Below are 61,654 nucleotides of genomic sequence, written 5' to 3'. Positions count from 1 at the left end.
GGGGGGGGGGGCTTGGGACATTTTAGTTGACGTGTTGTTTGAACCATGGTGAACACAGAAATATTTTTTGCTGTTCACTTCGGGGATAAGCTGGATTGCTAGCCAGCTCAAGAAGAAATTAGCACATTGAAACTTGAAAGGACATTTTAACACATCATTTTTGCTGTGTTTTTTGAATTTTACAAAATGATAGATCAATTGGTTACCACCGATGACAGTGCTCCGCATTAAAACTCAAGTTTTCTATGTCTGTGGCCAAATTTTGTATCTTCAAAATTTTAAGTTGGATAGTGTGTCTTATGTGCTTGTGCACATGCAGTCCGCTTGAATTAAGTTGGGTAGAATAGGTTACACATAGGAAGCTCTGTTGTTCTGTTATGACCTTTATGAACTAGATGATTCCCCGCGCGTTGCTGCGGGATATTAGTATGCAATGCTCATAATTCACGCGGTGCATTCTTAGAGGACACATAGAAAATGTGGAAATTCCATTCTACTTTAGACATACATATTAAAATAACCAATGTAAGTAAACTTGGTATATTGTAGAAAGAAGATATATATAGTTGCAATCCAAAAGGAATATAGTTTACTTCTCTTGCAATTATCCAGAGTTGATTGTACTACCAACAAATGTACAACAAAACATGATGGCGAGAATTTAATAAACTAAATAGGATAACCAAATTCCATATTACCATATATACAAATCAATTTACAACAAACGACCGAAACAATAAAAATACTTTTACTGGCCTGAAAGACAACCTGCACATACCCAAAAATACACCATGTGTTGGCAAGTCTGTAAGCACGATCTTTGTTTACCAGTTTTAGCATCACATGTATATGTTATATGTTACTCTCAAGGAGAAATAGGGTAGCTTAAAACAAAGAAAGATGAACTTAGTACACAAATGTAAGAATAACATAACCATAAATTGGAAGAATAAGAATGTGGTCATAGTACAGTTGGTAGTGTGTGTATTAGCGCTGTGAAAAAACTTTTGCAATTGCAAGCTTCTTGAATATATGCATCAGACTAAAAAATCCTAGATGACAATAGTACATACTAAGCAAGATGGCTAACCTGCTTTGATTTTAATCAGACAACTCGTTGATGGACATCAGAAAAGAATACACACCGAGAACAGAATCTGCACAGAGGACAGGAAAAGCAATAGTAGAAGTATAGATCAGAGCTTCTCTTCTCAAAAAAATTAGTAACTGTATGGTCATGAACCGTGGCAGTACTGATCACTTAAAACCAAATCTCCAATTGGCAATGGTTTAAGATCAAGCACAAATTACATAAATAAACAAAATGACTTTGAGACTCAATAAAGTTACAGTGATCAAGGATTAAGGAACTGAAATGAATGATGAATTTGGTTCGATGCATATATTATTGCAAATGATAGAGGACTATAGTGCTGATAACCTGCTGATATATTGAGTTTGGGAAATACTTATATGATAACACACGCGTGTGACTCATAATTCCAACTTCGATTCGTCTCTGAAAAAACTCAAGGAAGGCGCAAGAAAACTAATTTACAGTCAAGTGCAGGATACAATAAAGAAGCATCAGAGTAGAGGAAGTCGGGTAGGAGGGATCTGGAAGAAACTGGTATGGAAAGGGGATTGGAACAGGTCGCAACCAACGACAATGACTGCAGATGTGGCTACGACGTGCGGCACCAACAGGCTATGCGTTTCAACAACAGAGACTTCAGATTCATCCCATCAATCTCACTGGCTTTCCTGGTATATGGCCAATTGGTGCCTCACTATTGACCCTCTTTGGATTGTTGTCCTCGTCTCCCTTATGTTCCCCAAGGAAGATCTGCATCCAAGTTGCGCATAAACAAAATCCACCTGTTAATCTCCCTCCTCGATCTGCGGAGAGCTCGGGTGACCGATAGTGGAATCCTCACGACCTACTCCTCCTAGCCTCTTTCTTGAACTCCTGAGACGAGACCACGGGGTCCTTGCCATAACGGCGTGGAGGTGGCTGGGCGTCAAGGTTTTCCCGCCTGGGCCTGTCCCGACCTCTAGGGGGTCGGTCAGGCTCATCGACGACTAACTCCTCATCAAACTGCGGCAGCAGACGCCTGCGTGGGTATGATTTCGGCGTGCTACAGCGCCGGTCTTCCATGACAGAGAGCACTTTGACCCACTTTTCATTTAGTGCGTCAGTGTTGGCTTGCAGCTGCTGCTGCTTGCGCTTCATGCTCCGAGCCGTGGCAATGAGGCGCCACCGGAAGCGCTCTTGTTCGGAAGGGTCCTCGGGGACTATGTAGTCCTCGGTGTCGAGGCTCTCGTCTTCCTCGGATTTCGGCATATAGTTGTCATCGGCCCCTTCAAAGAGGTCGCTGGGATCTAAGTCCTTGAGATGTCCTTCGGGTGTGCCGTTCCGCGCAGGGGAAGCTTGAGGGTCCTCCTTAGGGTTGTCGGCATTGTCGGCTGCCGTGCCGCCGTTATCGGCGGTTGCGTTATTGCCGCTAGGTTCCCCATTGTTGCCTCTTCTGCGTCTACACCGATGTCTTGGAGGGGAATTGGGGGTGTCCGCCATGTAGACATCGTAACTAGATGTAGTAGTCCACCTGCCGGTGTTTACCAGAGGCGAGGTGTCTTTGGTGGGGCCATTGGCATCTCCATCCATGTCCGTGGCCTCGCCGTAGTCTAGCACGTCGGTTAAATCATTGACCGTGGCCACTAGGTGGGTGGTGGGTGGGATGTAAATTTCCGGATTGTCGACTTTAAGTTCGACCTGATCATAAACCGAAGTCTTGCTGTCCGAGACGGACATGCTCTGGACACGGTCAAGCATCTCATTGAGGTGAGACTGCTCTTCGGGATTTATCGCTGGGTTGTAAGCGGGGCTGACACGAAGTATGCCCAGTGTATAACTTGACGCGCCGAAGGATCTAGGAGTGATTCCGGATTCTGCGCCGAGGTCAGTTCTAACTCTAACGTAATTTCAGAGGTGGGAGCTGGATCTATGTCCGAACTGGAGATCTGAAGAGGACAGGCCGAAGTAGTTACGTCAGGGGTTTCTAGTGATGCCGCGACGGAGATCGGTTCCGAAGTCGAGCCTTCGGAGCCGGGCGAGTTCTCAATTCGGCCGGGGCCCATCCTGACAGGACAAGTTCGTTGCGGGAATCCGTGGTGTACTCGAGGCCTTCGAAAGTCATGATTCGACCTGGGGCGTAGTTTTTGACAGAGGCGAGATGACCCGTCGAGTCGGCGCAAAAGATCATGCCGCCGAACACAAAAAGCTGGCCGGGGGCGTAAACGCTCCCATGGCCGTTGGCGCAGTTGATCTGCAGATGAGCCATTGATCCTTCTGGTGATCACACAGCGGAACTCCCAATGAAAGCACTAGTGTTGGTGTCAAAACCGGCAGACCTCGGGGTAGGGGGTCCCGAGTTGTGGATCTCGGACAGATGGTAACAAGAACAGAGAGACGATGTTTTATCCAAGTTCGGGTCCTCTTGATGGAGGTAAAACTTTACGTCCTGCTCTGCTCTTGTTTATATTAGTGGAGAGGTATCAAGTTGGTAGGATCAAGTACTCTACCAGGTCTAGGGCGTAGGTGGTAAGGGAAGGATGGAGGGAGACGTGGCGAGGATCGGGCGCGCCGGCGGCAGGGCGCCGTCGCGGCTAGGAGAAGGGCGGTGGCTAGGGCTGTTGGCGGCTAGGGTTCCGGCTCCTCAGGGAGCCGGGCAATAGGAGATAATATTCTTCTTATTGCTTGCCTTCAAAAAGAGTCTTACAACCTATATTTATATCCTAGATAACTTGTAGAAGAATCACCTAAGATAACTTGCCTAAGATAACTTGCCTAATCTGAAAATAAAAACTAAGATAACTTGCGGGCCTAAGCCGGCCGGCCATAACACTTCTCCCCGCCTGCACAAACAGCTCGTCCTCGAGCTGCAAGGTGGGGAAGCGCTTGCTTGAACTCTTCGAGGTAATCAACCAGCGTCAAACACCTTCTCGACATCTGGGGCGGCAAGGTCAGCGGCGACGACGTCCTCCGGAATGTAGTCTGCCACCTCCAGGTAGAAGAGTCGCGGGCAGGCGTGGCCGGGCTTGTAGGGTTCATCGCAGTTGAAGCACAACCCTTGGCGGCGACGCTCGAGTATCTCAGCTGGGGTGAGCCGGCGGAACGGGCGCCCCGCGGTCGCGGCGAGGGGTGCCGCAGAAGCCTGCACAGGCCGACCCTGCGCGGAATCCGGTCCGGGTAGCGACCCAGTAGTCTGGGACGGTGATTCCTGCTGGATGGCCACCGCGCGGCACTCGAACGCGCGGGCGTAATACATGGCCGACTGGAGATCCTGGGGTCCCCGAAGCTCCACGTCCATGCGGATATGGTCCAGTAGACCGCCCACAAATAACTTGGCGCGCTGAGTGGCGGAGATGCCCGGCGCGTGGCACGCCAGGGCCTGGAAGCGGTCGGCGTAGTCCTGCACCGTGGATGTGAAAGGTAAGCGGCCGAGGGCCGCCAGTCGGCTCCCGCGGATAGGAGGCCCAAACCGGAGGAGACAGAGCTCCCGGAAGCGCTCCCATGGTGGCATGCCGCCCTCGTCCTGCTCGAGGGCGTAGTACCAGGTCTGCGCTGCGCCTCGAAGATGATAGGACGCGAGCCAGGTGCGATCCGAAGCGAGCGTCCGCTGCCCTCGAAAGAACTGCTCGCACTGGTTGAGCCAGTTGAGGGGGTCCTCCGTGCCCTCGTAGGTGGCAAAGTCTAGTTTGGCGAAGCGAGGGGGTGTCGGCCCGCCGTGCCCGGGGGCGGCCGTAGTTGCCGCCGGCGCGTATGTTGGGTCGGGAAGCGCCGGGGCGTAGTTCGCCGAGCTGGAGGGGTGATCAAACCGCAGGGAGGGCGTCGGGTGTTCCGGCGCTGTGGAGTAGACCGGCCCCGAAGACGAGCCGGTCGCCCAAGCGGGGATCGGCGATGGTGACGGTGGAAACTGCACCTGGTGCAGGGGCCGACCCGTAGCCCTAGGCGCGGGTGGTGGTACTGTCGATGGCGGCGGCGCCTGGTGGAGCTGCACCGGCGCCTGCGGCGTGGGGGCCGGCGGTGACGCCGGAAGAAGCTGCTGGGTCTGGCCCTGCTCCGAGGCGCCGGTGCCCAGGTTAGGGCTGGGCGGGGCCGGTGGAGGACCCTGCTCCGAGGCCGCTGGAAGGTAGGGCGCGACGGAGGCCGGCGCGGCCGGCGCGGTCCAGGTGGGCCACTGCGGCCCCGTGGTGGCGAGAAGTGGCGGGGCTGCCGGTGCGATCTGCGGCGGCCACTGCGCCCAAGGCGGCGGTGCGGCCGCTGCGGCGGGGAGCGCCGGGTAGCCTCCGGTGACGGCCCCCGGTGCCGAGTACCACGGAAGCGCCTGCTGACCCGCGGCCATGGCTGGATGGAGTCCGGTGATGGCCCCCGGTGCCGAGTACCACGGAAGCGCCTGCTGACCCGCGGCCATGGAGTGGTGGGGGCGGCCCGTACGGACCTGCCAGGTAGAGGCGGATCCCTTGAACCGCGGTGACGAGGTCGTTGGGACGCCCGCCATGGCCTCCGGCGTGAACTGTTGCGGCTGCGGGGGAGGTGATGGCGGCGGCGAGTGTTGGACGGGGGCCTGTGGCTGCCCTTGGCCTGGCGTGGTGCCGGGTGCCGTTAGGACCGGCGCTGAGAGCGACGCAGTGGTGCCCGCCGAGAACGAGGCCGTGACGCCCGGCGCAGAGGCGGCGGTGGTGGAGGAGTTGGCGGGCAGCGGTGGTGGTGGCGGTGGAATTGGCGGAGACATGGTCGAAACCCGGTTACCTGATACCAAATTGGTAGGATCAAGTACTCTACCAGGTCTAGGGCGTAGGTGGTAAGGGAAGGATGGAGGGAGACGTGGCGGCAGGGCGCCGTCGCGGCTAGGAGAAGGGCGGTGGCTAGGGCTGTTGGCGGCTAGGGTTCCGGCTCCTCAGGGAGCCGGGCAATAGGAGATAATATTCTTCTTATTGCTTGCCTTCAAAAAGAGTCTTACAACCTATATTTATATCCTAGATAACTTGTAGAAGAATCAACCTAAGATAACTTGCCTAATCTGAAAATAAAAACTAAGATAACTTGCGGGCCTAAGCCGGCCGGCCATAACACAAGTACAGAGTTGATCTACCTCGAGATGGTAATATGTGGTCTAACTCTAGAGCTAGGTGAATGATATTGCGTTGATGTCCCCTCTACAGGCTAAACCCTATGGCTTATATACACGTCAGAGAGGGTATTTAGGGTTACAAGGTTGGTATCTAGGAGCAAGGCGGCAAGAGAAATCTTGGAGTATACGTCAAGTCTTCGGTGGAGGTAGTCTTGATCACGCCTCCTGCGTACGGCCTCCGAAGTCCGTCTTGACCACGAATGAGGGCCCATCGGCCCAACCCAAGGATCATGGGCCGGCTAGGTTAGCACCCCCAATCCAGGACACCGTCACTATTGTCAAGGATAAATACCAGATTCCGATTGTCGACGAGCTCGTGGATGAGCTCAACGGTGCTTTTTTGTTCACCAAGCCTGGTCTTCGTAGCAAGTATCATGTAACGCCCACGATGCGGCTATATCTCCCACGTGTCGAAGCACGACTTAGAGGCGTAACCGCATTGTAAGCAGTGTCGCAAGTGGGGTAATCTTCACATAACCCACGTAATGAATAAGGGAAAAAGATACATAGTTGGCTTACACTCGCCACGTCACACAATAGCACAAATATCATTACATTCATCCAGATACAATCAAGGTCCAACTACGGAACCAAAATAAAGATAAACCCCAAATGCAACAAAGTCCTCGATCGCCCCAACTGGGCACCACTACTGATCGTCTGGAAAGGAAATGTAGTATCGTCCTGAGTTCTCATCGAACTCCCACTTGAGCTCAGTCGAATCTCCTGGAGCGGTATCATCGGTCCCTGCATCTAGTTTTGGAAGTAATCTGTGAGTCACGGGGACTCAACAATCTCACATCCTAGCGATCAAGACTATTTAAGCTTATAGGAAGGGTAAAAGGTATGATGTGGAGCTGCAGCAAGCACTAGCATGTATGGTGGCTAACATACGCAAATGAGAGCGAGAAGAGAAGGCAAAGGCACGATCGAGCAACTGTGATCAAGAAGTGATCCTAGAACAACCAAGACTATGAGTGTTACATATCATCAAGTGCATGCACGAGCCAAGCCAAGATGTCCACCTTTCGCTCGCATCACAGCCATTACAAGTTCTTGGTGATGCCTTTTGGCCTCTCACCAACACACAAGTCACGCTCCAAGCTTTGATGAATGTTTTTCTTTGTCCTTTTCTTCAGAAATTTGTACTCGTTTCCTTTGATGATATTTTGATCTGCAGCAAGTCTTGGACAGAATACCTTCGTCATTTGTGTGTTGTCTTGCTTTTCCTCTAGCAATGTCAGTTATTCTTGAAGCATTCCAAGTGCTTCTTTGATGAGCGCAAGGTGGCCTATTTGGACCATATCATCTCAGCAAACGGCGTCGCTATGGACCTTACTGAGGTGGAAGCGGTGGAGGCATGGTCAAAATCACGAAGTGTCCGTGCCCTTCGCGGGTTCCTTGGGCTTAATGGGTATTATCACAAGTTCATCTAGGAGCACGGTGTGCTCTCAGCTCCATCGACCAAGCTCGTCAAGAAAGAAGGTTTTATGTGGTCCTCAGTGGCCAATGCGGCCTTTTGCACGCTCAAGCAGGGCCTCGCAGCAGCACCTGTGTTGCAGCTACCACACTTTGACTCTCCGTTCTTGGTGGATTGTGATGCATCTGGCACGGACTTTGAAGCCCTGGTACACCAAGGGGCATACCTCTTGCTTTCTTCAGCAGGGCGGTGGCACATGCCATGCCAAGCTAGTAGCTTGTGAGAGTAAGCTGATTGGATTGGTGAAAGTTTAGTGACGTTGGAGTCTGTACTTGTGGGGACGGAGCATCAAAATAAGAACGAACCACTGTAACCCGAAGTACTTGATTGACCAACACCTTCCCACCATTTCGCGACATTAATGGGTAAGCAAGCTGCTGGGATATGACTTCACTATGGAGTATCTACCAAGCCGTCAAAATACAGTGGCTGATGCTCTCTCCAGGCGTGAGCTAGGGCTGTCTTTGCTCTCATGTCCTCAGTTTCAATTTTTTGATGATCCGCACCAGGAAATTGACACTACTGCAGACCTTACAACACGAAGTGACTCCATTGAAGCAGGGATGGCTGCAGGGCTCGGAGCGTCACCGATGACCTCATTCTCCATAAAGGACGAGTCTACGTCACACTGACCTCACTTTGCCTTCTTGCATTCTTGGCAGATGCCCATGACTTAGGTCATGAGGGTGTTCGAAAGACACTTCCCGGTTGAGTGACAATTTTTACATCCCTCCCATGCAAGCGGTGGTGGAGGAGATTGTGCGGTGTTTTGTCGTGTGCCAACGCAACAAGACTGGGCATTTGCATCTCCATGGCCTTCTCCAACCCCTTCTGGCCCCTCAGCATGTTTGGATAGACATTTCCATGGACTTTGTGGAGGGCCCTCGGAAGGTTGGTGGTAAGTCGGTCATCTTGATTGTTGTCGACGGTTTCTCGAAATATAGCCACTTCATTGCTTTGGGACATTCATACTTTGCTAGCTCTGTTGCCAAGGCCTTCTTTGCTAACATAGTCCGTCTTCATGGATTTCTGTCGTCCATTGTCAGTGATCGCGACCCAGTATTTACCAGCGATTTTTGGACCAAGATTGTACGTCTTGCTGGCGTCAAACTACAACTCAGTTATGCATTTCACCCCCAAACTGATGGACAAACAGAAGTATGTCTGTAACCACAATACTAACAGTTGGGCCTTAGGTAGGCACATGGCTAGCTGACGGGTGCACACGGGCGTCTTCACCTCAGGATCCGTAGATGGAGGTGGGGAGGAGGGGATGGTGTCGGAGAGTTGGCCGCTTGATGGTGATATAGGCGGCAGGCCATGTAGGACCCACAGGCAGACATGGGAGGGAGTGAGGGGAAAGAGGAGAGGGGCAGTGGGGGCCGGAACGGATGAAGAAACAGCTCCTAAGAGCCCGTGAGATCAGGTGGTTTGCAAGAGGAGAGGGGAGATCGTGGGTGGGCGTCACCGCGAGGAGGGTATCAGTGGTGATGGCGGAGATGGAGGCATGGGATGTGTGTGCGTGGCTCACTCTATTTTTTCTCTTCGCCATGCGAAGGAAGCATAGGCGTGAGAGGGAAGCATAGTAGGGAGATATATTTCTGCCAATGGCACATAAACTCATATGTTTGCAACTTGCCCTGGGGACCCACCGGGAGGCCCACTGCTTCCACGAGGAACAGTGACGGACGGGTCCCAGGGGTCTTGGTGCTCAGGGCTTGTCCATCCACCAAGGCCCCGAGCCGTGCCAACCGGTGCCTGTCTTCGGTACGTGATCGTGACCCGCCTTATCCATCTTGAGAGAGGTGCCTGCCCCTGTACTGCTGACATATATATAACAATACTTTAGGACAAATTAGGACATATTGGGGATGTGACGTATTTGGACAAATATTTCCTACCACCCGGTGGTAGTTACCCTCACATGAGTTTTGTTATCCCTCCGTTCCTAAATATAAGTCTTTTTAGACATTTCAAATAGACTACAACATGAGGATGTATGTAGACATATTTTAGAGTATAGATTCATTTATTTTGCTCCGTATGTAGTCACTTGTTGAAATCTCTAGAAAGACTTATATTTGGAAACGGAGGGAGTATGTTGTATGTAGTATATGTTAAAACCGAGAGTATGTACGTGTAGTATGTAGTATGTATAACAATATTTTGGTCGTATGTACAATTTATTAGTATTATCTTTTTATACTTACAAATATGAAAGTATTTTCAAAATAAACTAAAAAGTATGGACTGACATGCAAGTTTTTCATAGATCTCGCTTTGAAAAATCTTAGATATACTAGTATATAAACATACTGAGAATGATAAAGTACTCCCTCCGTTCACTTTTATAAGTCATTTCAGACAACTGAAAATAGGCTGTTTTACATGTTGTCTCAAATGTCTTCAAGGACTTATAAAAGTGAACAGAGGGAGTAGTATATATACTATCACACGCTAGTATTTAAGACGTGAGGGTAACTACCACCGGGTGGTAGGATGTATACTTTTGACATTCTATTTTTTGAGTCTTAGAAATGTTGCACAGAAGGTAAAAAACAGGGACAGTGAACCGTTACTTTTTGCACCTATCCAGATGTGTAATGATATGAGAATATGGATGCTTTGATGTCCATTTTATTTCTGAATGTATGTCTTGCTGTATTGACCTCACTTTTCCATGCTCCATAATATCACTATCTCATTGTGATCCGGCATTACCTTGATATTTTGATGATGACCTTTTCAAAATGAACCAATTAAGACTAATCTGGCTTTTGTCTGATTTTCCCACGTGTTTCTTCCAGCTGGGGACTGTGTGCTAATGAGATCAGCTGATACATCAAAGCCACCATATGTGGCAAAAGTTGAGTCCATTGAGGCAGCAGGGTCTCGAGGCACAAATGTGAGAGTACGGGTTCGATGGTACTATCGTCCAGAAGAATCCATTGGTGGGAGGCGACCATTTCATGGTTCCAAAGAGGTATTCCTCTCTGACCACTATGATGTACAGAGTGCTGACACAATAGAGGGAAAATGCAATGTCCACAGCTTCCGTAGCTACACAAAGCTTGATTCTGTGAATGCCGAGGACTTCTTCTGTCGCTTTGACTACAAATCAGCATCTGGCAGTTTCGTGCCCGACCGTATAGCTGTGTAAGAATCCAATGCAACCTCTAATGTTTTATTGTTGGTAGATGGATACTCAATGCACTGTGTAATTTAGTTTTTTGGCATGACAGTTCATTATATAAGTGATGCATTCCTAACTTTACGATGATATTGACTATAAATAGTTTTCCTAGTTTTGTTCATGAATGATGTCTATATTTATCCCAAAGGTTATCAAGTTTGTACCCTTGATGATATGATGATAATTTTTTGCATATTCACAACCCATCTATTGGCCTGTTTTAGTTATTTTCCTAAAGAGGCAACACAACTATTTTCTTGCATGTAAGGCAATAGGAAGGGACATAAAAAAAATGCAAGGTTTATGTCAACAGTTGTTGGCATTTCATGTGTTGGGCTCGTGGTACACAATGCATGCTTTAGCATGTGTATCAGGCTTATATTGTCCACAATCGAAGAGTAATCCCTTGTTTGCTATAGCAGCTATATTTGGGAAAAAGTTGTTGCTGTTTGTTGTCCCATTAAATCGTGCTTCTTGTTTTATAATATTTGATCAAAGTCTACTTTCTTCCACTCTTGTATGTAATCTCAATCAAATCCCTCTTTCTTGCTAGGCTTTGCGTGCCTCCCTTATTTGCATGTTCGATTTCTGTACAGTTTTTGAATCAGAATCTCTTGTTTACTGTTATTATCGTGTCTTTCTCTACAATGTGACAGGTTTTGCAAGTGTGAGATGCCGTACAATCCTGATGACCTTATGATCCAATGTGAGGAATGCTCTGACTGGTGAGTAAATCGTATATTTGAAAAATACTCCCTCTGTAAAGAAATACTCCATCCGTTCCGAATTACTCGTCGCAGAAATGGATGTATCTAGATGTATTTTAGTTCTAGATACATTCATTTCTGCGACGAGTAATTTGGAACGGTGGGAGTATAAGAGTGTTTGGATCACTACTTTAGTGATCTAAACGCTCTTATATTTCTTTACGGAGGTAGTACAAATTAACTTTTCAAAGTCACGGGTGTCGGTTCCTCTGGTTCATTTTGTATCATTCTGTTGTGGTTCATTTTGAAAAGGTCATCATCACCTTGATACTTTGATGATGACCTCCATTCCATGTGTATTTTGTATAATTGGTTCATGATGACATAGTTATACCTTTTCCGCTCTGGTGCATTTTATATCATTCTGTTTTGTGTACAAATGGAGGTGTGTGTCTTGTCTTTTTGATATTAGACATGAGGTATAAAAGGTAGGCGATAAATCATTGTTTCAAGTAGAGCTGAACTGCAGCTAATTGTACAAAAAGAACTTAGTATTTTGGTACCTATTTTCGGCTTTGATTTGGTTTAACTAGGGGTGGGTGTTCGGTTCCCCCGAACAGAACGGTTCGGTGCTTTGTAATTTTTGGTTCTCAGAAAATATGGACCGATTGGTCTCTACTATTTAACGTAACCGAGAGTTTGGTCCCTGGATCGTTCGGTTAGGTCGTCGGTTCTGGACCGAACAGATCGTCGTGCATGGGGTTGGCTGACTGGCATAGCTGGCCTGCTAGCAAGATGGGGCGCTGGGCTGGTCTGGTCGGCTAGAATAGCAGCTAAATACTAGCTAGGCTGGTAGCTATCTATTGTCTGGCATAGACGCACAATTTCCTCTCACCAAAAATGAACTTAAGACAGTCGCAAGCTGCACCAACAGACAACATGTAGGCTTACAGGTGATCAGGTTGGGTTGGTACAGGTGATCAACTGCAAATTATGTATAGAAAAATGGCTGGGTTGGTACAGGCGATTAGCTGCAAATTATGTACAGAAATTTTTGCCAGCATATACCCTGTACCACACAGTTCCTTGACAAATAAGAATGACAGTAAACAAGTGACAGAGACTAACTTTGAGATAATTAACATAAACTGGGCATAAACATAGCAAATTCGACTCAACAGACAGCACCAGCAAACCAGCTGTAGTTTAGCACACACGACAGCATTGACAAGTCTGACTTAACACTTCAGTTTGATAAAACGAAATAGAAGAAGACAAGCAGCAGGAAGCGCACTGGATCAGTAGTGTTGCGCCGCTGCCATCTGCCAATCTCCCATCTTCTAAACTTCAAGCTTTATTGCTTATTCTTCAACCTTCATGGATGATTTACTTGCAGCACAGCTTGCTTATCTCACCTATATTCTTATGAGGATTACACCTGCAAACATGAAAGTGCTTGTGCAAAGCAGATGTACCATTGATGATCGGATGAGTGGCGATGTCGGTCTCGCAGTAGTTGCATTTTGCCTTCTGCAAACACCATCAACCTTGATCTTCTCGAAATGGTTACACATCTCTGATCTTGCAGCCATATGCTTTCAAGCCTCCTTATTTCACCCTCCTTGTCCATGGGAACAATAGCATGAGACTCCTATCTCGGAAGACATCTACAACACAAAGCAAACCTTGATTCAGACAAGGACGGTACACATCACAACTAGGATCAAATCATGAACTTGGATCTGGATGGAATCAAGAATATGACCGAATATAATTCAACTACTTATGTTGCAGGCAAGCAGCAGCGTTCGATACAGAATCCGTCCAGCCACTTGCCATGGCTTGCAGCAGCCAACTTTCTTCTTCCTGTGCGGAAATGGACCTGATGTTGTCGCGGCCCGGGGCCAGGGATTTGGGCGGGCAGGCGGCGCAGTGATGCATCGGGCTGCAGTGATTCACAACTCATATACAGTGCTTGGGAAACAAGAAATCAAGCGGCCATGGAAGGTACAGATCACGCACGCGAGACTTGCGGTCTTGGGGAGGGCAAGGATTGATCTGTGCTGTGATTTTGGGAGGAGGCGATTTGGGACGAGCAGCGTTTTGGAAGGAGGCGGCGCCAGTTCTGTGGGGTGCGGCAGCTGGGAAGAGAGGAATTAGGGGTAGGGCGTCGGTGCTTCGGTCAGTTTGGTGGACCGAGGGTACATACCGAAATCACCGAACTTAATTTGGTTTTTAAAAATTGCTAACCAAGCTCAGTACCAAAGGTTTCGGTTTCGGTCACTTCGGCTTTGGTCCAGGTTAAATTGGTTTTGGGTTATATGCCCACCCCTAGGTGCAACTCTATTTTTGCCACACTTTCTCTCCCCTTGATGGTCAATAGCCCCAAATACCAAAAACGACATTCTGATTTTTCTTTATATTAGGACCCTGAACTGTGCTTCGGCTCAAATTCTGGAGCTGCATGTGATTTAATGATTTTATAGTTTCTGGCTCACATATAGGGAATTTTGGAGAGTGATTACAAACTATTAGCTGAAATATCTGACCCCATTGCGCCTAACTGAATTATTAAACGAGCTTATGTGATTCTATTTTCCATGTCCATGTTTCCATAACTCAGGGTATGTTTCCATAACAAGCATGAGTCAGCAGCATGTGCATTCATTTTCCTGTGAGGTACTATTGTTTTTGTATTTAGATCCAGAATTTAATTTATTTAATTGGTGACATTGCATAAATTAATGCCTTGACTCTATAACCTTCTGTCAACAAGTCCTTACACTGCTTGCGAGTGCATGTTAAGCTAATTGTTAGTGTTTGTCTATTCTAAATGGTGGCAAAAAGCAAGTAGTCAATCGGGACATATAGAATGATATTTTTTTTGTAGTTTTAATGTGCAGAGTATGCCTGGTTAGTTCTTGAATAGTGTGTGTACATAAATAGGGTGCACCATAATTTTTTGTTTGTTCAAACAAATATGTTTTCTTTTCCATCTATTCCGGTCTCTGTTGGTGCATCTGTGCGTGCTAAGTAATCATCTGCCTCCAGGAATTCGAGTCCCTTTGAACTTGAGGTTATAACTGCTGCTTTTGTTTTTCAGGTTTCACCCTTCTTGTATTGGAATGACCATTAAAGAAGCAAAGAAACGAGAACACTTTTTCTGCCAGAGCTGTACTGCTGAAAATGGGAAGACAACTGAGAATTTTCATGAAGCCACGGCAGAGTCAGAAGAAAAGGTAACTATGACACGATTGCTTTATTATCGCTGGTGTGTTGTCTGGTTTGTTATCTGAAATGATGATAAACAAATATGAATTATGCAAATTTAGTTCGTATTAGTGAAAAACTGAGAATGCACAATCTGTGATAATGTTAAAGCATGGTTAGCTTAATTATGAAAGGAGAGGTCTGTTCTGCAGTCAAACTGGTTGTCACGGGCTGGGGTTGGATTGGACCGGAGGTTGTAGTCGTGGGAGGTCGGAGGACGAGGGCGAAACTCTCGTCGGCCTATGGTTGGAGAAAGAGGTGAGGAGGGGGTGCCGCGGCGCAGGTGCACGAGGTGAGAAGATAGATTATTTTCTGGTTGTTTTTCTCGATCCCATAGGGGTGGCTATAAGTAGCCTATTACAATGACGTGACAGACTCCTGGCTGTAAGTGGCCTATTACAATGACGTGACAGACTCCAACTCTAATTGGGTGTTGGCAGGGTAACCTTCTTTGGGACTAAACCTTTCCAACTAAGACCCAGACTCTTTAACCTAAATCTAGGACTCTATAATTAAACTGGAACAGAACTAGGGTGGTGCAGGGCCCTTGCGCCTATAAGTCTGGCCCCACATGACATCTCCCCCTCCATTCTGAAACAGCTTGTCCTCGAGCTGGAAACTTGGATAACGGTCGCGGAAGGCTGGGACATCCTCCCAAGAAGCAGCAGACGCAGGCTGTCCCTCCCATTGAATCAGCACCTGCTGTATACCGCGAGCAATACGAGCACGCAATGCCTGGACGGGAGTTGGATGTACTCGACCCTGAAACAGCGGAGGGAGCATGGGCGGACCTTCAGGAGGCGGACCATGGTATTTCTTCAGTACCCCGACATGGAAGACATTATGAATGCGGGTGCGAGGGGGTAACTCCAGATGGTAAGCAACTGTATCAATTTTAGCGAGGACCTTGAAAGGCCCATAGTATTTGGGTGCCAATTTGCCTTTTGCGCCTGTTCCGAGGAATGCCGCTGGGCGGTGCTGCAGACGGAGCCAAGCCCACTCCCCAACATCAAAGGAAAGGGCCCGATGCTTGTCATCATAGTGATGCTTGTACTGGTGTGCTGCTTGAAGGAGACGCTTGCGGACATCTATTAAGAACTGGTCGCGGTCGATGATCTGCCGTTCTACCGCCTGATTGCGAATTTCGCCCAGAGTATAGTCCCGGAGAGACGGGGGGTCCTGTCCATAAACCACCCTGAAAGGTTTGTCCTTCAACGCTGAATGATATGAAGTGTTGTAGCAGAACTCGGCCCACGGCAACCATTGGAGCCACTGGCGTGGGCGATCCCCAGTGATGCAACGAAGGTACATAGTGATGACGTGATTCACTGCCTCCGATTGTCCATCTGACTGCGGGTGGAAGGCAGAACTCATGTGAGCCACAGCCAGGACCTCCGCTACCAACTGTGACGAGGGCGGCACATAAGCCTGCTGCTGAAAGGTAACAATGCCATCGACTAGAGCCCAAGGCAGCCCCAACTCGCCAGACTCCAGTTGTTCCCTCAATGTAACAAGCGCCGGGTCTGTGTGTGCAGCCTGCCGGAGGGCTTCAAATAGATCAAAAGAAGTCCCCTGGATGGCACAGGCGTGGCTTGTAGGAACATCATGGCGAGAGAGCGCGTCGGCGACGATGTTGTGGCGGCCTGGTTTGTATTCCACGGTGAAGTCAAAGCCCAAGAGCTTGCCCACCCAATGATGTTGTGGTATTGTGCAAGGCGTTGGTCCAGCAGAAACTTGAGACTGTAGTGGTCAGTTTTGACGACGAAGGCGCGGCCCCAGAGGTATGGCCGCCAATGGCGCACGGCTTGAACTAGACCAATGAGCTCCCGCTCGTAAGCGGCTAGAGAGGCATGTCGAGGAGCTATGGTTTTGCTAAAATAGGCAATTGGCCCGCCATCTTGATGCAGTACCGCACCGAAGCCAGACCCAGATGCATCACACTCCACAATAAACGGAACTGCAAAGTCAGGTAGCTGGAGCACCGGTGCGGTGGTGAGTGCAGTCTTGAGAGTGTCGAACGCGGTGACTGCCTCAGATGTGCAGGGAAACCCATCTTTCTTGAGTAGCACCGTGAGGGGTGCTGCAATGGTGCCAAAACCCCGGATGAATTTGCGGTAGTAGCCCGCAAGACCCAAGAAACCACGCACAACACGAACAGTGCGCGGAACTGGCCAGTCAACCACGGCGAGGACCTTATTGCTGTCCATGGCAACTCCTGCTGCAGAGATGACGTGCCCAAGGTAAGCCATGGATTCCTCCCCAAATGAGCACTTGGAACGCTTGAGGAAAAGCTGATGTGTGCGCATAGCCTCCAAGACGAGCTTGACATGACGAAGGTGATCCGACCAGGAGGAGCTGTATATCAAAATATCGTCAAAGAAAACAAGCACAAAGCGACGAAGGAAGGGACGGAGTACTTCGTTCATTAGTGCCTGGAATGTCGCTGGAGCATTTGTCAGACCAAATGCCATCACCACAAACTCGAAGAGACCCTCATGGGTGCGGAACGCCGTCTTGTGGATATCTTCAGGGGCCATCCGAACTTGGTGGTAGCCGGATCGGAGGTCCAGTTTTGTGAAAAAGCGGGCGCCTTTCAGCTCATCTAGTAGCTCATCGATGACTGGAATAGGAAACTTGTCCTTGATGGTGACAAGGTTGAGTCCACGGTAGTCGATACAGAAATGCCAAGTACCATCATGCTTTCTGACGAGTAGGACGGGTGACGAAAACGCCGATGAACTACGGCGAATAAGGCCACGAGCCAGCATCTCAGCACATTGTCTCTCCAGTTCATCCTTCTGAATAGTCGGGTAGCGGTAAGGCCGTACGGCAACAGGCTGTGTCCCTGGAATAAGGTGAATATGATGGTCATGGGCGTGCGGCGGCGGCAATCCCTGGGGCTCGGCGAAGACGTCTGTGAATGCGGCCAGGAGGCTGTCGAGCAGGTCCTTGCTGTCGCACACATGTAAGTGGGCAAGCCGTCCTGGTGAGCCTAGTCCTGACCACTCCACGTGGTGATCCCTGTGCCAAAACGATATCCACTGGGTATTGGAATCCCACAGAATTGGCCCCAAGGTTTTGAGGAAGCGCGTGCCGAGGACGACGTCAAATCCGCCCAATGGTATGGCGTGCAGGTCGACAATGAAGCGTTCCTTGTCAATCGTGATAGCAGCATGCTTGAGGAGGGCCGGTAACCTTATCACCATTAGCGACCGTGACGACGAGGCGGCGGTCGGAGGAGAAGGGCAGCCCCACGACAGTGGCCATCTCCTCGTGGATGAAGTTACGAGTGCTACCGGAATCAAGCTAGGCGACGAGGTCACGATCCCCGACACAAAGAGCGACCTGCATGGTGTCGCTGGTGGGAATCCCTGTGACAGCAAGAAGCGAGATTGTGGCCTCCTGGAAATCCGCTAGTGGCTCTTCTTCGTCGTCTGCTGACTGGATGTAGAAAAGACGTTTGCAGTGATGGCCCCGAACAAACTTATCGTCACAGTTGAAGCAAAGGCCTTTGGCGCGCCGGTCGTCCATCTTGGCCGGGGTGAGCTTTTTGAATACGAGCGGCGACGTGGAGCTGGAGGATTCAGACAATACCTCACCGGGGTTGGCCATGGGGCGAATTTGGCGGCTTGGCTGAGCGGCGGCGGCCGTGGCTCCGGTGACAGTGTTGAGGTGCTCGAACGAAATTGCCAAGTCCATAGCCGCGTCTAGAGTCGCAGGTTTAAGGATCTCAACCTGAGTTTTCATGGGCTCGCCCAAATTGTTGGTGAAGATATCACGCTCCTCGGCATCGGCAATTGGGTGCACACGAGAGATTCTCGAGGAAACGCTTGGAGTACTCCGCCACGATGCCGGAGCGGCAAGTGGAGATCAGCTCGCCAAAGGGGTTGGCGCGTGTCGGCAGTCTGAAGTGGTTAGAGATGAGTGTTTGAAACTCTCCTCAGGACGGCCGCTGGCCCAACTTTACGTCTAGATGGCTGTACCATAAGGCGGCAACGTCAGTGAGGTGGTAGGAGGCGAGCCACGTCTTATCGGAATCCTGCGTCCGCTGGCCGAGGAAGGACAGGTTGCAGCGTGTCAACCACGGACGTGGGTCGCTCGCCCTGTCAAAGAGTGGGAAGTCGATTTTGTAGAGTCGCGGAGCACAATCGGATGGATCCGACAGGGCGGCCCTGTCCCCGGCGTTAGATGTAGCCGCAGGTGGCTGCATGAGCCCGAGGCCACCAAGTTGAGGCGTGCCCTTCCCTTCAAGCCGGAGGAGGGCCAGATTCTGCGAGCGCCGTTGCTGTGACGTATCGGCGAGCTGACCCTGGAGCTTCTGGAGCATCTCGGTGATGGACTTGAGGGTGGCGCGGTCCTCGGCGCGATCAGCCCGCGCGGTGTGATTTTCATCGGAGAGGCTGGTGAGAGTTGCGACCACAGCTTCATGGTCCCCCTGTTGTTTGGCAGCGAGTTCTTCTAGGGTTTGCGGAAGGGGCGGCGGAGGGGCCATGGCAGCCGCCGGTATCGAAGGTGAAGTTGATACCAAGTTGTCACGGGCTGGGGTTGGATTGGACCGGAGGTTGTAGTCGTGGGAGGTCGGAGGACGAGGGCGAAACTCTCGTCGGCCTATGGTTGGAGAAAGAGGTGAGGAGGGGGCGCCGAGGCGCAGGTGCACAAGGTGAGAAGATAGATTATTTTCTGGTTGTTTTTCTCGATCCCATAGGGGTGGCTATAAGTAGCCTATTACAATGACGTGACAGACTCCTGGCTGTAAGTGGCCTATTACAATGACGTGACAGACTCCAACTCTAATTGGGTGTTGGCAGGGTAACCTTCTTCGGGACTAAACCTTTCCAACTAAGACCCAGACTCTTTAACCTAAATCTAGGACTCTATAATTAAACTGGAACAGAATTAGGGTGGTGCAGGGCCCTTGCGCCTATAAGTCTGGCCCCACATGACACTGGTACAATCATCGCACCAATTGGTACATAGTGAAATCCACTAGCAGTGCTTAAACTTTCGCGTTATGTTCGCACAGACACGGACATGGATTAGGAGCTCTCTGATGCCATGCACCCTGTATGAATAGTAAAATAAAAAATACTAAAAAAAATAAACAAATCCTAAAATTTGAGGATATCAAACCTGGCCGACCATTCTACTGCTGTGTGAAGTTTCATGAAGAAAAGACATCCATGGTATTCTCAGCAAAAAAGAGAGAAATTTCGATTATATGAATAAAACTGTTTGAATGAATCATAGGTCGGACTGTATTTTCTTACTAAGAATACCACGGATACCATTTCTTGACGAAACTTCGGACGTGAGTAGAATGAACGACCAGGCTTGATACCCCGAAATTTCAGTTTTATTTACTAGTATTTTTTTGATTTTACTGTTCATATAGGGTGCATGGCACCCGAGAGCTCCTATCCATTTTCGCACACAGACCCAATTACTTTAACACCGCAGTTTATTCTCCTTAAACTTTTAAAAAAAGAGGTGGGTCCTTGCCAAGAAAATAGAGGTTCACAGGGGGTCTACAAAGCATGCATTGCTGGCTCTGGCTGAATACATCATTCTTCTGATCTGATGAGCTCACACAATCAACACATTTGTTCTAATAGCCTCGTTCATCCAACTAACTGGCACGGGGTGACCCTTGCGACAATCGTTGCTACTGTTAGGAATATGCAACTTGTATTCCCATGAGGCCATAGGCCGATATATATATACATGTACAGGTGTGGAACATATGCAGGAAACCCCTCATATAACGGGATAAATACAGAGGGGTACATGACTTATATTATAACTCTAACACCCCCCCTCAAACTCATGGTGGATGAACAACACTGAGTTTGGAGAGATAAAAGCCATGTTGTGCTCTAGTCTGAGCCTTCGTCAGGAAATCCGCCAACTGTAACTCGGAAGGCACATACTGAAGAGCAATAACCTGATCCTGCACAGCAGCACGCACATAGAAAGCATCAACACCAATATGCTTGGTGAGCTCATGCTTCACAGGATCGCGTGCAATGCTGATAGCACCTGTACTGTCAGATAGAAGCAGAGTCGGTGTAGTGACAGAAACACCAAAATCCTGAAGTAACCACCGTAACCAAGTCACCTCTGCCGTCAAAAGAGCCATTGCTCGCAACTCAGCCTCGGCACTCGAACGGGAAACTGCAAGCTGTTTCTTCGTCTTCCAGGCAATGAGAGAACCACCAAGAAAAACACAGTAAGCAGAAAGTGAACGGCGATCGGAAGGATCACTAGCCCACGTAGCATCCGAATAGGCCTGGAGCTGTAAAGAACTGGAGCGAGGAAAGAATAGACGGTGAGAGATAGTGCCTCGAAGATATCGAAGAACACGAAGGAGATGACTATAGTGAACCGAGGTGGGGGCAGAGACAAACTGACTCAGAATATGAACCGGATAAGATATGTCCGGACGAGTGACAGCTAGATAGACAAGACTGCCAACAAGATGACGATAACGCGTCGAATCAGGGAGAGGATCACCATCAGTAGCACAGAGGTGAACATTGAGCTCCATAGGAGTCTCAACAACGCGCTCGTCAGTAAGGGCAGCACGAGCAAGAAGATCCTGGATATACTTTTCCTGGGATATAAAAAAGCCATCAGAGGTAGAAGAGACTTCAATCCCAAGAAAGTAGCGAAGAGGTCCAAGATCAGACATAAGAAACTGCTCACTAAGACGGGCCTTTACAAAGGCAATATACTCGGGGTCATCCCCCGTGATGATCATGTCATCAACATAAAGAAGAAGAAGTGTCCGACCACGAGGAGAAAGGTGAATAAACAATGCGGGATCATGAGCACTTGCTAAAAAACCAGCAGCAGTGATCACAGAGGCAAAGCGCTCAAACCAGGCGCGGGGGGCTTGCTTAAGGCCATAGAGAGAGCGACGAAGACGACATACCATGCCATCAGGAACAGAATACCCAGGTGGTGGCTGCATGTACACCTCCTCACGCAGCTCACCATTAAGAAAGGCATTCTTAACATCAAGCTGAGATATAGACCAGTGGCGTGCAGAGGCAACAGCAAGAAGGGTACGAACAGTGGTCATATGAGCCACAGGAGCAAAAGTCTCGTCATAATCACGACCATGCTCTTGCTGAAAACCACGAGCCACAAGACGAGCTTTGTGACGCTCAAGAGAACCATCGGAGCGAGTCTTAACCTTGTAGACCCACTTACAAGTGATCGGACGGACTCCGGGAGGAAGAGAAACAAGATCCCAAGTACCAGTGCGTTCAAGAGCAGCAATCTCCTCTGCCATCGCAAACTGCCATTCAGGATGAACAACAGCCTGACGGTAAGAAGTTGGCTCAAGAACAGCAGCACCAGCAGTGGGAAAGCCAAAGCGATCAACAGGCGGACGAGGACGAGAACGCAAGCCATAAGTAGGCTGAGAGGAAGATGACGACCCATCCATAGAGGCATCAACTGGTCGTGGACGACGAGTGTAATGCTGAGGAAGAGATGGAATAATAGAAGGAGGAATCGGCAAGGTAGAATCAGGGGGTGGTGACGAAGAAGTCACCGGAGATGAAGGTGTAGAATCCGGTGACAGATTGGGAGAGGAGACCGGGGAGGAAGTCACCGGAGATGAGGGTGGAGAACCCGGTGACATGCTAGGCGAGGAGACCGGGGAGGATGGTGGCTGCAAGTCAACTAGATGTGGAGAAGGAGAGGAAGTGGAACGGAGAGGTACATTGTCGGCAGGGGTGAGAAGTGAGTCAGGAAAAGTGAGGAAAGAGATATCCTGCACTGAAAAAGTCGAGGAAGATGGGCGTGGTTAGAAGGGACGAGACTCTTCAAAAGTCACATCTCGAGAGATACGCATCCGACGACCAATAGGATACCAACAACGATACCCCTTATGCTCATCACTGTAGCCTAAGAAGACACACTCAACAGACTGAGCGGTCAGTTTGGTGCGTTCGCGAGGGGCAAGAAGAACATAGCAAACACAACCAAACGAGCGAAGCATCGAATAATCGGGAGAACGATCAAAAAGTCGCTCGAAAGGAACACCACCCTGTAGAGCAGCGGAAGGCTGTATATTGATAAGATAGGTGGATGTGGAGACGGCCTCAGCCCAAAAATGAGGCGGGAGAGAGGCAGCAATCATCAATGCACGAGCCGTCTCAAGAAGATGTCGATGCTTTCGCTCAGCCACACCATTCTGAGCATGAGCACCAGGACAAGAGAATTGAGAGAGAGTCCCGTGCTCAGCAAGAACACCACGCAACATCTTAGAGATATACTCGCCAGCAGAGTCAGCACGCAAAACACGAATGGGTGAAGAGAACTGAGTATGAACCATAGCAGCAAAACGCTTATAAATAGACAACACCTCAGAACGAGAAGTCATGAAATAAAGCCATGTGTAACGAGAGAAATCATCTATAAAAATAATATAGTATTTATGACCACCTTTCGAAGCGAAAGGGGCCGGACCCCATACATCAGAATGGACTAAATTGAAAGGACGCTTAGACACGGACTCACTATGTGAATATGGTAACTGAATCTGCTTGCCAAGACGACAACCCTGACACTCTAAAGAGACATCTCCTGAGACAGACCCCAGAAGGCCTCGACAAACTAAAGAAGACAACCGAGAACCACACAGATGACCAAGTCGATGATGCCACTGCTGGAAGGAACCAGTGACGGAGGCAACAGAAGCGGGAGAACTGGCGATGGTGGTGGCAGCAGAAGGAACATGAAGCCAGTCCAACTCCCAAAGACCCTGAGAATCACGGCGGCGGGGGCCAGCCCCAACCAGAGTGTGCGTGACGGTCCTACGGTCCTGGACAGAACAAGAGTCAACGTCAAGGATGACGCGACAACCAGAATCCGTAAGTTGTCCAGCAGAAAATAAATTCATGGTAAGGCGAGGAACATGAGCAACATCAGGAACAGAATAAGGAGTAGTAAGATTGCCTCTACTAGCAACAGAAAGGGGAGTACCATCAACAGTGAGGACATGAATAGGAGAATCGAGTGATCGAAAAGAGGACAAAGTGGAAGAATGAGAAGACATGAAAAGAAGCTCCAGAGTCCAGAACCCATGGGGATGTACCTGACTGTGTAGAGGGTGAGTGCTCAGTGCGGGAAGCATCAGTCACAGAACCGACAGCACCCGTCGAGGAAGAACCTGAAGCCGCGAGCAGACGCTTAAGTCTCAGAATATCCTGCTCAGTCAAAGCAATGGCTGAAGCTGTCGAGGTAGACGACGAAGTCCCTGAAGATGATGATCGAGCCTTGCGCAGATGTTTCTTCGTGTAGCACTGAGACTCAAGATGACCATCATTGTTGCAATAGGCGCAGTGTGGACGGGGGTGACCTGAGCCTCCAGAAGGAGTGGGCAAGAGCGGCGGAGCACTCGAGCGAGAAGTGGTCGATGGAGCAGGTGGCGTAGGAGCACGAGTAGCAAGCACAGAAGGAACCTCCAGCAAACCAGCACCACGTAAGCGAGTCTCCTCCGCACGAATCTCAGAAAGCGCCTCCATGAGAGAAATACGGCCACGAGCAAACAACTGAGCACGCCGGGGCTCAAACTCCTTACGGAGCCGAGACAAGAACTCATAGACGCGATGAAACTCCAAATTGGCCTGGACAGCCTGGCAACAGGGGCAGGTACGACACCCAGCACTACGGAGAGAATCAAGCTGACGCCAGATAGCAGAACTCTGGGCATAGAAGTCATCAACAGTAGAGTCACCCTGCTGAAGAGCATGCTCCTGACGGATCACAGAGAGGTATAAGGCATCACCAGAGGGCTGATAGCGCTCACGAAGACGGGTCCACATCTCAAAGACAGTAGAAAGACCCAGAAATTCAGAAGCAAACTGAGGCAGAACACTAGCAGTGAGAACAGCTGCAGCACGAGCATCATCATCAAGCCACTGGGTGTAAGCAGACAGAGCACCATGATACAACTGAAGAGCCTCCTCATAAGTCAAAACCCTTTCATCATAAGCATGATCAGCAGCCTCATCAGCAACCTTAGCCGCATCCTTGGCGGCCTGATTAGCATCCGTGGGAAGAACCGATGGAGTGGGCGGAGTAGGAGCCACCGGAGGAACTGGACGTGGCGGACAGCAGACCTCGCCAGAAAGAACCCCCCAAAGACGAATGCCACGCATGTGAATGCGCATGAAGCCAGTGAACTCGGTGTAGTTAGTACCATCAAAGATCACCGGACAGCGAGGGACAGCAACAAAACCCGATGCAGCAGACATTTTTTTTTTATGATCCGGCGAGAACAACCAGATCGGGATCAGGCGCGGGCTACGGGAGCTTCGAAAGCCGGCTGGGGAGGGAACCCGCGGCTGGGGCAGGGACGGGCGGCTGAGACGAGCTCCCTGGGCACCCGCGGGACGGGCGGCTGAGACGAGCGCCCGGGGCGCGTGCGGGATGGCTGGCTGGGTAACTCCCGATCTGGACGGGCCGGCAGCCGGGCTCCCTGGGCGCCGGCGGGATGGGCGGCGTGGAGGACTCCCAGCGGCTGGAGAGGAGAGCGGGGGCTCGGGCTCCCTGGGCGCCGGCGGGATGGGCGGCGTGGAGGACTCCCGGCGGCTGGAGAGGAGAGCGGACGAACCCCCTGCTTCGATCGAGAGACAGAGAGGAGATCGAGCGAACAGATCAAACGCACGAGTTGCAGTGTGCAAAAAATTGACCTAGCTCTAATACCATGTTAGGAATATGCAACTTGTATTCCCATGAGGCCATAGGCCGATATATATATACATGTACAGATGTGGAACATATGCAGAAAACCCCTCATATAACGGGATAAATACAAAGGGGTACATGACTTATATTATAAGTCTAACAGCTACCTCTTCTGCCCTAGCCACCTGCAGCTCCACTCTGCTCCTAGCAATGCTGCTGTTATCCCCCTCGATGAAATGTTGCACCAAAGCGCTGTTGGCATAGACGGCTTTGGCCACATACATCATTCCTCAAACGCCTGAGCCTGCAGGAATTTGTCGTTTTTTGACGCGTAAAGGACCAACAGGTGCTTCCTGGGATGGCCATGACCTACACCGTTGGTGGGTGTGCATGAATATGAATCTTGCTCCTTGATTGCATTTCCATTGTCATAGTTGGCCGCGGATATTTTTCTTTTTTCATGCCTAGGTACCAACTACCACCAGCACGCTTTATTGATCCCATCCCCTAGCTCCAAGATTGTGCTCCTGGCTACGAGAAGATGGGGCTGATAAGTGGGCCCATGTGACTGGGATGCCAGGCTTGCAGAGTTAATACTTAATACTCAATGTACGCTGCCAGGTACGCTGCTATGGCAGCGGTGCTTGTTTTGGACCTGTGGTGGACCCCTTCAAAAGGGAACACAGCATGCATGTCACGACCTGTATACTGAAAGCTTGGGTGATCAGTTCAAAATAAATCAGGGATTACATATTGTTTGTTCATTTCTCAGGGTAAGGTTAAATCTAGTCTACCAAAATTCTTTATATAATCCTAAACTAGAACGGTTGGGCGCGCTTTGCTGCACCGTTGGTGTTGTTGGGTTTTCATAATTTTTGTTCTCCCTCTGTTTCAAAATATAAGGAGTATTAGTTTTTTGATAAGTCAAACCTTTTTAATTTTGACCAACTTTGTAGAGAAATATATCAATATACATAATATCATATTGGTATCATTAGATTTATCATGAAATGAATTCTCATATTTTATTTATTTATTATGGATGTTGATATTTTTGGCTTTGAACTTGGTTGAAGTTAAAAGGACTTTCACTTTTCAAAAAACTAATACACCTTATATTTTGGAACTAAGGGAGCATTTGGTTTGGTGAGTCGGGGAGACGATGGAGTGTTTTTTTATATTTATAGTGGTGTTTTGGTGGGCCTTCCGTGGTGTTACTCGGTGTTATCTGCTAATCGATCCATACTTATGTGTCGAAATTTTCTGCATGGGCGGCAGCCTGTACTATATTGGTGCTGCAGTATCACATTGGCACTTTTTTTTTCTAGGTGGTGAGAGGATGCGCGGGGTTGATATGTTTTTATAGGCCGGTTGTTGCTGATTGGTTTGAAAAATTGTTGACCCGCTCAAAGCCGTGAACCAAATCCAAAATTGAATACTTCAATTAAATGGGAGAGCTTCAAAATTAGGGTGCATAGTGAATTCAAATAGAATTTTATCCCAAATGATAAGTGTCACACGTAGGGCACGAAACAACATGGTCCAAACGCTTCCGTAGCCATCCATTTTACCACATCAAATAGATGACATCAGTGATTTTTTTTTTGGTTTTCGGAGATAAAAGTATTTTTATCTCTTAAATAAAAAATCTGATTAAAAATTCATTTTTCATCATGAAATCTGTCTCGAAGAGATCTTCAAAACTAGATCCCATATAGATATGTTTTGATGATTTTTTCTAGCCAGAAGTTACCATGATGTTACACTGAAGTTGCCATACCGTTTACACTAAAGTTGCAATGATATGTTTCATCTAGTTTTTTTTCTAGATTGAAAGCTACCATTGTATTTTAACACTTTTTATAACATTTTTTTATTAATTGACCATGGCAATTTTAGTAATTAACCACGGTAAATTTAATTTGTGGATCATGATAATTTTTAGTAATTCGTCATGGCAAATTTAGTTTATAGATCATGAAAATTTTAGTATTTTGACCATGGCAATTCTAGTATTTTGACCATGGAATTTTTTTTATGAACCATGGTAAATTTTAGTGCATGTATCATGGCAAATTTAAATAATTCATCATGGCAATTTTAGTTTTTGATCCGTGGCAAATTTGAGTCATTGACTATGCATTTTAAAGTAATTGACGACGGATTTCTTTTTAATTATGAACCATGTCAAAATTATTTCTTGGATCATGGCAAATTTTAATAATTCTCCATGGCAATTTTAGTTTTTTAATCCCTTTTTTATAACTTGTCAAAATTTACTTTAAACATAGAAGAAAAAGTTGTTGAAACATATCATGGCAACTTCACACCATGACAATTTATGTGCAATAAAAATGGCAACTTTTGACCGCAAAAAATATCGTCGAAACATATCGATATGGGATCTATTTCCGAAGTCCTTGTCGCGACGGATTTAATGATAAAAACGAATTTTCAATCGGATTTTTCATTTAAGAGATAAAACATTTTAAAGTTTGAAAACCCAAAAGATTCTTGCTGGCATCATCTGTTTTTATTCCTATTTGCATGCATAGTGAAAGCAATAAAAATGCTGACGTGTCACAATGGGTAGTTAGAAGGGCGTTTGGCTCCTCCTTCAGCCCACACGTATGGATGGAATTGCTTCGTGTCACACGTGTGGCACTTATGAGGGTCCAATTTAATAGGAGAGGTCGTCGAGGAATTGTTGACCTGGTTAAAATTGGGTGATCCATTTTTCAAATTGAAGATCTCATGGTTGTGAGGCCTTAAAAATCAAGAAGAAGAATATATTTATAGATTTGTAATCCCGTGGTGGTTCACGACATAATGAAATCCAACAGGAAATCAACCCCATCCAAAGTTGAATGTGTTATCTGGTCTAGCATATGCATGAAATTCTTAAGTAAACAAGCTGTGACTATCATTCTTGGATAGCTGATCAATGCGCTCATAATTCATTTACACTAACATGTGCAGCTGGTGGAGTCGAAAAGGCGGAGAAGGTGATGGGCTGGATTAATTTGATGGAATTCCCACACGGATATACAAACTACATAGCCTTCTAGTATGAGGTCTGTGGTGTTGTTTGTGGCAGTCTGTGACCCCTTCTAATGTCAGGCATGCAGTGTACATAACGTGCAACCTGAGATTGTTGTATTAGGAGAAAATAGAATTTGGACGCTAGTGTCAGAGTTTGAGCAGTATGGCACCATCAAGATCCCTTGTGATCTTCCCTCAAAAAAAAAAAGATCCCTTGTGATCCATTCTGCAATGGGGCCTGAACAGCCTTTTACGTTTGTGAGAGTCGAATCTTGTGTTGCCATGTGGAATGTTTGTCTTTGTTTCAGAGCAACTCGTGGTGCAGTATCTGTGTAGAAGGGGATCTGATTTTTAGCATTTGATTTAGCTGTGTAATTTTTATAGAACTATTGTTGCTTAAGATCGTTAATAAAGCTGGAAAAATTGGTCTCATAATGTTGACAAAGATTGGTAATAAAGCACACTCCACTACATATCAGAATGTTTGCGATTTTGTAACACTGGGTTTGTGAAACCTTATGGCACTGTAAGGTCTCTTTGTCAAATTTGTTTATATCAATAGCAATTCAACTATACATTTAAATAGTTGCAAAGTTTTGTTGCAAATATGCAATAATAAACTTGTTATTATTATTTTGTTATTTTTATGATTAAATTTATATTTTATGCTAAAATTGCGGTAGTTCCTGAAAACCTTAATGCATGTGTGGAATACTAAACATCAAATAGATCCTTAGTCAAGCCTATATACTACTCCCTCCGTAAACTAATATAAGAACGTTTAGAATACTAAAATAGTGATCTAAACACTCTTATATTAGTTTACAGAGGGAGTAGCTTATATGTTGTTAATGATCTTATTTTCTTGGTCATGTGCATTGTTAATGTAACAAGGACATCAACAATAATGAGTACACATTATTAGGGTAACAATGGTGTTGAATAGACCCATTTTATGAAATACCGTGAGATCACAATGCAATATGTTGTCGGTATTTTCTCATAATTTGTTAATGTTTACTTGTGTGCTTAGACCACGAGAATATCACGGACTTAGATGATTTATTCAGGGACAACGATCAAACTTTACTTAGTAATTAGGTAATTATAAATATGGCTTCTAGGTACATTGAAAAGTATGTTGTTGTGTGGATCTGGCCATTTGACGATGGAGACATACACTCTAGGCCCGCTTATTATTTCGATGCCTGCCAGACATTGTGACTATGGAGTTGTCACAATCTCACGGGGATACTGGTATACGAAAACAAGGAATATGTTTATATTCTGTGTTATAACTGCTATGATTCTCGAATTTGCTATAACAAAGGTTCAGAGAAAAACTCATGTGCACGTGTAGAGTTGTAGGATCGAGAGTGTATCGACCGGAGGAGGGGGGGGGGGGCGAATGGTAGATTTAAGATTTCTTTTGAAACTTAAAATCTCTTAGTAAAAAACAACCAAAAATAAACTAAACAGATGGAGTTCTACAAAAAGAAAACATCTCATAAATGGTAGATAAGTTATCAAAATAAAACAACTACGAGCACAAAAGTTAAATTGCACAACAAAAATACTATGAAAGATCAATCATGGTGTTTGATGGCAACAAGGTAATTTTTTTCCTACCAGTTCACTCTTCTGCAAAAGAGCTATGTCTTGCTGTAGTGACTAGTGATTGAACACATGAGCAAAACTCTTCGTCTTGTTCTCCTTGATAACAAGTTTGTCAACTTGTGCCGATTACTCGAGGTAGATACTTCAGGCGATCTCCATAACCTTTCCAGACTGTTTTTGTGAACCACAATAACTCTTGGTTACTAAAGACTTTAAACGCCTAACCGTCTAGAGAGTTAGCAGCTCTTAAGAGTAATAGACCGAGTGTACTAACTTAGATCTCTATGATGCTTGACCACTATCTAAGTTTTTGGCTCTAGGTTTTCTTTCAGTGGATTCAATCAAATCTTTCGGAGCTCAAGAGTAATAGACCGAGTGTACTAGACTTAGATCTCTGTGATGCTCGACCACTATCTAAGTTTTCGGCTCTAGGTCTTCTCTCAGTGGATTCAATCAAATCTTTCGGAGAGAGAGTGCTCTAAAAAACTTGTCAAAATCACACAGAGCAACCAACCATCTCGGAAGGCGCGGTGTCACACCCCATTTTTCTCTCCTAAATGTAGGATGTGCACTTAGAAGCATTGCGATGTAGGATGGAATCCTAATGGTCGATCATTTCACACTTGGAGGGGGGGGGGGAAGGGAGCAAATCAAAGAGGAACACAAGAAGAACTCTCAAATAGACTAAATCCAATCACACATCTATAATACCTAAATAGTTCATCTCCACTACCCTATTTATTTTGACATGCAGCCTATCCACATTAGCAGGACTGCCACGTCAGCGTTTATTTAGAGACTTATAAGCGAGACCCAGCACAATAGAAAACAGACATGTTGGCTTCAGTTTACTGCTTTTTTTGAGACACTGTTTACTGCTGTTTGGTCCCACGATAGAGCCTCCCCACAGACTAATCCAGTCCAACCCATCTCCCCCGCTTTCCCGGACTAAATTTTGGTGGGCCGCCCGCCCAGGACCCAGGATGGTCTCACAAGCAGGATCGGTGGGCCGGCCACCTCAGCAAACTAAAATTCGCAACCAATATATTTTATTTCCACCGAGGCGTTATTGGCTCGAGGACACGCACGCTGGCTCTGTTCGGCTCAATTCGTTTGCCAGAATCTGGGGATTCTTCCAGAATCCGACCCCTACCCAGCTTCTCCCAGAATCCTTGAGCCCCATTTGTTTTACAATCCTATCTAGTTAGGGTCTAATTAAATAGGATTGTAAAATAAATGAGACTTAAGGATTCTGGGAGTAGCTGGTAGGGATCGGATTCTGAGAGAATCTCGAGAATCTGGCAAAAGAACTGGGTCTTCATCTCCTCCATTATTTCCCCCTCTTCCTCTCCTAGGTCCACTCATCTAAACAAATCCTCGCATTGATTCTTTGATAGTGGTTCGGTTCGTCTCCCCTCAATCAATACTCTCTGCCTCAACTATAACAAGTCACCCACAAAGATGACGGAACTGCCGTTTCGCGCCGCCGCCAACCAAACCTTCGCGGGCCATCCCCACCGGAGAACCGCGAGATGCTGACCCGGAGTCCAATGATTGACACCGTCGCACGGCCGAACTGTATCGGAGGACCAGCTCAGTTGCACCAGATCACACCCCAGTAGAGAACTGCGCTGCAACATCCGCTCCCTCATGCGCATCATGCCACGGATCCAGCGGCCGGGGACGCGAGGCTACGTCGGGGTGCCCGCCAATCGGGCCGGCGGCTGCATCGCGGTGGATCAGCTGACCTCGCCGGCGTTAAGGTGTGGGCTCCGCGGGCCCAAGACTCACGCCCCGGCATCGAATCTGGCACCCAGCGACGCACACTTGCCACCGCTGACATCCTCCTCCAACATCACCTCGGCCAGAGGTGGGGGGCTCTCCTTCCTTAATTCATATCCTTAGGTCTGAACAAGTTTTTGAGTTAGCTTGGTTGGAATCTCTAATTTATGCGTTGTAGGAAGGTTTGTTCGTCTCCAGCCGTCTCCTCCATTGCAGCAAGTCCGGCAGGCTTCTCTACCTCTCATGTTAATTAGTTTAGTACGAATAGCTGCAGTCATGGTCCATACTATCAAGTATCAACTATGCCCAACTACCATCCTGCATATCTCTCTCACTCTCTCTCATGTTAGTTTAGTACAGATCTTATTGGTATTTTAATCCTTTTCTCTGGTTGTTTTGTATGGTTAGAGCATATTCAAGTTCATTTTCAGGTATGTTGTTCCCTGGCACGTAGTCCTATTCCACTGAACGGCATGGGATGGATCTAACACCCGAGTGATACAATATTTTGATTGAGATTTGTGTTCTTCCCCTACTGCATGATTTTATTCATCTACTTGCATAAATGAAACGAAATATGAAGTGACTCTTATGAACATACTTGAATTCTCTCCGGGACTGAAGATAATTGTACATGCTTGCCTTGAGTTACTTTGATGTCCTATTGAAGCGGAAAATGCAGTTTCTTTTGGATACGTCTCATTCTAGATGTCTTTGTTTAGCTGAATGCACTTCCTGATAACATATTGAGTTACTCGGTGTCCTATTGCAGTGCAGAGTGAAGTTTCTCCAGCATACTCCCTGGATATACTAATGTGATGGCAAATAAGGGTGCTGGTGTGTTTCTGCTTTGTTGGCAGGTGATACGATTTTTTTATCTATACTAGAATCGGAATTGATGTTCAGTGTTCAACCATGCATGTGTACTTACAATAAAACAGTCTTCTCTAAATTAAGCACATGGATATTATCTGTTCAAACCTAAAGCTTCACCTGGTAAATGTAAGTGTCTAATTAAATAGTGGCTTGCCAATTATTCAATCAAAATGTTGAATTTAGATCTTAGTAATGAATAGCCCTTTTCTGTAGTTTGAATATCACTATTTGATTGTTCTGATGTAAATCACAACTTGAGCCTAAATGTGTACATTTCCTTGCTGAGAGGATCAAACATAACCTGTTTTGACTGTCCTTCTGTTTTATTGTTCTATGTTGGTTTGCATCCTCTTAAACAAGATGCAATAAAAATAGAGTTTGTGTGTTGTCATAGTCAGAAGCAATGTCATTTCTCATACCTTTGGTTATTCTTTCGGTAAAAAATGGACCAAGCTGGGCAATGCAAGCTAATTACTGTTTGGACGCATTAGCACCACAAAAGGATCTTAAATTAGCGCGGAGTCTCTTTGTTTCTTGCTCAACATATTTATCTAAACTTATTATGACAAAAATCTGATCAAACTATGGTAGTAATCTTTTTTAACTTTTAATATCATTCTGCGAAAAGTTAAAATAAATATATTTTTCATGATTTCATTACCTTTTGCTCCAGAAAACTTACTCTTAATTAATGCTATAAATTACCGCAGCAACGCGCGGGGTATTATCTAGTATGCTAAATCCACATACGCAAAGAGGAGATACAACGATCCAAAGTCAACACAAGAGGATCCCTGAAGGAGAGAGGTCTTGAATCCTAGGAGGATCTTCTCATGAAGGGGTCTTGAATCCACTTGGGGGATCTTCTCACATGGAGGTCTTGAACTCCATGGGAGTGGTAAGTGGATGAGCAAATCTTTATCTCAAATGAGCTCTAACCTTTGCTAACCCTAGCTAGGAGGAGGGATAGGTCCTTATGTAGTAGTCCATGAGATATGAGGGGAAAGAGGGGATACATGACCTCTTGGCCAGTTTTGGCACGCGCAGGTGCCGGATGTCTCGGTGCCGGATGTCTCGTGGCTCCCGTCGGGCCGGATGTGCGGGGCTGGGGCCAGATGTCCAGCCTGGTGATGGTCCAGGCTCGAGTGGCCTCTATTGGCATCGGGCCGGATGTCCGGGGTCGTTGGGTCGGATGTCCGAGCCATGTAGCTCTTCTACTGCTAAGGCTGCGGCCTCCAGGCGCTGAATATCCAGGCCAAGGGCCAGATGTCCAGCCGCTATAGACTTGCAACAGTTTCTCTCGTCGTGCTCCTTCATCTGTGTACTTGGAGACTTGTCTGTGATCCCGAGCATCTTCGAGAGGGTCTGATTGGTACCTAAGTACACATAACATTCCGAATTGAGGTAGTAGCCATGTCTCATGTGGATCATACGGCAACTCATTAAGGAGACATGTCACCTTGGTCTCGATAGCTCTTGCACATTCTTGTGTCATCAGTATACTTGGCACTCAGGGAGACGAAGGTAGGTCCATGAGGATGACTATTGGAAGGATCGAGAAGAGGGGTCTAGAGGGGGGGGGGGGATTAGACCCTTAACAAGCAAAAATGACAGTTTTTAATTTCTTCAAGTTAAGGTTGAGTTTAACACATGTTAAAGCACTCACAATACATTTCAAGCAAGCATGACAAGAGTATAGGCATCGAAAAGGGTAAAACATGCAAATTGCAAGAAAGTAGAGGGATGGGATTGGAGTGTGCAAACACAATGGAGACGCGAAGAATTTTTGGCATGGTTCCGATAGGTGGTGCTATCGTACGTCCACGTTGATGGAGACTTCAACTCATGAAGGGTAACGGTTGCGCGAGTCCACGGAGGGCTCCACTTATGAAGGGTTCATGAAGAAGCAATCTTGTCTATCTCACCATGTCCATCGTCCATGAAGGACTTGCCTCACTCGGCTAGATCTTCATGAAGTAGGCGATCTCCTTGCTCTTACAAACTTCTTGGTTCAACTCCACATCACGATGGAGGCTCCCAAGCAACACCCAACCAATCTAAGAGACACCACTCTTCAAAAATAATAAACGATGTGTTGATAATGAACTCATTGCTCTTGTGCTTCAAATGATAGTCTCCCCAACACTTGACTCACTCTCTCAGATTTGGGTATGGTGGAAGAGGGATTTGAGTGGAAATCAACTTGGGAAAGGCTAGAAATCAAGGTTCAAATGGTAGGAATGGAATCTCTTGATCATGAGTAGGTGGTTCTCTCTCAGAAAATGAATGGTGGAAGTGTAGGCACGTTCTGATGGTTCTCTCACAAATGGAGATGGGTGTGGAGGGGTATATATAGCCTCCACACAAAATCCAACCATTACACACATTTGACTCATCGCGGTGGCACCAAATAGTTAAACTAGGTGGCACCGATCAGTTCAAAAATGTGAACGCTAGGAATCTCGGTGGGACCGATGTGCTAGGGCTTAGGGTAAACCGCATCTCGATGGCACCGATTGCATCAGCTCGGTTAGACCGAAGTGAAGCAATAAGGCAATAGAGAGTTGGTCAAGCCATCTCGATGAGACCGATTGCAATTTCGGTGAGAATGAAATAATTGCAACTGATAACAGAGAGTTGACAAGGCCATCTCGGTGAGACCGAGATCTGTATCGGTGAGACCGAACTGTTAGGGTTTCTGACAGTGGCTATGTCATATGAACTCGGTGGCTCCGGATAGAAAGAATCGGTGGGGCCAAGTTGGATATTAGGGGTTTGACATATTTGGATGGAGAAAGTGGCTGAGGGTTTTGGAGCAATATCACTAAGCACTAGAGCAAGTTGACCATTAAGCAACACCTCATCCCCTTTTAATATTATTGGCTTTCTTATGGACTCAATGTGATTTTGGATCACTAAAATATGAATGAAGAGTCTTGAGCTTTTGCCAATCTTTGTCCTTAGCATTTTGAAGGGGTTTCATATCTTCTTGTCCTTGCCACACCATTGTTGACCTTGTCTGAAATATACTAGATAAAACCATTAGTCGAACAAGAGATATGTTGACATTAATTACCAAAATCACCCAGGAAGCACTTGTGCTTTCAGTCTCTCCCTTTTTGGCAATTGATGACAACATACACCAAAACATTAAGGAAATGATATGAAGAGTAGTAAGTAAAGCTTTGCAATAGCATGTAACATACATATACTCCCCCTACATGTATGCAGTCATGTGAAAATAGGATAGAAGAACATGTGAATGCATATCACGACAGAGTAGGCAATGAGTTACATGTATCTTGGGTATATGCATCAAAGCAAAAAAAGTAGTTAAATGATGTACCTTCATGTTCATGAATCCCTCTTGCAAATAATATGTGCAAAAGTAAGAGATCATCATGCATATGAGTGTGATGCATATTCTTACCTTGTGGTTCTTGAGCTGCCTTTTGAAGGAGTAAACTTGAGAAAACAAGGTTAGGTAACACAAGAACACTCCAAACAAGAAAGATTCCAAGATCCATAAAGATACCAAGACTGGGACGACATGTAATAGGTGAGTACCACAGAGCGAGTACTTTGTTTAGATATAGACATGTCCCAAGGATTTAAAGATTTGCAATAAGCACTAAGGATTTTTCTCCCCTTAAAACATGGACTCTTTTTCCCCCTGAATCTAACATTGGGTAATGGGAGAAGGTAGGGTGAGATAAAATCAGAGCAGAAATACATAAATAAGAGTAGAAATGAAATGAGATCCAAAATATCTCAACATAATAAATACCAACATGTCTTTCCCCTCTTAAAGACATGTGACTTGTCTCCTCTTATGACATTGCATCTTTCTTTCTTTTTTAGAGTTTTGTAAGAGTAAGCTTTGATGTGCTCTCTCTCTATATTAGAGAAGATCTTTCTCTCCCCCTTTGACATCAATTTCCAAGGGTTTCTTCATGAATATGAGTCAAATTAGTATGGTCCTTGAGAGACACAAGCAAGCATAATGTAGCTCAAGATACAGACAGAGGAAAATAATTATTGAGTGGAGTTGAAGAGAATAGGCAATATAGAATGGCAAAATGTTTTCTCAGCAATGAAATCGATGACGCTGATTTTTTTTCAATCGGTGACTCTGAGATAACAGAGCCACTGAAGATGCTCATCGGTGGGACCGAGTTACTCCTTATCGGTAGAGCCGATGAACTGTGTACAGGTAAACCTTGTGCTTCGGTCTAGTCGATGGGCTTGGATCGGTGGAACCGAGTTCAATAAAGAGGAAAATTTTGTCAACTCAGCTCACTTTGCAAATGAAATCTCACAAGGATTTTTCATAAAGATGTGCAATAAATTAAACTTAGATATATACACAAATGAAATAGAGAACAAAAGATATCTAGATGAAGTTTTTTTGTTTTAGAAGGGAAACACAAGAAGAAATGCAATGAAAAGGACAAAAAGGAAAGAACACTAGAGAATTTCATCTAGAGATGGTCGGCGACAAAGTCACCTATGTTAGAGTATATTGATTAGGAGCCAAGTGAGGTCACTTGATCATAGGTCGTACTCATCGTTAAGCTCAAAATGGGGTTGCCATTTTTCATTTAAGATTTTGATGTATCCACATCTTGTTGAGTTGCTTTAACTCACGACTTGGAGTAAAGCTTCTCTAAGATGGACTGACATACCTTGGGTTGTGGTGTTAATCTTGATCATGTAGTTGAACTTATGTTGGATGCTTCAAGATTGATGTAGACCATCAAGAGTTGGGAGCATCCTTTGGAGTTGAAGTTCATCTTCCTACATGGGTTAGTCTTGCAAGGAATAGCACTTGTGTATCCAAATTGACAATCATGAAATTTGATGTATTGAAATAGTCAAATGATATGTTGAGTGAGTTCGTGCTTCCTTGGTTTCAACAACCAATACATAGATATTTGGTGATGCAGAAATTGCTCAAGATGTGAGTGATTTGCAATCTCCTAGACTGAGGCTTATCCAAGTACCTACGGGTTAGATAATATGCAAGGGTGCAAATACATATCCAAGACAAATGATCATCATCATAAGAGAAATATCAAGGATTAGACACAAAGGCTCATGCCTTGCATGTATCCAAGTGGAATCTCTATTCCAAATTTGAGGCATCAATGATATTCAATTTACCTCTCAAATGGCAAAAGACCTTTTCATCAAGCAGTTTGGTGAAAATATCCGCCAATTGCTTGTTGGTACGAACATGCTTAAGATTGATGTCTCCTTTAGTAACATGATCACAAATGAAATGATGAAGAACTTCAATATGCTTACTTCGAGAATGTTGCACGGGATTGTGAGAAATCTTAATAGCACTCTCATTGTCACAAAGCAATGGAACATGTTTCACATGTATCCCATAATCTTTAAGGGTTTGGGCCATCCAAAGTAATTGAGCACAACATGATCCGACGGCAATGTATTCTGCTTCGGCGGTGGATAAGGATACCGAATTTTGTTTCTTGGAGGACCAAGAGACAAGGGATCTACCAAGAAATTGACATCTACCCAAAGTGGACTTCATATCAACCTTGTACCGGCATTGCCGAGTCGGAATAGCCAACAAGATCAAAAGATGACATCTTAGGATACCAAATGCCAAAGTTTGGTGTATGAATTAAATATCTTACTATCCTTTTCATGGACTTAAGATGACATTCTTCAGGAGCCGCTTGATATCGTGCACACACTTAGCGGGACGGGAGGCACATAGATATAATAATGAACCAATCATAGAACGGTAAACCTTTTGGTCAACCAGATTGCCATCCTTAGTCAAGTCAAGATGTTCACTAGTAGGCATGGGTGTTTTCATACCTGTGCTTTTTTGCATGTTGAACTTCTTAAAAAGATCCTTGGTATACTTTGTTTGTGAGACAAATGTATCTTCCTTAGTTTGCTTTGATTTATAAACCAAGGAAAAATTTGAGTTCACTCATGAGGGAGTCCTGAATTAGGGGGTGTTCGGGTAGCCGGATTATACCTTCAGCCGGACTCCAGGACTATGAAGATACAAGATTGAAGACTTCGTCCCGTGTCCGGATGGGACTTTCCTTGGCGTGGAAGGCAAGCTTGGCGATGCGGATATTCAAGATCTCCTACCATTGTAACCGACTCTGTGTAACCCTAACCCTATCCGGTGTCTATATAAACCGGAGGGTTCTAGTTCGTAGGACGACTTCATTATACAACAATCATACCATAGGCTAGCTTCTAGGGTTTAGCCTCCTTGATCTCGTGGTAGATATACTCTTGTACTACCCATATCATTAATATTAATCAAGCAGGAGTAGGGTTTTACCTCCATCGAGAGGGCCCGAACTTGGGTAAAAACATCGTGTCCCTTGTCTCCTGTTACCATCCGCCTAGACGCACAGTTCAGGACCCCCTACCCGAGATCCGCCGGTTTTGACACCGACATTGGTGCTTTCATTGAGAGTTCCTCTGTGTCGTCACTTTTAGGCCCGATGGCTCCTTCGATCATCAACGACGATGCGGTCCAGGGTGAGACTTTTCTCCCCGGACAGATCTTCGTCTTCGGCGGCTTCGCACTTCGGGCCAATTCGCTTGGCCACCTGGAGCAGATTGAATGCTACGCCCCTGGCCATCAGGTCAGGTTTGGAAGCTTAAACTACATGGGAGACATCCGCGGGGATTTGATTTTTGACGGATTCGAGCCACAGCCAAGCGCGCCGCACTGTTTTGAGAGGCATGATCTTGCTCTGCCGCCGAACAGTGCCCTGGAGGCCGCACGCGCACCGGTTCCTACCCTTAATCCGGAGCCTATTGCGCCAATTGAGGATGAGCGGCTGGACGTCACCTCAGGGGCTACGATCTCAAAGGCGATCGAGCCGAACGTCAGCCCTGCATTCTGCGTGACCCGTGACTCCGAGGATCCGGATTCCTCTCCGGACTCCGAACCCCTCGCGCCCCTACCGATCGAATCCGATTGGGCGCCGATAATGGAGTTCACCGCAGCGGACATCTTTCAGCACTCGCCCTTCGGCGACATCCTGAACTCACTAAAGTCTCTCTCTTTATCAGGAGAGGCATGGCCGGACTACGGTCAGCAAGGATGGGATGCGGACGACGAAGAAATTCGAAGCCCACCCACCACCCACTTTGTAGCCACTGTCGAGGATTTAACCGACATGCTTGACTTCGACTCCGAAGACATCGACGGTATGGACGATGATGTAGGAGACGAACAGGAACCAGCACCTGTAGGGCGCTGGAAGGCCACCTCGTCATATGATATATACATGGTGGATACTCCAAAAGATGGAGATGGCGATGGAACAGCGGAGGATGACACCTCCAAGAAACAGCCAAAGCGCCGGCGTCAGCGGCGCCGCTCTAAATCCCGCCAAAGAAAAAATGATGATTCCGGCACGGGAGATAATACTACCCCGAATAGCACCGAAGAACACCCCTTACAGCAAGATTCGGCATAGGAAGATGGAGAAGCTAGCCCTCATGAGAGAGCGGCAGACCGAGAGGCTGAGGATGATAACTATATGCCTTCCTCCGAAGACGAGGCAAGCCTCGACGACGACGAATTCGTCGTACCATCGGACCCCGCCGAACAAGAGCATTTCAAACACAGGCTTTTAGCCACGGCAAGCAGCCTCAAGAAAAAGCAGCAACAGCTTAGAGCTGATCAAGATTTGCTAGCTGACAGATGGACCGAAGTCCTTGCAGCCGAAGAGTATGAACTCGAACGCCCCTCCAAGAGTTACCCAAAGCGCATGCCGCTACCCCGATCAGAGGAGGAAGCACCTACATCACCAGCACACGATATGGCCGACCGGCCATCTCTCGGCCCTCCACCCAAGCCATGCCCCGGCGCCGTTCAACCAAGGCACGGAAAAATGCGCCAGACCTGCGAGACGTATTGGAGGACAAGGCAAAACAAATAAGATCGATCTACGGATCGAGCAGGCGCCCCACGGCACGTGACGGTGATCTTCATTCCGGATACAACAAATCCGGCCGGGCCGAACACAACAGACATAGCCCCTTCGAGCTGCGTTGTGATATAGCCCAGTATAGAGGCGCCGCACACCCATTATGCTTCACAGACAAAGTAATGGATCATAAAATCCCAGAGGGTTTCAAACCCGTAAACATCGAATTATATGATGGAACAACAGATCCTGCGATATGGATTGAGGATTATGTCCTCCATATCCACATGGCCCGCGGCGATGATCTACACGCCATCAAATACCTCCCGCTCAAACTTAAGGGACCGGCCCGACATTGGCTTAACAGCTTGCCAGCAGACTCAATCGGTTCTTGGGAGGACCTGCAAGCCGCATTCCTCGACAACTTACAGGGCGCTTATGTGCGACCACCGGATGCCGATGACTTAAGCCACATAATTTAGCAGGCAGAGGAATCGGCCAGGCAATTCTGGACACGGTTCCTAACAAAGAAAAACCAGATAGTCGACTGTCCGGACGCAGAGGCCCTAGCAGCCTTCAAGCATAATATCCGCGACGAGTGGCTTGCCCGACACCTGGGACAGGAAAAGCCGAAGTCCATGGCAGCCCTCACGACACTCATGACCCGCTTTTGCGCGGGAGAAGACAGCTGGCTAGCTCGCAGTAACAACTTAGCAAAGAACCCTGGTAATTCGGATACCAAGGACAAAAGTGGCAGTACATGTCGGAATAAGCAAAAGCGCCGCGTTAGCAGCGACAACAACGAAGACACGGAAATCTCAGATCTGAAATCCTAACCCTAGGTCGTTTTTTTGCCAAGTCCCAGAATTTTTACTTCATATGCTCCTGTTCGAGGCCCCGTAACTTTTCATCCGTAGCTCCGATTTGGGCATATAGCATATCAAAATGTTCATCTCAGTAAGTACATCATTTCATTACATTGCATCATTTTCATTTGAGCTCATTTTGATGCCCAAAATGCTGTTAGAAGAGGGCTACTTGAGTTAATTGTCAGATCTGTTACTCCATTTAGCACTTTTGTCATTTTTGCCATGATTATTGTGTGCATGCTATGCCCGTGAGTTCTTCATATGTTTTGTTAAGGGTTTTGTCATCTATCCAGAGGCGCAACCCATGTATTTTTAGGATGTGTGTGGTGACTTGTGCAAGCTTGCAAAGTGAGGCACCCGGTAATTCTGTTTTCAGGGACTTAGTGATTTCACTAAGTCCTGGGATTGTTTATCTCATGATGCCATATGTTCTTGTTGTTTCGTAGTGATCCGTGCCTCTTTTGAGGATGATCAGTAAGGGAGTTTTGTTAACCTTATAGTGCTCTATCCATCCATGTCTTTGTTTGCAATTATGGAGCACCCTAGCTTGAGTCAATCGAGCTCTACTTTTGCTTCGTTGCGAATCTGGGCACATCGTCAACTTGTTTGCGATTTTGCCGATGTTATTATAGTTGATCCGTGCATGCTATGCCATTGTTCTTGCCATGTCTAGCTTGAATTTTGTGCCTTATTAAGGGATGTATGCTTGTCTTGCAATGACTTGCACCGTAGTGAGTGCATCGAGCTCGTAAACATGCCTTCGTGAGTTATGTTTCAGCATGTCCCAGTTTTCACTAAGTATGAAAACTGATTATGTTTTTGCTATATTTGTGTGCTTGTTAGTATATTTTGTGATCCCTTTTGGCTCAAGGTCACTAAGGGACTTTTGTTAATCTTGTTGAGTAGCTCCATGCCATGTCCTTCTTTGTCATGTTCAGGTCCTGTAGCATGTTGTTTTGTTGCTCCGAAGAGGGCTATATGATCTGAAATTCCAGACAAGTGTTAATTTCACTAAGTCTGAGATCTGTTTTACCATTTGCGTTTTTGCCATGCTTGTTTGAACCTCCTAATGGATGAATTGGCCGTAGCTCAATGCTAGACTTTTGTTAAGCATCTTGTGTGCATCCCTGCCATGTATTTTGTTGTCATGTTTGGGTGATGTAGCATGTTCATTTCATTGCATTTAGATGCCTACTTGCTGTAAATCGCAGACCGGTGTCATATTTGAATCGCTTGCCATTTCCAAACCGTAACTCCGATTCCGGCGTTCTTTATATCGTTTTCAAGCGATTTCATCTCATCTTTCCAGTGGCACCCTTGGAATTCCAAGTTAGGGCCAGGGTCATGCATTTCCTGTCATATCTTGCATTTTGCATTCCGCATCGCATCCCGCATAGCATATCATCTTTTCATCATATTGCTTGGTCTTGCACGTGGTTGATTGTATCCTTGTTGCTTGTTTGTCTTGTTTGGGTAGAGCCGGGAGACGAGTTCGCTAACGAGGAGCCCGTTGAGTTTGCTTTTGAGGATCCAGTCAACTCTGACAACTGTGCAGGCAAGATGATCATACCCTCGAAATCACTACTATCTTTGCTATGCTATTTTGCTCGCTCTTTTGCTATGCCATTGCTACGATGCCTACCACTTGCTTGCAAGCCTCCCAAATTGCCATGTCAAACCTCTAACCCAACATTGTCCTAGCAAACCGTTGATTGGCTATGTTACCGCTTTGCTCAGCCCCTCTTATAGCGTTGCTAGTTGCAGGTGAAGATTGGAGGCCGTTCCTTGTTGGAACATCTTTTATTTACTTGTTGGGATATCATTATATTGCCATGTTATCTTAATGCATCTATATACTTGGTAAAGGGTGGAAGGCTCGGCCTCTCGCCTAGTGTTTTGTTCCACTCTTGCCGCCCTAGTTTCCGTCATATCGGTGTTATGTTCCCGGATTTTGCGTTCCTTACGCGGTTGGGTTATAATGGGAACCCCTTGATATTTTGCCTTGATTAAAGCTTTTCCAGCAATGCCCAACCTTGGTCTTACCATTTGCCACCTAGCCTCTTTTTCCCTCGGGTTTCCGGAGCCCGAGGGTCATCTTATTTAACCCCCCCCGGGCCAGTGCTCCTCTGAGTGTTGGTCCAAACTAGAGTCCTGTGCAGTGCCCCCTCGGGGAAACTCGAGGTTTGGTTTTAGTTGTATGGAGTGCTCATCTGAGTGTGCCCTGAGAAAGAGATATGTGCAGCTCCTATCGGGATTTATCGGCACATTCGGGCGGTGTTGCTGGTCTTGTTTTAACCTGTTGAAGTGTCTTGAGTTACCGAGATACCGAGTCTGATCGGAACGTCTTGGGAGGAGGTCTATTCCTTCGTTGACCGTGAGAGCTTGTCATGGGCTAAGTTGGGACTCCCCTGCAGGGATTTGAACTTTCGAAAGTCGTGCCCGCGGTTATGGGCAGATGGGAATTTGTTAATGTCCGGTTGTAGATAACTTGAACCTTAATTAATTAAAATGAATCAACTGAGTGTGTTGCCGTGATGGCCTCTTCTCGGCGGAGTCCGGGAAGTGGACACGGTGTTGGAGTAATGTTTGCGCAGGTTGTTCTCTAGCTTCTCGCTCGTGCTTTGCCTCCTCTTCTCGCTCTCTTCTGCGAATAAGTTAGCCACCACACTTGCTAGTCGCTTGCTGCAGCTCCACTCATATTTTACCTTGCCATACCTATAAGCTTGAATAGTCTTGATCGCGAGGGTGCGAGATTGCTGAGTCCCTGTGGCTCACAAATTATTATATCACTAGATGCAGGGCCTGATGATTCCGCTCCTGGAGATGCGTGTGAGCTCAAGTGGGAGTTCGACGAAGACTCTCAACGATACTATGTTTCCTTTCCCGACGATCAGTAGTGGTGCCCAGTTGGGGGTGAACGGGACCGCTGTCGCATGTTGGGTTATCTTTTATTTTGGCGCCGTAGTCGGGCCTTGAGTGTATGGATGATGTTATGTTATTTATGTACTTGATTGACGTGGCGAGTGTAAGCCAACTATGTTATCTCCCTTTTATTATCATATTACATGGGATGTTGTGAAGATTGCCTAACTTGCGACATATGCCTTCAATGCGATTATGTCTCTAAGTCGTGCCTCGACACGTGGGAGCTATAGTCGCATCGAGGGTGTTACAAAAGCACATTCAGATCCGTCATCACTTTCTCATAGATCATGTCATGAAGGAAGATATTGATATCATTCACGTCAACACTTAAGAGCAATTGGCAGATATCTTCACAAAGCCCTTGGACGAGGAAAGGTTTTGCAAGTTGCAGTGTGAGCTAAATATCTTAGAATCCTCAAATGTCCTGTGATTGGACACACATCCTAATGCTTATGCATGTTGATGACTTAGATGTGCAACACACGAAGTAACACATATCTTCAATCAATGAAGACATACACTCTAAGTGTGAATACATTAACGTGGAATTTTACTTTGGAGTGCTGCGATAATTGTGCGTCGTGTCTGGGTCTAATACTTCCTATACGATAATTGAGTGCCACCACCAAACTTTCTCGAAGATTTTCATTTTGGCGTCATGATTGCGTTATCTTCGCAGTTGGCTGGTCTTCAACATTGATTTGACCTCAAGGTTTATCTTCGCAATGTTGGTTTAGTCTTCTCTGATGTATATGTATGTATATAATATATATATACATGTTCTGTCCTCTACAACATTCACTTATAGCTATGTCTTCAAACATGCCATTTTCTGAAATAAGTGATTGTGATCGGACCGTAACCCCTTCTGTGCTTCTTCCTCAAATTTTGTCTATCTAGTCATATGCATTCTGTTGAAATGTGTTGAATGTCTTCACTGTGTCCTTGTCAGCTGAAGATACAGAGACACACATTTAAAGCAACTTTTATTGCTATATGTCTTTTGCCTGAATACAGGATAAGCCGGAACGACCATCCGACAAACCAGGCGTGCGTGGGATCATGGAACAACTTTCCATGAGTGCATGCATGTCACATGTCCATCAGATGTGAACCGCTAGGGGCACCTGCGTAATTACACTGTGCAACCCTTTACCTTATAGATACACACCCAAGCACGGTCATTATGTCCTCTTCCACCTTGCCACATCGCTCCAACCCTAGCGCCACCACTAGCTCGCGTCGACGCCGGAGACGAAGCGCTTAGCTGCCATGACCTCTTCGATGCCGTCCTCACGCCAGCCGCGGACCTCGTCTTCTCCACCGCCGCCGTAGGTGTATTCTGCCACCAAGTTAGGGTGCAGGAGATTGGAATGCTCGGCCTCTCTTCTGCCTGGTCTAGTAGTTCGTTTGGGGTAAATAAATCTCACTTTTTACAGTCTTTTTGATCTGCCAAATCCATCCACTTCAACCAAAAGTGGTTTCTACACTTCCAAATCTGGATCTTTCTCTTTCTGAATCTCATATCTTGGAAAGAATATTCACTTATGCTTCATAACTAGTTAGATTCCTCACTTGTACTTATTCATGGATTCGTAGAAATCTGGAACCAACTCACATCAAATAAGTGAATGTCTTCGCACTATGAGGTCAATGTCTTCAAACTGATTGTTCTTCAAAATGTTCTGAGAATGCATATGACCTCTTCCCCATCCCTTGCATCTCTAATGTTGTCACAGGTCCATGTCCGTGGGAGAATCCCTTGGTTATCATAGTCTACATTCATTTGTAGAATTCTTACAACATCATATTCACTCCCTTGAAGCCAGTTCTTGCTTGACAAGTAGACGGAAGCCTTTCACTGTTTTGAAGCCTATTTGTCTAAATATTATGGCTTCTGAGAAATTTGCAAGGAAGGGTAGCAGGCAGCGCCGTGGAAACCTGCTCTAGATCTTCCTCCGGATCTATATGAAAGGTACAAGACTGGTCCTGAGGAGAACTATAATCAATGCAAGACCAGGATCCAATAGATCCGAAGATATTGGGCTGAACAGTGGTTCAAGTACAACTTCGTCACTACTGAATGTGCTGAGAAGAATGCTATCAAGCGCCCATGGGGTGATATTCTTTATAGGAATCTGCAACCCAAGTCGAAGCCTGAAACTATTGCCCAAGGCTTCTATCCTTGCATGGTCCGAGTACCTCAGCCAGAGAATGACGACCCATCATCTTTGTTATGGTGTCGTGATGACAATCTCTTCAAGTGCAACTTTCAGTTCGCAAAGGAGTCAACTGCAAAGAACAGGAAGGCTTTCGGACTCAACTTCAACCCTGGTCCGTCTGCTCCAAGGCAGGATGGCACACGTGAAGCCAATCCCAATGTCATCGGCCCCTTCACTAGATTCGATGGGCTCCTCTCTCACATTGCTGCTCAGGGGGCCACCGTGGATCAATCTGCTGATGACGTTGTCGGTGTCAAAACCGGCAGATCTCGAGTAGGGGGTCCCGAACTATGCATCTAAGGTCGATGGTAACAGGAGACAAGGGACACGATGTTTACCCAGGTTCAGGCCCTCTCTACGGAGGTAATACCCTACGTCCTACTTGATTGATATTGATGAATATGAGTATTACAAGAGTTTATCTACCTCGAGACGTAATGGCTAAACCTTATAGGTCTAGCTTGTATGGCTATGATAATGAATCTCCCTCCGGACTAAGCCCTCCGGTTTATATAGACATTAGGAGGATCTAGGGTTACACAAGGTCGGTTACAAAGAAAGGAATCTACATATCCAGTCACCAAGCTTGCCTTCCATGCCAAGGAGAGTCCCATCCGGACACGGGTATAGTCTTCGGTCTTCGCATCTTCACAGGCCATCAGTCCGGATGCCCGAGGACCCCTTAGTCTAGGACTCCCTCAGTAGCCCATGAACCTGGCTTCAATGACAAGATATCCGATGCGTAGTTCTGTCTTCGGCATCACAAGGCGGGTTCCTCCTTCCGAACTCCAAAATAGTCTTCGGACGAATTGATCATGTCCGGACCTGTAACACACACCACACACAACTGTAGAGAGAATACAATAATCCACGAGTCCAATCCGCTGACAACTTTTTACAACATGACATCACGTCCGTCCGGTCATAATTTCGAACCGTTTTCGTCTGCCGCTCCACGTTTCGAGACGTGGTTGCCATTGTCACGTCTTGTCAAAGCAGAGATCATGTCCCCTTATTATAGGATTCTCATCAATACGGGCGTGGGTAACCCAACCGTGCCATTTACACAGCCCTTGGGAATAGGCGAGCTTTAAGGCGAGCAGGGAGGCGTTCGATATTCGCTGCCCTTATAAGGAGATAAGATTCCCCTTTCTTCTCCCACGCCTTCTCTCTTCTTTTGCCTTTCCACTCTTGAGCTCTAGCGCCCAAGTTCCCATCTGTTCCCACTCGAGAAAGCACTCAACCATGTCTGGATCCGGAGGTTAAGGCAAGTGGATGCCTTCCTCCGTCAAGGAGGAGGATATTGCCGAGCTTCGGGTACCCGGCGAAGGAAATCGTCCACCGTCTTCCAGCCCAGGGTCAAATCATTCCCACGCCGAAGCCTAATGAGAGGGTAGTATTCATCCCCCATTTCCTCCGCGGGCTAGGGTTTCCACTCCACCCCTTCTCCTGCGGGATAATGTTCTACTACATGATAGACTTCCACGACCTATCCTCGAACTCCTTCCTCAATATCTCGGCGTTCATCATCGTGTGCGAGGCCTTCCTCCGCATCCAACCCCACTTCGGGTTGTGGCTCAAAATCTTCAATGTGAAGCCAAAGGTGGTGGATGGCCAGCATGCAGAGTGCGGGGGCGCCATATTGAGCAAGCTCACCAACGTCTCTTGGCCAAAAGGCACATTCGTGGAGTCTATCAAGGAATGGCAGAAACAATGGTTCTACATTACCAAACCCCGCGATGCCACCTGGGCCACGGTTGCCGAATTCAACTCCGGCGCTCCCGTGCTACTCACCTCCTGGATCGAGAAGAGCCCGAACTGGTGTTCGTCAGACGAGCTAATTATGCTGCAAACACGCATTCAAAGCATGACCGATAGGGACATAAAAGCTTGTCGACGTAATCCAAGTGATGCTAGTGCGCTGGATCCTCTCCTGCCAGAGCCGAAGCCGCCCTCTATGGGATTTCAACCCGAAAAACACCACACCTTGGAGAGGCTCTTCGAAACAACTCACGAAGATGCCTGGAAGTTGGTCTTTAAGGGAAACGAGATACTGCCGGCCACAGATTCTGACCATGGTCACGACATAAATCACCTCCCCAACGAGGTATGTTATTTTCAACACATCCCCTACTTGCTTGTTTCAAGGACGATATCTAAGCTTTTATTATCATTGCTTTTTCAGTACTGGTTGAAGAGGGTGAAGCAGGTCCCGTGTCCGGCTCCCCTGCCTAAAGAACCAGTCATCCCGCGTTTAGCGAAGATGCTGGAGCCGACGCCTTATAAGGCACCAGAGAAGAAAGCCACAGTAATGGCCAAGGGGGTCCGGAGTGGCCCCTGTCGCAAGGGCACTTCGGACGTGACGTCCGAAGACAAGACCCGTCCCCCTGCCGCCGAGGACGATGAGGATGAGGAGGAGGAAAGCGACTCTCCCCTAATGGGGGGAGGAAGAAGAGGGCGGCCTCCACAATTCCGGGGACGGAGGCGCCTAAGAAGGGGAAAGGCTCCTTCGTGGATAACTCCGCATGGGACGTTGACAACAGTCCGGAGAGACGCCCCCGCACTAAGCCTCGGGCGCATCGTAAGTGCTAAGACTTATATCCTCCCATAAAGTGTCTCCCCCTTATTGTATTAACATGATTGGTTATGTTATTGTAGTCCGGCCCACAACAGCTCCCCGCGATCCTCGTCAGGAGGCTCGCTGGATTCCAAGGCGATGGCCAGCGATTCACCGCCAGCCGCTCACTCCCCCAAGGCCTGAATGACTGTTCCAGGCGGGGGAGAGGCTCAGGAGGCGCCAGAAGGCAAAATCCCCGTCGCCGGACACCAAGGGGAATCAATCCCCATGGAGACTGGTGGGGAGGGATGTACTCAGTTCGACCCTCAGCCGGATTCAATTCAGGAGACCGAGGCTGCTCCGGAATCCGGCATGCGACCTCCTTCGGAAGAAGGGGGATGCCTGTTCCCCTGGTTACCCCTGTCTAACCAGGGGCACTGGATAATCTGCTGGAAGCGCTGCGAGGCGCTTCCATTGTGGATGAGCACCATGTCCTTATGGGCACGCCAATTGAAAGGGTTCAGTCTGCCAAGAGCGGACTAACCGAAGCCTGCAGCAGCCTGTTGACAGGTTCTGAGGTAAGTAGCGCAAAAAAGGAGAAAATCCAATATAGACAGTAGCCCCTGAGACACTGTCCGGTGTTTGGAAAGAAAAAAACCGGACAGAGGATCAATCTCCTATTACAGGAAACTAACTAAATTTGTCTGAAATGTATGCGCAGGCGTCGCTGTTGGCCGCGGCCTCGCATACTGCCAAAGTCCCCGGACTGAAGCAGAAACTGGCAGAGGCCGAGGAGGAGCTAGGCTAGGTGAAGAGGCAGCTCTAGGAAAAACAAGGTAAGTAATAACCTGTTATGGATTCGAAGAAGGGAAAATGATATGCAATGACCGAAGTACCATGATGTGAACATAGGCGACGACCGAGGTTGAGGCGCTGAAAGCTGTCGTGGTCGAAGCCGAGGGGAAGGCTATCAAGGAGCAGGCCGCCCATAAGAGGCTCAAGGCCCGGGTCAACGAAGTCCAACAGGAGCTCCAGGACGCGGTGAGGAAGTGCGAGACCTTGGAGCACCATGCGTCGGCTCAAGAGGTCGAACTCGCCAAGGCTCGTAAGAGTGCGGAGGCGGCCCGGATTGAAGCCCAGGACGCCCTCCATGAGATCCAGGAGGCTAGGAAGATCGCGATGGGTAAGGCATTCAATATGCAAAGCAGGAGTGTGAAGAGGAAATTTCTTTTACAAACCCGGATTTGGAGTTTTCCAGGGGCCTTTGCTGATCTACCATGCAGTGTGACCGACGCTGCGGAGTTTTTCTGAGCCGAAGAAGGGAGCTCCACGGAGAAGCTGCTCTGGTCACAATATTGCGCGCCAGAACATCCGGTGCCCTTCCGCGATCAGCTGAAACAACTGGTTGAGTTGCACAGGGTGGCCTAACTGGCCATGAAGGATATGATAATCTGGCTGTGGCCAGCCGAAGCTATTCCAAGTAGCTACTTCGGCCTCTTGAAGAAGCTGGTGGATGCCTGTCCTCGGCTGGATGTCATCAAGCGGTCCGTCTGCATCGAGGGCGCACATCTGGCCTTCTCTTATTGCAAGGTCTGGTGGGCGAAGCTGGACGCAATCAAGTTAGCGACCGGGGGGCCTTCGGAGGGCAAGGAGCACCGCATACCTGAGCGATACTTCGGCGATGTCTTGGAGGGGTCCCGCATTATTGTGGATCATTGTGCGAAGGACACCATCTTTGAATGAATGTATGCGAGCTCCCTCCACCTTGTATGATAAAACAATGTGTTTATGCCATATAATTCTTGTTATGTTTTTAAATTTTTACTTCCTGTGCGACCGTGTTGTATGAAATCTGAGGGTTAACCATTCGTCGGCTTCTGCCCCCATGTAGGTAGTACGGGGGTGTTTGGGATGGAATCTAAACAATCTTGATCCAATTAGATGGTCCTTGAAGGAGTTGTTTAGTGCAACGAACCAGGCAACCTGACTATGCGGATGTAATGCCCTCACTTAGCCATAGGAGTGTGACAATAAAAACATGGGCGCAACCCCTAGTATCTGAACTAGAGTGCTATAAGCATCTGATCGGGAAGTACCAATCCTTCGCGTAAAGCGGAAGAAATCTCCAACGATTTGCAACCTCCAAATAGCTGACCGGCTCTCGCCGCATCATGACAGTCAGTTTTCGGCTTTCTCTACTGAGGTGCTCCTTTGGATAAACCAAGGCACAATCGCAGTAGTTCTCCCTTTACTACCTTAGCCGATATAGCGGAATGTAAGGTAGCAAGCATAGGAACCGGGCAACCCTACTATTGACCAAAGACATGATTCAGAGCCAATGCATATAATGCTAAATTCGGGGTGCCGAACTATACTTATAAAAAGTGTTCAGACTTATGTTGCCGTAATGTGGGGTGCTATGAAGCCCCTGGCAAACACCAAGCGTGCCAAAGTGTACGGGTGCTACCTGATAGGGTTATCCACAGGGGAGCTGAAAAAAAAGAAAACAGAAAAGGTACGAAGGTAAAAAGCTGGAGTCCTGCAGCTCCAGCCGCAAACTGTTCTCATTGTAATTTAATTAGTATGTCAAGGCACATTGATACAGGTAGTGCGATAAGCAACAAGCTATTTGACATGCCGAAACCAAGGGAGAGCTGCAAGTGTGTCCTGAAAAATAGGTAGAGTTATCGTTAACGCAATCACCTAAAAAGTCCCCCATATGTCTGTGTTTCTCGCTGTCTTGGTGTGTTTATCCTTCAAGAGGACCGATGGCCAGACCACCAGATGGTGCCTGTGGGATTGAGACCTAAAAAGGAAATAAGTAAAAGTGAAAGTATGTGTATATCCGATGTCGGTTGAGCCATACTATGGACCACAAGCTAGCTATGCCTCCGTCGATGCCCATGGGATTTTGAGTGCGTAGTTATGTACGCGCGGCACAAATGCCACCACTTGATCGGAACTGAGACGGAGGCCGGATTGCTAGTCGAGCTCCTGACGAGCCGAGCTCTCCTGCCACAGAGTAGTTCGGACCCTCTTAACGGTGTCCGTGGGCTCGGTAGCCGAATTAAAGTTCTGCTTGAGAAGGCCGCTCTGTACTTCTGCTGCTAAGGAAGCTGTGTGCTCTTCTGTACGGAGGGAGCGTTCCGTATTTCCATTGACTGTTATGACGCCGCATGGACCGGGCATCTTGAGCTTGAGATAAGGATAGTGTGGTACTGCGTTAAATCGAGCGAACGCAGTTTGTCCGAGCAGTGCGTGATAGTCGCTGTGAAAGGGGACGATATCAAAGATAACTCCTCGCTTCGGAAGTTGTCCGGAGATCCGAAGACAACCTCTAGTGTGATTGAGCCCGTACAATGGGCCTCTACACCTGGTATGACTCCTTTGAAGGTAGTCCTGGTGGGCTTGATCCGAGATGTGTAAATGCCCATTTTTCGCGCTGTATCCTGATAGAGCAGATTGAGGCTGCTACCTCCGTCCATAAGGAGGCGAGTCAGGTGGAACCCATCAATTATTGGTTCTAGGACCAGTGCAGCTGAGCCACCATGACGGATACTGGTCGGATGATCCCGGCGATCAAAAGTGATCGGGCATGACGACCATGGATTAAATTTTGGGGCGACTGGCTCTATCGCGTAGACGTCCCTGAGGGAACGCTTGCGCTACCTCTTGGGGATGTGGGTAGAGTATACCATGTTCACCGTTTTGACATGGGGGGAAACTTCTTCTGTCCCCCTGTGTTCGATTGCTGGGGCTCTTTGTCATCGTCCTCGCTTTGCAATCCCTTTTCCCTGTTTTCGGCGTTTAATTTGCCGGCCTGTTTAAAAACCCAGCAATCTATATTTGTATGATTGGGTGGTTTGTCTAGGGTGCCATGAATCTGGCACGGACGATCAAGTATGCGGTCCAAGCTAGATGGGCCTGAATTGTTCTTCTGGAACGGCTTGTTCTGCTGACCGGACTTAGAGCCCCTGAATCCGACATTGACTGTCGTGTCCTCGGTGTTATCATTGTTGTTTCGACGCTTGTATCTATTGCGTCGAGAACTGTCTTTGCTAGTTTTAGCTTCAGGGTTGCTGGCGTCTCTTGCATTGTTTTTGCTATGGGCCAACCAACTGTCCTCGCCCGCACAAAAGCGGGTCATGAGTGACGTGAGGGCTACCATGGATTTTGGCTTTTCTTGGCCGAGGTGGCGAGCGAGCCATTTATCACGGATGCTGTGTTTGAAGGCTGCTAGGGCTTCGGCATCCAGACAATCAACGGTTTGGTTCTTTTTAGTTAAGAACCTAGTCCATAATATCCTGGCGGACTCTCCGGGCTATTGAACTATATGGCTTAAGTCATCAGCGTCCGGAGGTCGAACATATGTACCTTGGAAGTTATCGAGGAAGGCCTCTTCCAAGTCCTCCCAGCTGCCAATAGAATTTGCAGGCAGGCCATTGAGCCAGTGTCGAGCTGGCCCCTTGAGTTTTAGAGGGAGGTATTTGATGGCATGGAGGTCATCGCCGCGGGCCATATGAATGTGGAGAATGAAGTCTTCGATCCACACCGCGGGGTCCGTGGTTCCATCGTATGATTCTATATTCATAGGGTTGAACCCTTCTGGGAATTCATGATCTAGGACCTCATCAGTGAAGCAATGAGGGTGTGTGGCGCCTCCATATCGGGCCGTATCGCAACGTAGCTCTGATGGAGTCCGTCTGCGGTTTTCAGCCCACGCATGACTAAGTTTGTCATGTCCGAATTGGTGGCCGTCGTCGCGTGTCGAGGCATGTCCTCGCGATCCGTAGATTGATCTAGTATGTCCTGCTTTATTGTTCAAGTTTTGCCGCAGGTCATATGTATGACCGTGGGCTAATTTACCTCTACCTGTGTGATGAGGCGGTGCTGGCTGGTGTTCGGCGTGAGGTGCCGTTTTGTCCCGACCACGTGGTGGTCGGTCAGCCGCATTGTACGATGGAGGTATGTATTCTGGCGCCTCCTCGTCGAACTGAGGTAGAAATTTGCGCTTTGGGTAGCTTTTGGTTGGGCGCTTGAGGCCATATTCTTTGGCTGCTAGGACATCGGTCCATTTATCATTGAGCATATCTTGGTCAGCTTGAAGCTGCTGCTGCTGCTTCTTTTTCAGGCTCCTTGCAGTGGCGATTAGCTGGCCCTTGAAGCGCTTCTGCTCCAGAGGTTCCTCAGGCATGATGAAATCGTCGGTGCCGAGGCTCACCTCATCCTCGGAGAGTGGAAGATAACTTTTGTCCTCTGAGTCTTCATGCGTGGCCTGCTTACCAGGGCTAGCCTGCCCATCTTCCCGCTCATCTTGTTCATTAGCTGTTTCAACGGGGTCTTCATTGTCTTTGGCGCCTTCCGGAGTGTTATCTTCTCCTGTGTCGGTGTTGCTGTCTTTACTGCGGCGTGACTTAGAGTGGCGCCGCTGACGCCGACTCTTGGACTGTATTTCGAAAGGTTTATCTTCAACTGGATCTTCCTTGTCATCGCCGCTGTTCTCCTTAGGTGCATCCACCATGTATACATCATACGAGGAAGTGGCCGTCCAGCATCCGGTGAACGGCGGGTTCTGGGCCTCTTCTTCTCCGGCATCGTCGTCCATACCGTCAATGTCCTCAGAGTCGTAATCAAGGGTGTCAGTCAAATCCTTGACCATGGCTATGAAGTGGGTGGCGGGTGGGAAGCGAAATTCTCCCCCGTCAGCCCCTAGCTTGAACCAGATATAGTTCGGCTGTGAGTCCTCTGCCAAGGACATGTTTTTAATGAGTTTAGCACGTCGCCCAAAGGCGAGTGCTGGAAGATGTCTGTGGCACTGAATTCGAAGATCGATAAACAATCAAGTTCGGCATCTGTAGGCTCACGTGGTTCGGAACTTACGACTGGAGACGAGTCCGGAGTTCCGGTGAGAAAGACGTCATGAAAGGTTAAGTCTATGTGCGGCTCCAACACCGTGGAATCTGTGGCCTTCGTGGTGGGGTTGATCCTTCCGTCCTTGGATGGCGCAGCTTGCTCCGAATCTAAGGCCAGAGCGGTTATAGGAGAAACCTCCTGGATGCGGCCTGATGATAGATTTTGGTCATGATCATCGTGGTGACCAGGAGCGGCTACTGCAGTCTCGAATCTGGCGAAGATTAAGTCCCCACGGATGTTCGCAACGTAGTTCAAGCTCCCAAATCTGACCTAATGGCTAGGGGCGTAGCTTTCGATCTGCTCCAGATGGCCAAGCGAATTGGCCCGCAATTCGAAGCCGCCGAACACAAAGATTTGTCCGGGGAGGAAAGTTTCTCCTTGGACAACATCATTATTGACGATTGAAGGGGCCATCAAACCTTTTGGCGACAACACAGTGGAACTCTCAATGAAAGCACCAATGTTGGTGTCAAAATCGGCGGATCCCGGGTAGGGGATCCCAAACTGTGTGCCTAAGGTCGATGGTAACAGGAGACAAGGGACACGATGTTTACCCAGGTTTGGGCCCTCTCTATGGAGGTAATATCCTACGTCCTGCTTGATTGATATTGATGAATATGAGTATTACAAGAGTTGATCTACCTCGAGATCGTAATGGCTAAACCTTAGAGGTCTAGCTTGTATGGCTATGATAATGAATCTCCCTTGGACTAAGTCCTCCGGTTTATATAGACACCAGGAGGATCTAGGGTTACACAAGGTCGGTTACAAAGAAAGGAATCTACATATCCGGTCGCCAAGCTTGCCTTCCACACCAAGGAGAGTCCCATCCGGACACGAGTATAGTCTTCGGTCTTTGCATCTTCACAACCCATCAATCCGGCCCATGGCTAACAGGCCGGACGCCCAAGGACCCCTTAGTCCAGGACTCCCTCAGACGAAGACTCTGAAGATGCACCCGCGTCACCGAAGGAGATGAAGAAAAAGACTAAAGCTTCAAAGCCCTCTACTACACCAACTACTTTGACTATGAAGCCATTGAAGGTTGCACCTCCTGAACCCAGTGTGCATTCTGAAGATTTGTCTCGTGTCTCCCAGAGGACTAGGAAGACCAAGAAGCCCAAAAAGACTTCAGGGCATGACCCGACTCCAGCTGTCATTCTGTGCAACGAGGAAGACAACATTGCTGTCAGGACCCCGATTCCAAGTCACATCGATCTAGCCGGTAACACCTCATATCACTTTGCGGCCTCACGCACGGTATTCCCACGGGTGTCGCCTTACCATGGCCCGAGACCGTTTGCGCCTTTTGGCTCACGTATATGATAGTGTCGCTAGCATCCATATGACAGAGAACCCGGGCCGACATGACTAGTCGTGAACCCAAAGTGGCACTAACTTACAGGGACAGGCATACATGAATCAACATCAAGCATGTCGGTCATCAGCGTGTGAATCCGGGCTGTAGCATTGGGCTAATAGGACTCCGGTGAACCGGGCTGTAGCAGGCTAGGCAGGACTCCGGATGTCACCGCGTGACATTTCCCCGAAGGGACAGCCACAGGAACGAAGTGAATCACATGCCGGCCAGTCAAGTGTTCCGGAGCAGTAGTGCTAGGCTAGCAGGACTTCGGTGAACCGGGCTGTAGCGGACTGCTATGGCTCATGGAAGCACAAGACTAAATTTCCCCATAAGAGAGGCTACCAAGGATAAACAACTAGGTTGTCGGATCCCACACATACCAAGCATTTCAATCATACACACAATATGCTCAATATGTGCAATACAACATGGCATCACAACAAGACTCTACGACTCAGAGTATTTATTCATTAGGCTCCGAGGAGCGAGATATTACAAGCATGGGTCTCATGACCCAACATTCAGAGCATACAAGCAACAAGCACGTGCGGAAGCTTAACTTGTCTGAGTACAGACAACTACAAACGAAGAAGCCTCAGAAGCCTGACTATCTACAGGACCCTCCCAAGGGTACAAGATCATAGCTGAGGTAACAAGCTAAACGTCGAAGTCCACGCGGAACTACTAGCAAGACTGAAGTCTCTCTGCAAAACATAAAATAAGCAAACGTGAGTACAAATGTACCCAGCAAGACTTACATCAGAACTATCTACATATGCATCGGTATCAACAAAGGGGTGGTGGAGTTTAACTGCAGCAAGCCAGCTTTGACTCGGTGGCTATCCTGAACTACGACTGCAAGTAACTCTTTTGAGGTGGCGCACATGAGTCCACATATTCACCATATCAATACACCACTACGGATCCGCTCCCGTCTCCCTACGAGAACGCCATCCATAGCACTCACGCTTATCTTGCGCATTTTAGAGTATCCACTTTCACTTGTCTATGAACTATGCAAGGGGTCCAAGTTTCCATATCCGAGGAATCCGGCTATTCGAATAGATAATGATAACCCTGCAGGGGTGTACTTCTTCACACACGCTCTCGCCACTTACCAACATGTACACGTCGTGTATCTCGGCAACCTTCAAGCAGAAGCCTGGCGAGGGAGTCGGCCATGACCCGACTAACCAACAAGTCCCTAGTCTAGGTTTATCGCCTATTGGGGTTCCATCCGCAAGGAGATCTGGCCGGGGTGTCGCTCAAGGCCCCAAACGATATGTGCAGGGTTCCCAAGCCCACCTCGACGGGTGGATCTACGCTTGGTACACCGTGCCACTGTGCCTAGTCTGTCCCAAGCCCACCTGTACCGGGTACCACTTGCTAGACTACTAACACCACCTACAAACACCAGAAACTAGTTGCAACTCCTGGACAGAGATCAGGTTGATTAATAAGTCGAAAGGGGGCACTTAAGCATTCCAATGTGTGGTAGTAACTGTTCATGGATCACAAACACAGAACTCAGTTTCTGAGGACGGCTGCAATGAGACAACCCACCATGTAGTCCTACATGGCCTCTCACCGCTACCTTTACCAAATCGTGTTCACACACTTAGCTCACACACAGTAGGACATGTTCAGCACCATTCCAATTCATCCCCGATGAATCAGACCTGACTCAACTCTAAGCAGTAGCAGGCATGACAAACAAGCATGAATGAGTAGGCACATCAGGGCTCAAACAACTCCTACTCATGCTAGTGGGTTTCATCTATTTACCATGGCAATGACATGTCATGCAAGGAAAGGGTTTCAACTACCGCAGCATGTAACAGTTGAATCGTTGTTGTCCTAATGTAGTAAAAGAGAGCAGGAGCGAGAGAGTGGGCTTGTATCGGAATGAACAAGGGGTTTTTGCTTGCCTGGCACTTCTGAAGATGATATAGCTCTTCATCGGTGTCATTGATCACATCGTCGAAACATACGTCTACCGAGGGGGGGGGGACAATCACTAGCAAACACAGAAAGAACACAATCAATGCAATGCAACAATATGATGTATGATCCTGACATGGCAACATGCTGGTGTTTGGGCTAATGCATCTAGCAACTAGATTAAATGAAGTTGGTTTGAACCAAAGGTTCAAATTCAAACTCCATGTAAGGCATTTCAAATGCCATTTATTGATTTGTCCAATTCAGCAGCTATAAGTTGTTCTAACATGCATGAAAATGCCACAGATGGATAGATTGGATTTTTTGATAATTTTTCATATATAATTTATTTAATTCTGAGCTATGGTTGATTTTCTATGATTTTTAGAAGTTTAGGACATTTTCTGAATTAAACAAATCATTTCTGATTTATTTAAAATCCAGAAAGCATTTATGACCTCATCACTGCGCCACTGTGACGTCATCCAGTCAACAGGACGGGTCCAGGTCAAACCTGACATGTGGGGTCGGCACGTCAGTGTCTCGGGCTGGTTTGTGTGGATGACAGGTGTGACCGGTCAATGTTGACTTGACCAAAGTCAAAGCTGACATGTGGGGTCCACACATATTAGTACTAATCTTAACAGAAAATTATACTAACCTAATTAGTCATAGGGTCCCACACGTCAGTGGCTCTAGAGGGGTCATTAGTGGGCTCATTAGCAACTAATGATGTCGCCACGTTGGCCTTGCCGGAATCTGGCCGGCGGCAACCATTCCGCACGGCGGAGGCGTCAGGTTTTGCCATCCGGCAACCATTGGGCTCGCGGTTTGGCCCTACGGGTTGCTGGACGTGCACCACATCCAACGGAGCAGGTCGCTGGGCGAGGAGAGATCAGGAACTACGGCGGCGACCACTTGGGTGGCGGCCGGAGCTACGGGCGTTCTCGGGTTGGAGCTAGGGGGCACGTGGGGAGGAGCTGGTGGGCGCTACGGGCTCTTGGAGCCGCGCTGAGCACAACGGTGTGCTCGGCTTCGAGCTACGTTCGCTCTAGCCATGGTGGCGACGAAGCGCAACGGCGGCGAGCTTCGGTGATGGTGGGGAATGGCGCTACGGCATGCAAACGAGACGGAGAAGGGGGGGAGGTTTGGGGAAGGAGCTCACGGCGGTTGCAGTACGCGTCTCAGCGGGCTCGGGGAAGGGTTGGTGACGATGTGCGGTCGCCGGCGATCTCGGCGGCCGAGAGGTTGAAGACGACGCCATGGTCGTGGTGCGGTGCGTCCGGCGTCCTGCGGGTCGTCTAGGAGGCGTGGGCGACGGTGGCGGAGCTTCCACGCAACACGGGAAGGCGAGAAGGGGTCAGGGAGCGCGGTGGTTCACGGCGGCGCTTCCATGGCCGCGTCGGCCGTCGCGGAAGAGAGTGAGGGAGAGGAGGGGATGGACGTGAGAGAGAGGGAGGGGGCCCGGGGGGAGTGCGTGGCGCCGTCCAGAGGCATCCGGGCGAGCAGGCAGAGAGGAGGTGGAGGCCTCGGGCGCACAGGCGTTGACACGCCTCTGCCTACTAGCAGAGGTTGAAGACAACCGCTCCAGCCAGTGGGCTGGGCCGTCCAGCTGGCCGCGCCAGGTAAGTGGCCCAGGTGACTCTCTCTCTCTGTTTATTTAATTTGTTCTGTTTTCTATTTTTGCTATTATGTTTTGATTTAGTTCAAAGACCAAACCATTTCCAAAATTCCTGAAATGACTTGTGGGCACATTTGGAAATATTTCCAACAGCCCTCAACCACTTCTAGAATTATTTGGGCATTTTTAATTATTTATAGCAATTAAATGCCCAAATTCAAATACTTAATGAGTTCTTTCAAAAATACAAATTGAGCTAAAAAATGTGCACCATTTTTGTCAGAGGTGCCAAAACCAATTCAAAAATGATGAACATTTTTAAAGGGCATTTTGGGTTCATTGAAAAGATTGAAGTTGAACCTAGTTGAATTTCATTTGTTGCTAGGGTTTAACAGTCCCCATTTGAACTTTCAAATAAATTTTAGACATGATGCATGGGTGCTGATGCAACTAATTACAAACAAATTCTAGGGCTGTGACAACTCAACCCCACTAAACAAGAATCTCGTCCCGAGATTCAAGACGTGAGGTAAGAAGACAGAGGGGACACGAAGCTAACACGATCTCCTTGATCCAATTGCCATCTCGAAGACATTGATTCATTGCTTCATATTGATCTTTGACATCTTTGCTTGCGAGATCCTCACCCAACACGCGGACAAAAGAGCGAGATAACTCTACAAGGATGGGTCATCTATCTTAATGAACACAAGATCAACTCATGGAATGAGACGTAGAAACATCCCTTGAGCTAAGACGCAGAACACACATCAGAGATGATGGATGAGAAACATATGACAAAGGTTCAAATTGGTAGGCGACAATTCCATGCTGGAGTAGGATAGCGCATGGTTTTCAAGGTAGTGAGGAGATAATTGCCATGATTCCATAACGGGACACCTCGGGGAAGGTGACTCGCAGAAACATTCCCTTAAGTGGCAAAAAGAATTACTTTTGATTCTGAGATCATTGGAACTCTTTATACCAGCCTAAGGCAATCACAACAATCGTTTGGCGGAGTAATAAGGGATGGTATACTCAGACTAGAATGGATGATGTGGACTACCTTGTTGAAGACAACGCAAGGGATGATTTTTGCTTATCATCAGAGATGGATGGGACCCATGGTAGGACCGCTTTTGAAGATGATCCTGGACAACAACAACTGAGGTGCAAGCTGGGAACAAAATGCTAATGCTGGGAATGATTCTGGTGACTGGGAAAAACTCAACAGTCGAGAGTGTTTCCAACGTTTCAAATGGTTATAGAATCATTAAAGAAACTAAGAGCACAAGGATCTCTAAGGAATAACTTCTATAATAAGTCGCACGAAATCCTCATGGAAAGATGGTCAAAGATACTACAACGACAGATCTCCCGGCTAGGTGCGTCGGCCAGAACATCAACCTTGTCGGGACCTACATCATAGATCCTGGAAAAG

The 61,654-nt window shown here is 47.6% G+C and overlaps 1 protein-coding gene and 1 long non-coding RNA gene across 4 annotated transcripts; both read left to right on the top strand.

The window, feature by feature from the left end:
• Window positions 1–10,454: 10,454 nt before the first annotated feature.
• Window positions 10,455–29,019, top strand: LOC125537160 (chromatin remodeling protein SHL-like). 3 transcript variants are annotated; one of them, XM_048700465.1, is made up of 4 exons: window positions 10,455–10,830; window positions 11,524–11,592; window positions 14,678–14,813; window positions 28,525–29,019. In XM_048700465.1, the coding sequence occupies exons 1-4, from the start codon at window positions 10,499–10,501 to the stop codon at window positions 28,552–28,554; spliced, it is 567 nt and encodes a 188-aa protein (XP_048556422.1). In that variant the 5' UTR covers window positions 10,455–10,498; the 3' UTR covers window positions 28,555–29,019. The 3 variants fall into 3 exon arrangements, with proteins under 3 accessions (XP_048556422.1, XP_048556423.1, XP_048556424.1); XM_048700466.1 differs by lacking the exon at window positions 28,525–29,019 and adding an exon at window positions 14,198–14,253 and having other exon boundaries at window positions 14,678–14,767; XM_048700467.1 differs by lacking the exons at window positions 14,678–14,813; window positions 28,525–29,019 and having other exon boundaries at window positions 10,463–10,830; window positions 11,524–11,596.
• Window positions 29,020–30,936: 1,917 nt separating this feature from the next.
• LOC125537159 lies at window positions 30,937–33,044 on the top strand. Its single transcript, XR_007295646.1, has 2 exons — window positions 30,937–32,074; window positions 32,759–33,044. It is a non-coding gene; the product is annotated as an uncharacterized LOC125537159 (long non-coding RNA).
• The last annotated feature ends 28,610 nt before the right edge of the window (window positions 33,045–61,654 follow it).

The sequence above is a fragment of the Triticum urartu genome, chromosome 2 (genome assembly GCF_003073215.2).
Source record: "Triticum urartu cultivar G1812 chromosome 2, Tu2.1, whole genome shotgun sequence".
Taxonomy (NCBI): domain Eukaryota; kingdom Viridiplantae; phylum Streptophyta; class Magnoliopsida; order Poales; family Poaceae; genus Triticum; species Triticum urartu.
This window is presented reverse-complemented; position numbering and strand designations above follow the sequence as displayed.

Coding starts and splice junctions, on each gene's coding strand:
- LOC125537160 (XM_048700465.1), top strand. CDS start 10,499: ATGAGATCAGCTGATACATCAAAGCCACCATATGTGGCAAAAGTTGAG. Junction 11,593..14,677: donor TGTGAGGAATGCTCTGACTG/GTGAGTAAATCG, acceptor TTTGTTTTTCAG/GTTTCACCCTTCTTGTATTG. Junction 14,814..28,524: donor CGGCAGAGTCAGAAGAAAAG/GTAACTATGACA, acceptor TAACATGTGCAG/CTGGTGGAGTCGAAAAGGCG.